Source organism: Patagioenas fasciata, chromosome Z (assembly GCF_037038585.1).
Source record: "Patagioenas fasciata isolate bPatFas1 chromosome Z, bPatFas1.hap1, whole genome shotgun sequence".
Taxonomy (NCBI): Eukaryota; Metazoa; Chordata; class Aves; order Columbiformes; family Columbidae; genus Patagioenas; species Patagioenas fasciata.
In genome coordinates this window covers 70,381,042-70,453,130 of record NC_092560.1, presented here as the reverse complement: position 1 = coordinate 70,453,130, position 72,089 = coordinate 70,381,042, and the positions used below count along the sequence as shown (strand labels likewise).

At 41.5% G+C, this 72,089-nt stretch overlaps 1 protein-coding gene across 1 annotated transcript; it reads right to left on the bottom strand.

Annotated features, from left to right (window-relative positions):
* Positions 1 to 57,564: 57,564 nt before the first annotated feature.
* Positions 57,565 to 71,401, bottom strand: ENC1 (ectodermal-neural cortex 1). Its single transcript, XM_065860724.2, has 3 exons — positions 71,112 to 71,401; positions 64,577 to 66,389; positions 57,565 to 60,850 (listed from the first exon to the last, which is right to left on the bottom strand). Exon 2 carries the CDS (start codon positions 66,375 to 66,377, stop codon positions 64,608 to 64,610), a length of 1,770 nt encoding a protein of 589 aa, XP_065716796.1. The 5' UTR covers positions 66,378 to 66,389; positions 71,112 to 71,401; the 3' UTR covers positions 57,565 to 60,850; positions 64,577 to 64,607.
* Between the last annotated feature and the right edge of the window lie 688 nt (positions 71,402 to 72,089).

Here is a 72,089-nt window from a genome sequence, read left to right as displayed (position 1 = left end):
AGTCAGATTTCCAATGTGCTTGGACTTCTTTGGATGGCAAAAACGTTTAAAAGTTGTCAAGCTTTCAGTTTGCTTGCCTCTTACAGTGTCACAGTTTAACCTGAACTAGCAATACAACCATGATAGCCACTCACTCACCCCCTCCCCCACTATACCCCCCAATAGGGGAGAGAAATTGCAAGGGAAGGGAGAAACTTGGATTGAGATAAACACAGTTTAATAAAATAACAAAATACTAATACACTACTAGTAAATACATACATAAATATAATAGAAGATACTCAATGAACACACTGAGCAGCCAGTCCCAGGAAATAGCACCTGGTCCCACAACCAACCCCAGAGAGAGAAAAGAGAGGAAAAAGGCAGAAGGGCTCAGATGCAAAATGGCAAAAAGCCAAACTAAATGTCCAACACCAAAAACTCCCCTGGCTCTGACAAAAAAAAAAAAAAGAGTGAAGAAAAAAACCCAATGGGTGCAAGAGAAATTGCCTGAGAGAGAAAAAAGTGGAAGGAGAGCAAAGGAGAAGGCCCAACGCTTCTTATATCTGGAGCATGACACTAATGGGATGGAATACTCTCACTGGTCAGTCTGGATGTCAGTCAAGCTCTGCCCCATCCCTGCCCCACTTCCTCGATATCTCACACCTGTGGGCAGAGTGCTCAGAACCTCCTTGGATCTCAGACCAGAGCAATTAAAACCATTAACTCTGTGCTGGGGTGTTATCTCTTGTTTCTCAGACTAAGTCCAAATAATGAGCATGCTAGCTATGGAAAAAAACCAAGTTTCTAACTGCATGAAGAAAATTGACCCATTTTCAGCCAAACCAGTACACATAGCAACAAAAATAATTCTAATAGAACACCTAAGTATGAAAATTTCAATTAGTAATGCAATTAATCCTGCTGCTGGACTCCTGCCATCTTAACTCAGGTGATCAATTGATTCTTTGCAGAGATACAACCGGAAACCCAGCATTAATTTTCGTAATAATTTTACCACTGGTTGTTGTTGAACACTGTTAATATTTGAGCACAGGAATGTGATTCACTTACACAAAGAAAATGCACACGATATTCCCCGTAATTGTTTTTCTCAGTTAGATTTTGGATTTTTCTAGATGAAACAAACTGATTGAAAACAAAATTTGGAGTGTTATTCCAGAAGGCAATAGTATTAAGGTTATTCTTCATAAGGAGTGATGCTGCTTGACACCGCATAGAAAGAGCAGACCCTTTTTTTGAAAAAAAAAATCTTTTAAATTACCCTTTAGACAGTACTAGAAAATCTCTTTGTCTTACTTGGTTATTACAAACAATGCTAGACTTCTATAGGCTTGCTCTCCTCTTTTTAAAGTTTCTGACACCTCTTTGTAACTTGCCTTACTTCAAGGCCACAAGAAAACCAAATGCATCCTTCTCAGCTGCCTGTGGGCATCACACAATATTTTTAAAAGCCAAGGTGCAGAGGCTTGATAGACAAAACATCTGATTTAACCAGTAAAGAGAAAAAAATTGCCTAAAACCCGCTCAGAATAAATCTTCTTTTCAGCATTCCAGAGGGCTAGCCTTGAAAGGGGTACTACCCCTTTTAGAGAAGTGACATTAAAAAGAGATATCAATTAATCTAGCCTTGGTGTCGACTGAACAGCCAGCTTCATTATCTTACCCTGTAACTGTTCAGCATGTATATTACTTTTGTCTTAAAACACAAATCTTATTCAGAAGCTTGGAAAGTTGGAAAACCGATCAATGCCTGAGAAAGTCTGGGGAAGTAAATTGGCTATGAACACCTTTGACAGAAATGCCCAGATGCATGAGTTGCTTTTGCCTTGTCTGGCTGTCTCTGGTGTTCTTAGACTCGTTTTGTTATGAATTTGTGCCATTTTATTGAAAGATCAGTAAGGTCAAAAGTAATGGAAAGAAAGGAGATTTCAAAGTGTGCCCGGAAGACACCAAACTCTCTTGTCATCAACCAAATTACACTATAATTAGATGTGCTATCTTTCCTAGGTAACTGGCTATTCATGAATATAGTTTTTTCTTCCAATAAAAAATATACAAAAAATTGATTTAAAAGCCATCAACTCCTATAAGAGATTCTAAAAGAATAAAAGGTGTGTATTTCTATTTGTGCACATGAAAGACAAGACCTATAGCCAATGTCTAAGTCTCTGAACATCCTCCTAGAACTGAGAGTTGAATCTGAATCTCAGCATTTATAATCTTTTAAATTGTTAAGCTATAATTGACTCTATATTCCAAGGCATTTTAGAGCTTATTTCCTTTTTTTGTTGTTGTTAAACTGACATTATAAAAACAGGGTGAAACTTCAGTTCCCTCTCTCTTCCATACCATTTACATTTGAGCTGGAAACTGTCAATTGAAAGCACAATTTAATTTTAAAATTTTCAACAAAAATCAAAGTACAGAGACAGTGTAGACATAAGAAAGAAAAAAAAAACAAATAAAAACAAACAAACAAAACAACAACAACAACAAAAAAAAAAAACAACAACAACAAAAGCCACCACAGCCAACCAAACTAAAATAGTATCTTTGGCCCTATAGAGAAGGCTTTGTTGTACTAAGCTCAAAGGACTGGCTTTTACCTTTCACAACTGCAACGATTTTAGTCATGAATAAGGTTAGATACCTTTAATATGTTTACATTAAGCAAAGCAGTAATTTGAGATGCGGATAAGAATCATCCAGCTTATATTAAGAAGCAAAGTTCCCAGAAGCATGGATATTCAGAATTTTGTTTAAAGCTATCATAAGAAGGAGCAAATGATGTTTTGGGCTGCCACACACAATTTCACAGCCATTATGGATCAAGAGCAGTGAAATGCCATAAAAGAAAGCAATGGTTTAATTTACAGGCTTCTCTCTCAGTACCACAAACCCAATTCATTAGGACCAGATCTTGAGGTCACAGAAAAAGCCATTAACCCAACAACATTAGAGACAGCATTCAAAATAATGAATAAATACTTTTGACTAATTGTGGTAAATCCCCAAATTGCATGGTGTTTTGGCGGGCATTTTATCAAAAGGTGTTAATGTCCCATGGCATTAGAAGTGCCAGGTTTTGTTTTCCCAGAAGGGAGTAAAGGGTACTAGAGGGATGGTGAGGGTTTCACAAGCTCTTAGGGAAGCACCACCTGCGATGTTTTAGAAAGACTCTTTGTCTGTGGTTTCATATAGCACTCTAAAAGGCTCCATTGACATGTGCTTTCAGAGCACAGTGATGTTAGCGTAGTTATTGGTCCTTTTTATTGGTCTTTCCATAAGTGGTTTTACATTTATACCTCTCACTATGAAGGGAAGCCTGTTTCTAACTAGAAACTCACAGTTATGCTGGTGATAAGTCAGTGAGGCACAGAAGGAAAGTGAGGCATAGAGGAGCATCTCTCCAGACCACCCTCAATATTTCAAAGCCATGCTGTGCTGCACACACCCAGTTTTCAGTACTGTTTTCCATAACCACGCCTGGTCTCTTTCAAGAGCAAAAAGCTTCTCTTTAACTGGCCGTTCTTCTTATAGGATCTTCAGCAAGACGAAAGTTTATGTCCAAGAAAAACCTCTGTACTCATGATTACTTATAAGAACTAAGGATGCCATTTTAAAATGATAGCTCTGTGTAAATAACTTCAAATACTGAGAAAAACCTGGGAAGCAACAGCTGAGCTAGTGCCTCCTCATTTCAACCAGTGTTATTCAGTTTATTACAGAAGTTTATTCACAATCTGAACTGAGCTTACACAGTTCTCACCACTAACATGCTTAAAATGGTTAAGCCAAAGCATGTACATGAAATAACAGTTGAACTAACTGGATAGTATTTCCTGTAGGAGATGCAGCAGTTTTGAAGTTTTGATTTACAGTGATGCCAATACCAAACATAGGCTGAAGTTATGTACTAAGAAAATGTCTTCCAGCCGCACCTAGAAGGACCTGATACAGCAGGGTCATGTAGCTGTTCATGGCAACACCTTGGGTTTGATTTAATTAGTAAATAGAAATGTTCATATTTCATTTATAACTGAAATGTTTTGCAAGTGATGCCCACATGACATTGTTCTGTAATAGGGAATTTGCTTGAATGAAGCCAATGAAACTGGACAAATCTTCGCAAAATCAAGCTATATACATTTCCACAAGACACTCAGATGCTGCTTGTGCAGCCTCAGGTTGCTCTTCTTTAGTGTCCACTTCCCCTGTAATTTGGGAAGGGTTGGACCCCCCTTACCTCTGTGACAAAAGAAAAACTCCATGAGACACCTGGATGTTTGGAAAACACCCAGAATAGATACAGATGGAAAGAAGCGGATTTGCTGTGCCACTGCAACATAACCTGGGACTCCAGTGCCCTTGTGCAGATTCATTGTGTTTAACTGTTCCTTTTAAAACTGCACAGAAATCATGTGAAGTATATCCACCAGGACAGCCCAGGGCTCACAACATTGCAGTGGGGCAGCTGGATGGTTCTTAGTACCTTAAAGTCTTATAGGCTTGTGAAGAGAAGTTCAGCAAAATGAAATTTCTAAAATAGAAGAAGTAAGTGATTAAAACAACTTTAGACAGCTGCTATATGAGGTAGCAGGTGGTAGACATACCCAGAGGCCCCAGGACATATTAATATTTAAAAGGTCTTATATTTCACTAACTTGTGATAAGTGTGGCACTATCTGTTGCTTTAAGGGAGTGGGAGGCATGGAAATCTGAACAAATTAATGAATTAGAGAAGGGCTTTCAGCTTCTTTCAAATGGTTCTCTCATGGCACTTCCCTAGACCTGTTTTCCATCCTTTTCAGCTCACCAGCACACTGGGCTGACACCCCTTTGGGCCCCTGGTAGCCTCCCCCACCACCAGCCCTTGTCCAAGTCACAGCAAGCCAGATAAATCTGGGTAAGTACTACACAAAATAAAAAATGGTGTAAAGCCCAACCTCATGGTACACAACAAGGCTAGGATGGTAATTTTTGGAGTTGGCTGTCTCACTGTAACGACCTGTGGCTCTCATGGACCCATGTATCTGTAGTCACTGCCCTATTTTTCGTTTTGCTGTGTGAGCAATTCTTTGCTGTTCTGGGCATTGCTTACAGCTAGAGAACATTACACTACTGTCTGAAATCCACATAAACTGTACTGTCAAGACAAAGTTTGGCAATAAAAAAAAAAAAATAAAATCAGGTTTGCTTTTATCACCTAATGTAGCGTTGCTATCTTTAGAATTAGGTGCACATCCCCACCCAATTCAGATAAATGCTAATACAATGACATCTTAGTATCAGATCTCACCATCTTCTAGGTTTACAAGCTGTACACTTTTTGGCAGGAAAAGAAGAGATACATTGTGGCTGGTTCTTACTGTTGGAGCTAGTCAGGTGCAGCATTGATGGAAATAATGTTTATTAACCTGCCACTCAGAGACATGTTGAAAGATTAATTATAAAGCTTTGTTCACTGTGTTATAAATCACCATGTTTGAAAATCCAACTGGCAGAACTAGTACATTATTCTAGGGAGAGGATTCATCATTTTAGATGAAATATTTTTTTAGAGGAAAAAAAAAGTATCTTCCTTGGGAAAACATTAGTAAGTTTCAGTGTTTCCTATGTGAAAGACTTTAAATCTTGCAGACTACAAAAAAAAAAAAAAAAATCCGTATTTTATTTTTATTCAGGAGTAGAAAACGGCATTTTTAATCATATGGGAAATTACAAGCAGTTCTAATTACGCTTTCACTGATACCTTAAACAAACAAGTGTATACAATAAATTGTAATCTATATAGTATGATCTAAAAAACATTGTAAAGTCAAAGTGTTATGGCATGAGTTTAAAATTACATTAGCAATAATGAGGATGCCACTGATGACCTAAGTAGTGTTGAGACCTGTATTGAAACCAGGTTTTACATACTTTTACCTGCCAAGTCACTGTCTTAAAGAATACAAGAAAGTGATGCCTGCTACAGTATCTGACATTTTTCTGGAGTCTTGTAGTTACATAAGTATGATTTCTGACTGGCCATCAGTACTTATGAAAAATCATCAGGTTTTGGGTTGTGTGCAGGGATGAAAGGTGTTTGGTTTCGGTGGTTGGGTTTTTTAATAACCTCGGTTGCAGCAGGATCAATTCCTGTGCATCTAGTGCATTTCCCAAGAGGTATTTCAAAGCTACCCCAAAACCAACCTGACATATTGTCTGTGCAGAACAACTTTTAATCACAAAGTTAGTCTAGCATCTTAGCACAGTCTAAAGGTAGAGGATATGTTTCTGTCTCCATGAAGATCATACCCCTCCAAGAGTGCAGACATCCAGTTTCTGTACTTGCAGATAAATAAGGCAGACTGAACTGTTACCTATCCTGACAAAGTAACTTGGAAGTCTAGCTGAAATCATCAGGAACCTCCCTTGTATGGGCATAGGTGGTCTGTTGTGGCTGAAATTTTTCTTATCCAGCTACAGCTGCATTCTGCATATACAGATGGCACTAAGCTGCCCCATAAAACCATGAAGCTGTATCTTCATTTGATATTTACCTTGACTTCAAGTTTGACTTGCTGGGGTTCAGCCCAATAGACATAAGCAGATGAAATTCAGGGTAGGGCAGGGTTTCAATCTGCTGCGCAAAATTATGACCTCGAGGGAAGAATGAGAAGAGAGGAATGAGCCAGAAACTGAAGAGAAAAGAAGCAGCTGCAGCAGGCACAGGCTTTTCTGCTTCAGGTCTCTTCTTGACAAATTTTGGCTTCTCAGTTAAGTCTTTTGTTCGAGCACCTTCAGTGTTAGGCAGCATTCTTTGCTGAGACAAATGCCAGCTGCTTTACCAGCGGTAATTCTGAGTCTTCAGAATCAAGCAGAACTTCCCTGATCCACAGCATGCCATGGAAGATGTCAGAGAAATGCTCAGATCAGCTGCAGCAGCCTGGGAGGCCACAATAATTACTGGTGTCACCATGACACACCAGTACAGACTTTCAGATCAGAATCAACATGCCTGTATGTGCTACACAAAAACAAATGGCTCTGCCACACACCTCACTGTACAGCTAAACCTGATGCTTTCATTATCTTTTCTGGAGTCTACCTGAAGTTATATTTCTTAAATTTCACTTTGGAAAAAGCACAGTTCTCAGGTTTCTCCAGTAACTCCAAAGACAGAAATTAAAGAAAGTAACTAAAAACTGTTTGAAATATCCAACCAGCTCTCTTTTTGCCAGCACCCATGACTTGTGGGCAAAGAGAGGAGCACTCTTTGATTTCCAAATTCCCTGATGTGACCTCACAGTACTCCTTGGTGTTTAATCAGTGTTTGACACAGCTGGAGCTCAGCCTTCACTGGCCCATCTCACTCTCATCCTAGGACTTTGATGGCCTCCAGCAACAACTAGTTCAAAAAACATTTGCAAGTATGTTTCAGCTGCTTCACTCCACAGTTTCCTTGGGAAGGGAGACCTATACAATCCCTCTGTTTATCCATCTGTCTGTCCCTCTCCTTCACCCATAACAGTTTCTTCATTTTGTCCAGCTTCTACTTTTTCTATCAAGTGTCGTTGAAGCTCAGAAATAAAAATCTCAAAAAAAATGTTGTGAGAATTCACACTTGGATGGAAGACTGATTAAAACACCTTTTTGAAGGGGTGAATTAAAGCCACTTTTCCCTTAACAAGCCACAGTAGCTTCATCCAGTTGGCCTGTAAGCACGCAAGTGCTTGCCAGCTAATCTGCACATGTCCAGCCTCCTGTCAGCAGTAATGTACATCAGTACTTGTCTGGACCAGTGTGAGGAGAACTGGGAAGCCACTGAGAGATGGGGAATGGCACTGCAGAGAACAATATCAAGGCCACAGGAAGAAGCTGAGATGCTACAAAGAGAGGGTTAGCAGTGTTTAGGCCGCATACAACACAAATCTTTCGGGAAATAAGGCTTCATTAATTTCAAGGATTATTGTATGGCCTCTTGAATTATACAGCACATATAAACATAGACAGTGGGGAGGAACCCAAAGTACACACTTTGCGGTACACTGATGCAATAAAAATATATTTTAACTCTGTGCCATATGAAAAAGAAGTGACACTATGAATACTGATCAAAGCGCAAAGCCATGTCATCCTATGGAAATAGTCTTGGTCTAGACATTCTGAGCAGACTTAGCTCATTAAAGAAGACACCACCTTCAGCCAAGAAATTAATGAGGACTTTCACAATATCAGGCAAATTTTGTAACCGGAACTTTCAAATGTCTGCGTTGACAGTGAACAGTGCAACTGTTCTCTGCAACTGGAAGTCATTATTATCTTAAAAATTAGCAAGAACTCGGGATCTCTGAAGCACAAACAAATCTTTCTCCCAAACTGAGAACTCACGGTTTCTACAGCAGAGTAGAAGCTGAACAAAAATCTAGAGTAGTTAGTTTTTTAAAATTACAATTTACTCATCCAGAAGCCAACCATTAGATCAGCCAAGCACTGTGTGCCTTCAACAGCCTGCTGCTGATCCGCTACAGACTACTAAGAAATGGAGGATGTCCTCCAGGATTACAGTAAAAAATATCATGTCAATGTCCAAACAAAGTTTATGCTTAGTCTGGATGAAGATTACAGTCCATCATTCCAGCAGCCTTATTCTAGATTGGTTTGAGAAGAACCCTTATGTATATAGAAGAGGTTAATGTTCAGTACCTCATCGACACCACCAAACTTTCAGATATTCTCTAAGATTTAAAATAACATTTTTTTCCACTCTTTATGTACCCTGTCCAAGAGAATTTTATGTTTTTCTCTTTCAAGATATTTAGTTTGGGAAACAAGTAACCACTGTCAAAAAAATGTCAGGTAAACTATGGATAATAACCTAAAAATTTATGAAGTGCTAAATACCAGCACAATTCTACTACAACTACTTTCTGTGAACCTTGCTGTTTCTAATTGGCACAACTGACATAATTCAAAATACTGTTGTCTCCTGAAGTCTGGACAAATGCCTATCTGCATCATTTTTGCATTTTCTGCAGCAAATCAAGACCTGGAAACCTCAGAAAACATTTTCAGAATCCAAACTTTGAATCCAACTTCAGTTTTCAGAGGAAAGTTATCATCCCAAACAGGTTTTGCAGAGAATGGTTTGGCCTGATAGTTCAACCTTTTAAACAAAGCAGCTGTACTTTTTTGCTATTAGAGAATACCCATGCCTGCCAGCATTTAATCAAAGCCTAAATTATATCCAGCAACACTGTAGAACTGTACTCCAGCATTCTGGAAACCTATTGCTAAAAATCCAAATTGACTCTTGTTAAAGAAAGCCTTCTTTACACTTCTGCATTTTGAACTAGCTCTTACTTTGCCACTTGGGGCAAGGGCTTTCCAAAATATTTTTGACTCATGTGATGAGATGTTTGAAAAGATCAAGTAGTATCTTGCCTACTCATTACAAACAGTGTGTAGTAACACCAATCATGGCATGAAGTCATAGTGCAGTCAATTTAAAGTCTACAGAGCCAAGATACAACCTAATACTCACAACCAAGCCAAACGACAGCACTGAGTACCTGGCGTCTAACCCAAGCAATGTAGTACAAGTATCATGGAAGGTGAGAAGAGGGGAAGCGTGTTACTCCGGGGTTCACAGTGACCATTTCCAACTTTGTTGTTGCACAGGGTGATCACCTCTTCCCACTGGCAAATTTCTAACTCCCAGAGCTGCTTCAACCACGTTGCCTGTTGAGCATAATCTGAATAGGTTTGAAGGATTAAAAGGACTGGTTCAGAGAATTAAAAGGGGTAGTTATTATTTCACTTATTATACAACCTTAACATGGCCATTTCTAGCAGAGCTGAGTTATTGTTCATGATGAAAAGCAGCAGTAGAGGTGAAAGCGGTCCAGTGACAAGGGGATCTGCCCAGGTTTTGGAAGACACAGATTCATGGCATAAAACCACCATTAATCACCTTGGGCACATCACTTGCTTCTTGCCCCTTGTATTCTTATCTGCTACATGCGGCAAATAAACACCATACTACCCTACAGAAATATAAAGGTAGATTGAGAATGGTAATGGGAGTTGTCTGTGTAAAAGATATTTTTCCCCATGAAATCTTTGCTAGTTAAGGACTCAACAGACTATTTTAAAAAGCAGGTTAAAATGTATTCCTTTATAGTACAAAAGTATTTGTCAAAGGCTATGTTAGACAGCAGCTCATTAAAGCCAAGGCAACCTGGGTCATGTACAAAGACAATTCAGGCTCTACAAAGTTGTTCTGGTTGCTTTTTTACAAATATACTTGTAAACATCAGGACTAACTGATAGCCTGAAGATCGTGAGCCAAAAACTTTGATAAAAACATAACTCAGAGATGGTTATTATATTCCAGTTTTGTAAAGTCACGAAAGAAGTTAAATCCTTCCCAGGATGAAGAATTCTGGGATGTGTCATTTGAGTTGCCTTTGGCTGGCATCAAGTAGAACTCGGCTCTAGGAGAGTACATACACAGATTAGGGAAATCAAACTGGCTTGTAATTTACATACATGCTGTTCCATAAACATGTTCACAGTAAACCTGTTCTTCCCATCATTCTTCTAAACACCATATTTCTTTGTCCTGACCAGCAATTTCACACACACCACATTTTTGGCAACTTCCTTCCTGAGGCAGACGGACACTGTTCAACCTGTGCCTCATCTGTGCATTGCAGGGAGATGTGCCACCACCAGCTTCCAACGGTGCCATACCGTGTGAGCCAAAAAATCTCCTTCATTAAGAGTGGTTTTCTCAGCTGGGAATAGCTGTATTGATTGATTACAGATTTCTAACTTAGAAATAAATATGTGCAATAGCCAATAGCATTCAGAATATATTCCTGGTATTCACTGACTTGCAATCTGGAAAGATTTCTAATGGTTCAAGGTACACACAAATGCATCTAGACTGCAGCTCAGCCTTTCTCACACTCTGAACAAAATAAATTATAGTATGGAAATCCTAAGAAAAGCACCTTTTCCCAAGGAATTAAACAGGTCTTAATGTTCAAAGTTTTGGAGTTGTGCTCTTTTCACCGTAAACTAACAATTTCTTCGTTAGGAAAGATGTGCTTTGTGGCAAATACATTTCCTCTAGTTCAAATCAAACAATGAAAACACTATACCTAAACATATTGCTCTAAAACAATACTTCAAACTAAGGTTTTTTTATACTTAATTGTGTAATAATCTTCTCTTCAAAAGCAAATCATCTACAAAGAAAAGTCCAGCAAGATTTATAAGAAGCATCAATAAATTTTTATCCTAATTGCTACTACTGGGGGAAGAAAATGGACAAATGTTAAACAAAAATAATTTTTGAGATCTGAAACAGAAGCAGTAAAACATCAAGATAAATACAGGTGAAGAACCATTGCCCAGTTTCATCTCGATGTTAACCAAATAAAGACTGGTCAGGTTTTATTAATTCTAAAGAAGAGGATAATCCCCAGAGCAAGTCTGGTCTCTAAATGATGTAATACAAAATCCCTGCAAAGGCAATAGGCTTGCAAAAGACTGAAGGATTGTTTTAATTAGTGGAACATGTATTTTTGTTCCCTTAGAGAAATCAATAAAAATGACTAGCACTAGCTGCATATTCCATGTTCTTTAGCTTTTTGGCTATTTGGTCTCAGTAAATAACTTCCTAACTACAGTATACTTGAGTTTAGACTAGAACAAGATTATACCCTGCTTCACTCATGTTGTTTTTCCCAGGCTGTTGAGTGCTTTCTTTGACATTCCTTTTTAAAAACAAGTTTTAAACCAAACAATAAGCCTGAGCTCATAGAAAATCTATATCTTATTAAAACATTTGAGACTGCTACACTATTTTTTTTTCAGACCTGGCTGTTTCCCACTAAAGCTCAGTTAAGTACTGTCAGCCAGCTGCCTGCTTTGCACGATCATGAACCCTTTGCACAGAGGTTGCTTTACAAAGTGAAGAAAGCTTTTATTAAAACTCTGCAATACACTGCTCTTTCAGCATCAGTAGGCAAGTAATCCCTTAGCTGGCCAGGCTGAGGATAAGATCTGTAAACTCTCTGCCCAGCAGTATTGTTTGTATTGCAGTAACACTTAAAGGTACCATCTAGGGAATAAGACATTTGTCTAAATACTTCATTTTCTCATGCATGGAAAAGACAGACAGGTCTTTTAAGATCGAACTGGAATCTATAGCCACACATCTTACTGTAGGAGAAACTAGAAGCAGAGATCAATAGATATCAAGATTCTCACTTTTTTTCTAAGATGTCTGCGCAGTTCCCCAAGGTCAACACTGATTGCAGAACTTAAACTGACACAGGATGACAATATTGCTCATTATAAAATTCCTGTTCCCAAGTATTTTGCTTGGAAAATCCTGGCAGACTATTTCAGTTTCCACCTCATCCCTCTAGCCTAATGTGCTGCTGTCAGCACACACTTTATAGGTCCCACTTTGTTTACTATCACCAGAGGACTGAACTGTAGCTTACAATCATCTATTGCAGCCATCACTGAAGGCTACAGAAGAAAGGCCAAGAAAGAATGTGATGGTCAGATTCATGATACTGTTTGATTAATGTTTGTCTTGATTCACAATTCGTATGTTAGTACAATCAAAACAGGAAGTGAATACTAGTTGAACAACAGCTGGTAAATAGGTGTAATACAAGTTGAGGATAGGACAGGACAGGGAATGTGTGCAGTAATAGAAGTTAAATCTGATAACATAGTACAAGAGGTGTGAAACACCCTAAGGATGCTTATTGACAAACCATGATTTATGCTTGCCTTAATGAGATGGACTCATTGTTTAAATGCCTTTCAGAATAAATTCCCAGTGAATAAATCCAGAATAACATAGAAGTTATCAATAGAATAATTTCTGTTAATGAAGAAGTACAAAGTCCACAAATTTATCCCTTCTACAGACCTCAAGCTAACATTTAGTTTCAAAAGTGTGTCATATAGCTGTGACTTTGTGCCTCGAATTTGTATTTTCATTATTTCCACCTATACTGATGCCAATTCCACAATAAATATGATTCCTACTATTCCTACTTATGCACAAATATGCTGCTTTAGGCTCCAGGCAGAAAATAAAGGCCAAAACAAGGCAGAATATTTATTGATAAACTGAAACATAAAAGGAGCTACAGTGCTGTTTTAAGGTTTCTCAGATGCGGGTTGCACTGTGGCCCAGGGACAGGTTCATGAACATTCTAAACTACTGACCATTGATGACTTTCCCATTACCCACTATATTGTTTCCCACATTCAGCAAGCTTTAGAAGTCAGACCCATGTAATTAACCCCATTTAAAGACTAGTCTAGTTAATTAATGAAACTAGGCTTCATGGGAACACCTCTGACTAAACCAGGACTATAGCTCTGAGCTCCCTGCTCCTCTAGGTTGAGTCACACAATAGCCTTGCACCCATACCCAATATGGTTTCTGCTGGGCAAGGACAGGGATCCAGAAATGAGTCAGGTATCTGACAATGAGTACATTTAATGTAAAATTTTATTAAAAACAAAACAGGGGTTTGCCATTTAACTGAAAAGAACTAGGTCCCTGATTTGGAAGTCCTTAAACAAGTAGCCTCTACCACAAAGTCTGAGCTTCTTAAATAGCTTTAAAGTTTGGGAACACAAATCATCAAAACTCAAAGATTTATTTTTATATGCCTGCTTGGCAAAGGTTGCTTGCCACTTTTAATTCTTTTGTAATCTCTTTTCCATTTCATTTTTCCCTGGGCCTTGTTAGTTTTATTTGCATTGAAGCCATTCTTGAACTCAAGTCATGTTGCTTTTTAAAAAAACAATCAGATAAAAACACCTCTACTCCTGTTTTGATATCATAACAACCAAGATTTATTCTAACATTATGCTTGTACATAGAACTTCAAAATAAATAAGTCACATATCAGTGCATTGTTTGGACCATTTGATGTACAAACTAGATGGTGTGAGCCAAACATGATAACCTAATTGTCTAGGATTTCCTCTGTTTTTTCCAGTTTTTAAAAAACAAACAAACAAAAAAGTTCAGTGATGTGTTTCATTCTACTGCACCTTCTCACTTTCTTGGTCTGAATATTTGTTCTTTCTGATGTCTCAGTTGTATAGAAACGATATATTAAAAAGGAAAAGAAATCTTGACAGTTTGTTACCCAATATTCAAGATATATGAAATCTCTTTTCACAAAGTACTTTCAGTACTAAGCTTATCAGATCACTATCGCTGAACGCTTGCAAGACTGAAGGCCTCCGGCTACAAAGCAAAGTGTTTCCTGAAGTGATTAATGTCAGTCTGAGAGGAGAGAAGACAGTGTAGTGCTTAAAATTAGAATAGAAAGTAACAAAATTAAGCTCAGTTAGTTGCACTGAAGCCAGTGACAAGGAACTTATGAGATATTCTGAAGAGAATAACAGTATGTTATACCGCTGAAAAACTAGAACCTGGAAAGCTAACCATGTATGCCAACATGGTAAGAAATCATTGTATTCTTATGCTATTGTTCTAGACAAACAAACAAACAAACAAAATTGCTTATCTGAAGCTATCTGCTGTACACGCAGGGAGCTATAACCAAGAATCAGCAGCCTACACCCCTGATGGTACTAGGCTCAAATTCCTATGTGATGCCCTCAATTTCTTCTTTGAGGACTTTAAAAAGAAAAGGAGGATTTGCGTCTCGTGGCTATAAATAGGCTTTGTATACTGAAACTCTTTAACAGGAGGTCCCTTTTGACTCCTGGCTCATCAGTCAGCCCATACTATGATTCAAGTCATGGCAAAGCATCCCGCTGCACTCTGTCAGGGACTGTATAGTTATATCAGTATGCAGTATTGCACAGTAACAGGACAACTGACCTAGATTCTTAAGAAAATTCACCAGCTTTGCTTCAGCCTTCCCATCTGACTTTAGAGAAGCTCTTTCAGGGCTGTATTTCAGTTCCTTTTATTTAAAGTGATGATTAAACTCGATTTTGCCTTCACTCAGTGTAGCTTATACTTTGGGAGCTGAACCTGGACACCTTCTAACATGTGGTTAAGTACCATGTACTACAACAAATCTCAAAAGCTGCCCGATGTTTGTAGGAGTAAGTATTGATCTTTCACTGCCACCATCTACATAGTTTGCCAAACAGACCCAGGGCTCCTGACAGTCCCTGAAACAAGGTATTGTAATTCATCAGTAAAATAAAGCAGTTTTATTTTAACCATATATTCTGATGCTAATTTTCAAAGTTACATCATCATCAAGAAGAGAGTCCAGTCCCTACACTAGCATTGTATTTTGGATGAGAAACACGCTTCTGAAAACAGCTTCCTGATAGTCCCCACTACCAAATCAAAACTGATTTGCACTGCAGGTGATCTCAGAGCATAAATCCAGATTCCTTTTGGATGAAGGAGCAAGTTCAGCCCCTACGGAGTTCCTTAAACCCATATGACTACAGCAATTCAACCATCACAGTGTGATCAGTAAGTTTTGCTAGTGCATACAAAGCCTAAGCCACTCTAAGTTTCTCTGCTGGTATCACTCTGGAGCAGGACTAGTGCAGCAGAACCTCGCATTGCCACCGCAACACATCCCTCTGACGCATTTGGCCCCACACATCCCACACCTCCCAGATCTAACAGCCCTATGGGCAGCCTCAAGACCAGAGGGAGCCCACCATCTCATCCCACACGTCCACATTGCCATGCTAGGTAGTTCTTGACTGACTAGAAGACCCTGTTGCTAGGAACTACACAGAGTCTTCATGCGGTGACATGAGACAAACAAACTTTGCAAGAGGGAAACACGACAGAGAGATACAGCAGCAAACTAGCTTTATCTAGTAGGTCTGTGGGGTCGTAGATGAATGTTTGTCCAACAAGAATTACTTTTGATTTCTTTAAAGCTTTTCCATCAGTTACCTCCATGTTTGGACAAAAAATTCATACAAAAAAATTCAAGTTTTTGAAGTAGAAACCTCTAAGTGAACATGTCTGGACTCTAAGGAAGATTAGACTAATAAGGCTGACAAAATTTTTGCCTTCTTAAATCTAACAATACCTTGCAATCACACAAGCCTTTTGTGCAGAGTTATCTAAGCATTCAGGACTATGAAAACTTCTGAATGTCAAAACTCAGTTTATTTCTCTGTGAAATTGGACAAAACAAGCCTTATTTTGATATTCTTGGTAAACTCACTATCCTCTGACAGCCCCTGGTTCAGCACGCAGCAATTGGGATAGGCAGGAGGCGTGTGTTCAAACCCTCAGCTTTTAGCCTTCGGTAATCTCAAGTGCCAAATGTACAAACTTTCAGAAATAAATAGGTTTTGCTTACCATAAGAACTAAGAGTTTTATTGCAATCCTGTAAACAGGGGCTAGTAAATAATTAAAAAAACAAGCAAACACAAACACATACACATGTACACAAAACCACCACCACCACCAACAACAACAACGTTTTCCTTGATTATGAAGTGCTGCTGGGAGCAATATCCATGTTCTGCTCTCTGTTTTTAAAAGGACATTGGAAAACTGGAGGAGAGGCAGCAAAGAATCACAAAAGTAATTAGAAAAAGAAGTACAACTGTGAACAGCTCTATTGGGGTGAGTAATACTGGGTGCTAGGACTTTTTTTATCAAGTGGGAAAAGGCGCAGCAAGAAGCAATAGATAAAAGGTGAAACCAGATATACTTAAAATAGTCTAACCAAGTGATTTGCTAAACTCGGGAGCAAGGTACTCGAAGAACAGTAGATTATCCTCTACCCATGCTTTTGAATCAAGTCTGAATGCCTTTCTAAAGTGAATTATGATAGATATTCACCCCAGCCAAACATCAGTATGCAAGTAAAATTCAGTGGCCTGAGTGGGATTAGCTTAGAAATCCAGTGATCTGTCCCAAACTCCGCAGAACTGTGACTGACACCAACTAAATTAGAAGCAGAATCAGGATGCATAAGTTCATTAACTTAGTGAAAAGAGATCTAATGAATAAGTAACTCCACAAACACCCAGCACAATTATTTCTATTTGCACCCTCAAAGGCTCCTCACTCCAGCTGCTTGTCAGGCAGACGAAGACTGTCATTCACTCCTTTGTAACTCTAGCCATTGTCCTTTTCTTCTATGGAGAAACCCCTTATTTTGTTCTTATGGAGAAATCTTTAAAAGCCAAGAGAGGGAAAGGGAGCCTTTAGCTCAAAACAAAGGGAAATAGAGCTACTGTCAGCAGGAGGCTAACAAGCAAATGACAATTTCTATCTCCAGGGTCTGAGGACAATCTCTGCAGGCAGTGTCAAGCCCTGTGTCAGCTCGCTGCCCTGCCAGCTTTCCACAATGGATCAGGATGTCTGCTTGGGAGGACTAAACCTTCCTCCTCTAGGAAACCACTTCGGCCAGCTCCCAGGCACAAGGTTCCCTGACAGGGGCTGTTCAGCAGGGTACCCCTGCACACCACTGAGGCTGGCAGCCTAAATAACAGCAAATTATAGCCCTGTTGAAACAAGCAAGTACCAACAATGGCAGAAGTGGAGCATGAGGACACGCTATGTGGACTCTCTTAATCATTTAATGTTCTGTATTAATAGTCATTATACGGTAAAATAATGTAAGGTCTCTGCCAGATAAAAATATGACTTGAATGTGCACAGCACATTACAACTCCAGCAAAGAGCAGGGAGTTGGATGGCTGCACTAAGGCAATTCATTTAGCAGCAGAAGTCGAGACAACTCCAGGGGGCTCTTTCTCTAAGCTTTCTAGGCAACTCCTCTTGATTTACTGGGAAGAGAGGGAGAAATAATTTCTCTGCAAAGCAGCTCTATTAAATCCGTCTCAGCAAAGGTCAGAAGGAATCTTCTCCCATTCAAAACATAGGGATTCTTTTTTTTTTTAAAAAAAGAAGATAAAAAATATTTAACTTAATCATAAGATGGAAAAAATTGTACAGGAAGCAATTCTAACACATGGACCCTCCTGTACCATATGGATGCCCCTTTATAACACAAGGCAATGATCACAGAATAAGCTACGAGGTAAGTCTTATTTACTGTATATAAAATGCTGTTCTAGATGCAGCACACTGTGATAATACATTGCTGGGGAGTCATCTCCAGTGAGTAAAGCAACTGATTTCAAGAGAGACACAAATTTTGCCCAACTCCCATGAGTGGATTACAAACTTTTGTACTCAGACCTCAAATAGAGGGGAAAAAAAGGAAAAAAGAAGGGCAAAAAGAGCCATTTAGAGATGATACAGTCAAATCCATCAAAGTGAACCAAGCAAGAGTCGGTCCTTTACGTGTTTCAACAAATGTACTCTTTATTTTTAAATGGTCTTTTAAGGTAAGCTTCATAGTCATTCTTTTATACTTGTAATTCACTTTCTGCCTCTGCAAGGCAGCAAGTAAAAGAATAGCCCATTTTGTCATAAGGACATCTAAAAGAGTAAAAAGTGTTCTTTTTTATGGAACTGACCTCTTAATGGGTAAAAACAAAAAGATCATTTATTATAAGTGATCCTCTGCCAACAGCCCCCATGCTTGTTACCAATTTCAAACACTTTATGTTGCCCTTCCAGAAAGGCTTTGTACTCTTTCCCACTCATTAGAAGATGGTTATTGTAAATAGCACTTCCAGCATTAATATTAAATATGGAAAGAAATATGTTCAAACCAGGCTACATCTGTAAGGCAAAATGACAAAAGCCAGAATATGTGTAAGTTAAATCCATTCCTTAGCTCATACTGTTATGAAAACAAACACGTGGGAGTTAGTGAAGTGCCCAGGGTCAGCCACAAAGTGTGCAATTCCTAGCTTTTGTTAGATGATGTCAAAACATCCACCTGACTTAAACACCAGATTTGCTGGTTTTAAAAATGGCCTTGCACACAGGGAAGGGGGAGAGACCCACTTGTCTTCCCTTTGTGGTCCTCCTAACTTCAGGAGTCATGGTGCATGGCTCTGCTGCTTGGACAGACTCTAGAGATGGAGAACACATCCTAGTGGTGACCCACATCTTCACAGGGCAGACACCTCCCAGCATATGCACCGAGGGGTGTCACCTGATTAGTGGTCTCATTTGTTTGGTTTGTCTTTATGGAAAAAAGTCAAGAGCTTTAGTGCAGTCATGCCAAAATTCCCCTCTTCTTCACCTCATGCTCATCATGAGCTCTTTTGCATGGATGGTGGGTGTACAGGCTACGTTTGAAGGACCATGGTTCTAAGGTACCCAAGGGAGAAGCAACTTGATGGGATGGAAAGGTTGCCAGGGCCTGCAGCACTCATGTACCTCTGTAGATGTCCCAGTGCCACACAAGGGACAGAATTTCCCATTCTTCCCTAGGAGGAGGGACTTGGGCAGCACCGTGCATCCCTGTGGGCTCCAGAAGACGGTCACCAGCCAGCTAGGGACACCTGGCAAGCATACCTGTAGCTCAAGGAGGCAAACAAAGGGTGAAAGGCCTGAAAAATGTTTATTTCACTCGAAAAGTTAAATTACTTTGCTGAACACTGACTTGACAGTCAATATTGTGTCAGATTTTCCCAGTAGGCAAAAAGACAAAACTGGAAGGGGTTGGGAGAGCTGGAGGGGAGCTTATCTAGAAATATTTTTGCTTTTGTAGGTATAGCTTTTCTTGTTCTGCTCATATGGATTTTACATGTATAAAAGCAGTGGACTCTGGTAATTCCCTGTAGATCAAGAAAGTGTCAGCTAGTCACTGCATTGCTCACGGGAAGGGAGGAAAAATATCTTGGTCTGAATCTTTTTATTTTAGACAATGTACCAGGAAAAACAGTTGCAGTATCTTAACTAGCATCTTATTTAAACTAGGAGCAGTTGAGGGAATTGAGGCTGTTCAGCCTGGAGAAAAGGAGGCTGAGGGAAGACCTTATCACTGTCTACAACTACCTGAAAGGAGGTTGTAGCAATGGAAGCTGTTGGTCTCTTCTCCCAAGCACCAAGTGATAGGACAAGATGAAATGGCCTCAAGTTGCACCAGGAGAGGTTTAGATTGGATATTAGGAAAATGATTTTCACGGAAGGGGTTGTCAGGTATTGGAACAGGCTGCCCAGGGAAGTGGTGGAGTCACCATCCCTGGAGGTGTTTAAAAGGCATTCAGATGGAGTTCTTAGGGACATGATTTAGTGCTAGAGTTAGGTTAGGTTATGGTTGGACTCAATGATCCTGAGGGTCTCTTCCAACCAAAGTGATTCTGTGATTCTGTGATTCTAATTAGATGTCTTTAAACCTGTTATCATTAAAAACACACTGTATGTAGTTGTATTTGTAGTAATTCTTGTCAGCTGAAGTTAAATTGAAGAGGCTGAATGAAGCTAGGCTCAGACTGTTGGTGCAGCTTTTTGGACCAGTTCAGTTAACACACACCTCCTACCTAACCCAGTGCTGGTCTCATCCAGAATATCCTTGGGACACAATAAATATTTAATTGTATGACAAATATTTTATCTGCCTTAGAAGGCTGACAGGAATACAGGTGGTCAGCTGAGCACAAGCTGAGAGAAAACAAGTGAGTCAACCTCATATTGAAGTGTTAATTTATTATTCCATGATGCCCAGTCTTTGAAGGAATACATCTTTTATAACCTAAGAGAATAAGGAGGAGGCTGCTTATGCAATTAAATGTTCCCAGCTTCTAATTATAAGGAGAGTAATTGCAGTGTCATTTATAGAGATCTTAATAATTTATTTCATTTTCAGGACAGGTACATATGTGCTGTATAATTTTCATCCAGATGCCAAACGAAACAGGAGACTTCTTTTTTGTTTGCACTATGCATTTTCCGTCACTTTAACCCCTGATTTAAAGGCATGTTTTGGAAACTTTCAAGCTGGGGAAAAAAACAACAATAACAAAAACCACCAAAAAACCAAGAAAAAACCCCACCAAAACACAACAGCCACGACTTTGAACAACTTTGAAAGTGACAAAATGGAATAATTGGGATTTTTTGACATTTTTATTCTGTGAGGTGTTTTTTTCTCCTTACCCAACCTATTATTCTTTGAAACAATGCAAACTTATGGCTTCTTCAGCTGTCATTTACCGATTACACTGGTGCTTTTCAGCAAAAATAAATAAAACAATAATTCATTCAGAAAACCACTAAAACACCATAACTGTTTACTCATAGCTTGGAGCCTTTTTTTGGTACTTTAGGTGAAAAAACGTAAAGTCTGCTCTACATTATGCTCAAAAGTCTTAATTAGAGACGATATAATCTAAGCACACATTACATCAAAGCTAAGACTTCAATTACTTCCAGAGTCATTTATTTAAATGCAAGTTTCTCAATGGCAAACTACCACTGAAGATCCTCAAGAGGAACATGGAGGCAAGGAGGGGAATTCCATTATTCCCTCCTTCCAACCTCCTCTCCTGGGCACAGGACCAACACCAAAAAAAAATAAAACAGTCACCAAATATAGCACAATGGGCTTTTTACTTCTTAATTACCTTTAAAATTCCCAGCCGAGCACAGAGACCCCACACACGCTTTCTATGCTACGTATTAGCACCGGTTCAGCTGAGTGATGAACCTCAGAAAATAAAAGCTTCATAATGGAGCCGCTGACACAGCAAAGAGCAGCCCCGCACAACGAGGCGGTTTCAGACCGGCCGGCTCACTCGATCATTTCGGGGAGAGGCGTTTCTCCCTTTGAAAGCCTGCCTTTTGTGTTGCTCACACTCCTCGCAGGCTGCTCCCTGCCAGACTGTTTGCTGTTCTTCGGAGGCTTCTGCTGCTTCCTACATCAGATGGAATTTACCTTCATGTAATTATTTGTTCTGGGAGCTTTGATCTCCACTTCCCTTGTAACTGCAATGTAGTCACACTTTGAACTACAAGAAAGTACCAATTTAAGGCTCTTGCTGCAAACATCATAATGGTTAATCCTAACAAAAAGGTGTTAATTGGTCTCCTGGTGATTCTAAGCCGCAGTCACAATAGGTTCTTATATTTGTTTACCACCGCTGTATTTCCTTCTCATCCCAGTAAAAGTGCATTAGATCTGATAACCTTTTAGGCAGGCTTCTCGTTTTTCAGCTCACATTACTATTTAGGGCGAAACCAAATATCTACCGATGTCGGAGGAGCGGTTCTGGCCCGACCCGATGTGATTACAGACTGATAGCATCACAACGAGCCGTCTGAGGCTGTGTACACGCGGGTAAGAAGTAAAAACTTAGATGACTCCAAAACTCTTTCTGAAGCACAATAGAGCCTCTGTACGAGATGAAAGCTGTTTCTTCATATAATACATTCACTCGAACCTTTGGCCCTAACAGAGATTTTATAGAGCTGGGGAGGAGCATTATTCTGTTTCATTTTTGGATCCATCTCCTGCTCAACAGTCCAAGAAATTTAAACTGAAGAAAATGCTTATGCTCAAATAGAATAATGAAAATTGTTCATCATTCTGTACTGAACTGTTCGGGTTTCAAGAGCTTTTTTATTGCTAAATGGGTCATTTTTATAAAAAAACCCTGACAGAAAGCACCTTCCCAGCACAAAAACAAACTATAGTTCCTACTCGTTGAGGTGAGGCCATGTATTTTACTTGTCTATAAGGAACATGGTGTGCTTTTAAGCATTCGGTGTGCAAACATGTCTATGGAATTAACCAATGGAAAATCAGGCTTATGTGCTTTTTGTTTTACACAAACAGGTTCTTTACTTTTAACATAACCACTAAATTCTGGTCACAGTCAGATACACTGTATCCGTTTCTCAAAAAAAAAATAAATAAATGGAAGTGACATATTCGTGTATTTGAGTGAAGACACTGGAAATTATTTTGTCAGACCCTCGGGCTGTTTCTCAGTGCAAAGACAAAAGAACTGTAATTTCAGTGCTCAACTTGCATATTCCTGGAGCGCAGAGGAGTTGACTGTTCAACAAAAGATTACTCATAAGATAAACATGGAAATGGCGTAGGACACCAACATCCCACCATGCTCTTCCGACCTCCTAGTGACATTTCAGCAGTCTCAATGACGAGCAAACTGCCAACTCTCCCTCCCACTTTCCCGTTTGGTATTCTCACAGGCAATTAAATTATTTTTGTTTACTTCTATTAGGGCAGCCCTTCCCACTGACCAGCTCTCCTGAGGTGAGGTTTCCTGTTGCTCTCTTCCTGTGATTAGAGTGCTTCAGAGTCGAACACTTCAAAAGTCCTGCTGAAAACACAAGGAAAGCCCCGCCTGACTGAGGACAACTCTTGAACCCTGACTGAACTCCCCATTTCTGGTGGATAGGGCTGCAGATTTACTGCACCACGATTGCTGTCAAGGTACATCCATGCAAAAAGTGCTCTTGAAGACCCTTGCAAGTCTCCCCATGGAGAGACATTCTCTTCCCAAGAATGGCCTTTCTTCCCCCCACCAAGGATTACCCTTCCTCTCTCTCCCCCAGAGAAGGAAAACAGATCTGTATCCCCCAAATTATCTCTGTAGACAGTCCATGCTACACAATACCTCCTTGGTGCTCTCCTGCATTCAAAATACCTCTAAGCCTGTTGATGAGCAGACAAAGTTATATTATCACAACTGACTTCAAACCGTTTCATAATCATGGGGTTTCAGAAAGGGAATACGAGAGAGGAAGTGGTGTCCAGCAGACTTGATGGGAACAGGGTGACCTATGTGCAGGATCCAGGCTGGGGAAAAGGCAATGTTTTTTCTTGCTCAGTTGCAAGCATGGAGTTTGCTCCCCTGGTGCTCTACATATCCAAGCCAGGAGCACTTAGTGATGCTCTTCTATCAGTAAAGGCTCGAGTGAGTTGCTACACACACGGCACACACACTGAAATGCAAGCTCCTGTCACAGGGTTATGGCAAGATGGCAGCCCTGAAATGAACATTTTTCTTTTTCACGTTTGTTTTGCATGACTTCCTACAATCTCCTGAACACAATCCAGGCCTTTGGCAGCTGCAAGCCACGGTCTGAGGCATTGATGAAGTTATTTTGCAAAATATCTGCAGTATTGTTATTTCATCACAACGCTCCCTGTGAGCAAGGGGAAGGGGCAAAAGATCCATCTGTTTTCCCAGAGACGCTACAGTTTAGAGCCTAGGCATTTCAAATCTGGGGAAGCTGACAGTCACTCTGAAAACATTTCTGTTCTCACAGTTAAAACTTGAATCTGTGCCTTCTTTTTCTGGCTCCTATAGGTTGTTTTGTTCTCTGCTTTTTGTTGTTGTTCGTTTTTTTTTTTTTTTTTTTTTTAATCTACTGCCATTAGATAACTAAAAATTACATGGGATTTTTTTTATGTGACAGTTGTTGCTATTTTTGTTTCTTTTATTTGTGTGTGTCTTATTTCTACTAAATAACTTTGAAATGAAAAAGCTTTTAGAACAAACTATGCAACATCATCCCAATTCTCCTGTTCCCAGGACATTTACAGCCCCACCTCCCGAGGAAAACAGGGGGCTTTACAGCAGCAACTTGATACAATAAATCTAATAACAACCCTAAATCACACTTGAAAGTTACATTTCAGGATTAAGTAGGTTTACCAACGGGTCTTGTGTTAAAAGAGAGTAAAAATCTTGCTATGACAGATGACAAGCCAAAGTTTAACAACTTTGATTTCAAAGTGCAGTTCTTAGCAGGGAGGACAGGTCCCTACTCTATCTTACATAAACATCCCCTTGCAAGTTAAATGTCTTCAAAAAGAGTCTTTTCTCACCTGAGCACTTCATGGTATGTGCTTGAAGCTGCAGCTCCTTTTACAGTATGAACATGCAAGGACGGGGAATTAAAATTACATGGTTACCTGGAGTGGTGTGGAAGAGACCAAGACAAATTTTTTGCTGTTAAAACTGTCAAAGTCAAAGTCAGAAGAGAATTTCAGTCATGTCTGGGGCTTGAGACCGAGGGGTTCTGGTAGCAATGTCTCATCCTCAGTTTCTTTGCTTGATTTACCCTACTTGATAAAAGGAATCCAAGGGAATCATATGTTTTATGGCTGCCTGTGGCATAGTAAAGAACTTAACAGCCTTTAGTATGTTCATTCTCCCAGGACATGTACAAAGGTAGGAATTTGAGGCAGGAAACTAAGGCTCAGGGAGAGTAAACAATAGTTTAGTGTCACTCACAAAGGTTGTGGGAAAACAATCCGTGTGCGGGGTCTGTTCAGCATCAAATACACACTTGAATCAGACCCCATTCTCACGCTTCTTTGCAGGACTTTCTGTTTTAACCAGCACTGGTGGCTTCTTTGTAGAAAAACATTTTTCCTAACCATAGTTTTAATTACTGATGTGTCACATTCTAAGTCAATCGAGCAAAACTCCTGATAAAAGTCGGCAGTAAACAAGGGCATAACCCGTTATGAAGGTGGCAGCAATACATCCAGATTCCTTGCAGTGCTGCTGCACTACGTGTCACTAAGACATTACAGTGACAGGCACAGCAGATACCTCAGGAAACTATTCCTCTGTCATCTTCTAGTCACTGTTCCACTCCTCAGCTGAGGGAGTAATGCTGCTTACCAAACCACACCTTTTGAAAGAGTAGTAACATAACTAAATTACTAAATCTTAAAAAACAGTCATCTAGCTCTAAGAACAGGTTTTCTCCTTTGAAGAATCCTGGTACATCCAGCTGCCAGTGTAAGAATTCATCTTTTCTGAAAAAGTACAAATGAAAAGGATGGAGCTGGGAGTGTGGGCCTACACCATTACAGTAAATTAAAACAAATATTTGAAAACTAAATTATAACTGGATTAGTTCTGATTGACATACTTTATCCATTCTGTGAAAGCCTGTGTCTTGTGCTGTGACTATTAGTCTGTACACTGTTATTTCAAAATAAGGAAAGAAACTCTACTTTATTCTAGACGTAGCTACCAGTGCAAGGCTGGATATAGTCTGCATGGACAACGCTTGCAAAATCTCCAATTCGATATAGTGAGTAGGCCATGAGTGGCCTTATTTCCCAACATGTGATCCTTTCCATAGTACATGCTTTTCCCTCCATACCGCCCACACTTCACAGTGTTCTGATATCCTTCATTATCACCATCTTTTTATCATTACCACCTCCCCATCTTTTTATACACATCTTTCCCATGTCCCTTCCCCCTTTGTTGTAATGCCCTTGGTTTACTGAATTTTCCTACACAATACCATAGATCTCAAATACAGGTCGCACTCAGACTGCAGTCGTCCTATCTCACCTACATCCCCATTGAAGCATGCCAGGGTCCCTCTACTTCCCTACCTAGGTCACACCATAACCTCCTCAGTTCCTCCCCACATTCCCTGCCTCTTGCAGTGACAGTCTCAGGTATCTCCCTCTGCCTCCTGTGCTCCCCACAGCATCTTCCAGATCCTGCCCTACTATCCTCCTGCAGCCCCAGCCACAGTTCCACAATGACATTTCCCAAGGAGCAGCGTGTGTGCACCATAGCTGGTGTGGAGCCACCCAGGCACTAGCTGGTGCTCATGTGGCAATAGGCCCAGCCACCCAGGAATGCATGAATGGGAACAAGGTGTGCACCAACAAGCCTGCCAGCTGCTGCCTGTCAGGCAACCAGTGTGACATGCTGCCTACCAGATGCCTGGTGGGTCTGACAAATGGCTTCAAGGATGGCATCTGGTCCCCAGGCCTCTGCTGCTGCCCCCGCCATGTCCTGTTCAGCTCACTGGGAGGTTTGCCAGCTGTTTGCCTGAAAGTGGAATCAGATTCCAAAGAACAGGTTGTCAGCCTCCATCTGCCATGATGTTACATCCACATAGCATCCTTATAACCTAACTGCAGCCTTACAGCCACCACGTGCCTGCTCTCCTCTGGTTCTCTTGCTCTTGGAAGATGATCCATCTACAGTCAAAGAGCTCTTTCTTCATTCTCTTTGGAGAAGTCTTCCTTGTCAAGACGCAAAAAAAAATCCTAGCCTGGGGATTAGGATGCAGAGGGGCCGAGTCCCTTGTCTCTCATTCTGAGTGTATTTCCACAACATCTCTGTTTTATTCATTTGTTCATCTATACACCATCCAGAGTGCACACACTTTTTGGGGACAGGGGCTGCCTTTTCATTCTGTTCCTGTGTAGCATCAAACACAGTGAGATCCTGATCTCCAGCTCAGGATCATAGTCATCAAAATAGTTTAGTTAGCAATCCAATTAAGTCTTACAAGACATTCAGTTTACAAACATATGAATGCCTGAAATTAGAAACAAGAGGCTCTGTCATCATAAACTCAACTGGAAATCTGTGGGTTTATTCTTTGAGTGAATTGTTTATGGGGAAGAAAGAACATTCAGTGAGAACAGGGAGTGAGCCCTTTTTCCAGCTGTTGACAAGAAGTCTTGGTTCAAAACTTTCCGTAACACATGTAGGGAACCCCCTGTCTCTTCAGAGGTGAATTAATGCTGTCCTTGCCAAAATGAGGTGGCTGTCCTATTTCCTGTTATCATCTTCCTCACTTCTGAATCCCCAGGAACAGTCAGCAGGCGCATTCCAATGGGGATATTGAATATTTTATTGACAGGCAAGTACTAAAGAACCGGTTCCCATAGCCACTATCTGAAAGAGTCTTCCCCTCAGGGCTCACACAAGGGGGGAGCACGTCCCTTCCTACACCATTGCTGCTGAGAAAAATGCCGGGAAACCCACCACTTCCAGTGAGGCTTATAAAGCTATCTGTTGATCCCCGACAGTTTCGCTTGCCTTGAAGAAATAACAAATACACATGCTTGAGATGAGCATTACTAATTCATTATCAGGCCTTTAGAAACATGCCAGCTGCATTATCTAAAAATAGCTCAGGTACTCATGAGAAGAAAGTTACCTGCCAAACTCTGAGTAAGCTGGAGAGGATATTGCCCAATATGCCTCTAACAGCTGGACTAAGAATAAGCACTCTTGAACCTCGGAGGTTTGCATATGAACTCTCTGAAGAGAGGCATTTAAACTGAATTCATTAGGGTAAATACTTGGTTACTGGTACAGCCATCAGCACGCAATCCTTTTTAAACTTTGTATCTTCAAGCCTCTTCGTGGGCCATCACATCCACACTGGCTCTTGCATCTTACTGTGGAAATATTTCAGGATCATGATGGTTGTCAGTACAGCACCTCTCATACAGCAAGTCCCATTTAGATTAATTAATGCTGCCTGATCGACCACAACAGCTCTCTCATCCTTCCAATCATGCTAATTCACTGACTTCTTTCAATCCTTCTGCCATGACTCTCTATGCAGAGACAAGACACCAGACATGGCTTTCCAGTGAGCCAAATTCTTCCCAAGTACTCCTTTTTTTCACATAAATCCCAAGCCCTAGTCACGCCAAGCAAACAGATAATTAGTCACTGTTCTGTCTTGCCATCTTCTCCAAGTCCATAGGGAACTTGTGTCATTTTTCTTGTCCATCCACAATGTCTCTCTTATATACTGTGCATTTATTTCTTGGACAAGGTTGTCTTTTTTCATGGCCCATACAACCACATACACATGGGAATGGCTATATTAGTAATGCAGAAGGATGTACTTCGTAACATCTTTTCTGCTTAGTAAAACTGATTTAGAAGTTCTCATTCATCCCTCCCAAGAGCTGCCCATTCCTCTGCTATATCACAGCCTTGTGTGCCCTCACTTGTGCCATTCACTGCTGTCTAACGTGGTTTGCAGCATGTCCCATAAGCACTCACATCAGCACCAGTGACAGAGTGGTGGCTGCAGAGGAGGGTTGCGAAGAATGAATGAATGAATGAATAAATGAATGAATGAATGAATGAATGGCTGAGAAGGAAGAGAGTTTTCTCAAGCTCACTTTGTTGTTGAAGAAATCATATGAAATGACATCCTCAGATGGGAAAGATTTTTCTTATCTGCCCTCGGAGCTGATTATCACAACTCCCACATCCATAACATGAGCCAGCAGAGCTACACAAACATGTAGAAGATTGCAGAATAATCACTTTAACTACTGCTAGAGACCTCAGATCAGACAAGTTCTTAGGAAATCTGTTTGATAAGAGGGGAAATTACACAGCTTTTTCCAGACTACCATTGCCAAGCATGTAGTTTGTACACTGACTTTTTGAGACAAAAGGCTTTCACATCTACATTTGAGCTGCACCACAAAGTCACACTCAGGTGATAACACCAGCCACACAATGGGCTGCCTTTGTTTGACCATATCCACGCATTCTCATAATACTGGGCAGGATACTCTGGTTGTCTGCAGGTAGCTTCACGTTTTCTAGGAGAGCAAAGGATGAAAGTTAGGAACATGGGTGTCATGATTTAACCCCAGCTGGCAACTAGAACCACTTGCTGCCCACTCACCCCTCCCCTGGTGGGATGGAGAGGAGAATTGGGAAATAAAAGGCAAAATTTGTGTATTGGGATAAAATCAGTTTAACAGAACAGCAAAAGGGAAAATATAAACAGTAACAGTAATAACAGTGAAACAATATACAAAGTGAAGGATACATAATGTAATTGCTAACCACACAGCAACACTACTCAGCCCAGTCCTGAGTAGTGTTTTCACCGAACAGCGATCATGAACACTAGATTACAGCTCGTGCTTCACCATGCTCCTCCTGAACCTCCCTCATCTTGGAACAACAGAGATCTGGACAGCAACCTGCACTGAACACAATTATGCAGCACCGCCAGTCCAGAGAACAAAGAGCCTCCAGACTGCAGCAACTCCCCCCAGGCAGTGAGTTTCTCCCCTGGCCAGCTCCTCTAGTTTTATACTGAGCATAGTGTCATATGGTATGGAATACCCCTTTGGCTGGTTTGGTTCACCTCTCCTGACTGTGTCCCACCCTAGTGTCCAGGGAAAACTAACTCTATCCCAGCTGAACTCAGCACAACAGGCCTACAAGGGACTATGGGGATTGCAGAGTCCACATGAATTAGTGTTGCTTTCTAAGTACTCTGATATCTTCATCTGACTAATAGAGAAAGCAAAATACATAGGAAGAGAATGAAACATTTTTTGTCATTCTTTTGACATAACTGTTACAAGAGAAGAGCAATGTTTTGGTTGGCTACCTTACCTCCTTAAGTAGATATCTCAGTTAATTTCAGGATATCGGTCGTAAAACTTCTATTGATAGTAATGGAGACAGAATGTAACTCAGTCATCAAAACCAGTTTGCCCTCCTTCAATCTCTTTTGGACCAAAAGTTATGTGACTCAAAATGTGTGGGACAGACAAGCTAAAGACAGAACAGAATCAAACAGAACAGCATTCTAGACTGAATAACTCTCAAAGTAATGGTGGTTTTCTGTGCACACAACCCATGCATTACAAAACTTACATCATTAAAAGCTTGTATATCAGGAAAAAAAGAACAAAATTATCATTAGTGGTAAAATTCCCTTTCTTTTATTTGCATTACCCATAATCATGCTGATTCACACATTTTCTGGAGGGTAATATATTAATTATAAGTGCAGAAAAGCTGCATTGAATAAAACCAAACAAACAAAACCAAAATCAAACTTTCACTGTATAAAAAAATACCCATTAAGACTTCTCTGTTGTGATCTGAACTGATGGGGACACTCCAACAGATTTCTTTGACATCACAAGGAGCTGAGATAGCAGTGTTATAAATGCCAGACCACAATTGTTACCAACCATTGGTTCTCAATTAGTCCTTTGTAGAACCGAGATTATTAAGGATTGAAGATTAATGCATGAGTCTGCCTGCTTACACACAGAACTGCACAAACAAGAAACAGAATGTCTCAAGATACAAGGCATTTACTAGATCAATACAAGAAAGGAAGGCACTCACATTTAAATGATAAAACATTGTATGAGACAATATAGGCAGAACAAGTTTTTCCAAGAAAGTTTCAGAGAAAGCAATAATGTGGATAAAAAGAATATCGGGAAATAATCTCACTCAATGGACAATGAAGTAAAAGTGTCAGAGGAGGAACAAAGGACCTGCAGAACATAAGTTTTATATCAACTCACTCTGAATAATGGGCAGCCAGGAGTCCTTTCCAAAGTAAGCAATTCTTGTACTAACACTAAAGGGACAAGATACAGTAAACCAAAAATACATGGTAATTGAAAGAGTATAGAAAAGAAACTTGGCTGAAGGTAACTACTACTGAGCAGATAAGTCACTTGCAGGAAATGTTTTAAAATCTCCCAGTGGCAGCTTTACAATATTCCACAGATAAAAAATTGTAAAGTGCATCATAGGTAAATGGTGAGGAAAAATGGGGAGAAAAATGCCTTTAAAATAACCCACCACACTCTTTTGTTATAGCTCATCTGTCAAAAGACACTTTGAAATCACAAAGTGTTCTACCACAAGAAAAAAGTTCTTCAACATGTTTGTTAGCAAATGACAAGAGATGTTTAATCATTTACTTCAGCAGGTTTGTGAACTGACTTTTGGGCAAGTTTTGGAAGAATGAATACTGTTACATGAAACTTCCAATTCCACTCTGAATAGCCCTGCTGCAATAACATTGACTCTGCATACAAGAAAACCCTCTCTCTTTTCTGCATCTGTGTACTCATATTGAGAGATATTTCCTTCTCTCAGGGAAGCCTGATATCTACTAATGTGAGGAAGAGAGCCTACTAGAGCACTTCTTACATAGTCCAGGAGAGGGAGGGAAGCCCAGTCTGGACACACCATGGATCACTAGAAGTCAGAGGACAAACGGAGAGCCATTCTGTAGGCTGTGGGATGTTCCTCTTCAGGATTATCCTGGTGAGCTGCAGCGATTAGAGTCCATCTGAGCTTAGGAAAATTACATCCAATTGGCCCTACACTTTTGATTGACACTTTTGCATTGTATCAGCTGATGACTACAGGTTCATGCATCTCCCTCAGGTTTTCTCTTAGAGAAATCTGCAGGGACAACCTCACCACATTCATCTCACAGCTCCCGGCATCTCCCCATGTGAACAAAGCCAGACAGCAGCCAAGAACAACCCATGCCGTGTAGAATCACTCACTTCTGCAGCCCTGGATCAGTGAGAAGACAAGCCTTTTCAGCAGTCAGCAGGCTGCATCCTCTGAAATGGAGAAAGTTTCCTGCTGCTTCATACCAGTAAAAAGTTATCTGAACTTTCTCCAAAATGATAAACGAACAAATCTGAAGGGAATGAACAAATAGCCCAGCAATCTACGAGTTCGTTTAGATGGTAGTTTTCTATTTTTAAGGTAGGATGATCCCTGTTGCAATGAGGTAAATGCAGTCAGATGCTTCACAAGGTCACATCATTGGGGGAAAGCAGGCTATCTCTGCAGTACGCAGAAAAGTTCGGTCTCTACGCTAATTTTTTTAAATTCTTATTCTCTGATTTCTCCTTGTTGGTGCTCATGAAGGGCAGAAGGGTACTTGCCCAGAGTTTGGCCTATATTCATTTCATTTTTATGCATTTTTCTGAAAAAAAAAAAAAAAAAGGTTGAGATGATTGATATGAGGATGGTGCTGAAGAAAGCCATGTTACAACCTAAAACATAACAGATTTCACTTGGCACTATTCAGTGGGAAATTGAAATCAAATACAGTAGCAGAGCAATTTGTCAAACAAAACTTGTTTCACTGAGCAGCAGAACCCACTTAAAAGTATATAATTCACCAGCATGTGAAACAAATGACATTTTCATTTCTTCCATTCCTCATGTGTTAAGGATATGGGATCTAAGGCATAAGATCCATTATTATAAATCAGAAAAAATGAGTAAGAGGCAATGTCTATAGGTTATTCTGTGCATTTAAGATTATTCTGCACCTTTACCTTCTTCCCCAAGGCTTATCTCTGTGCCACATCTGTCTTAGTAAGAATGACACAGTAGGAAATTGTTACAGGTTTGAAGAATTTGTAGAAGAAGGACTGACTAAAGGATTAGTCATTGCGCTTCCTGCATTCCACAGATAATGACAAGGTACTATCTTCATCACTCAAAATAAATTTTCAGGGTGGCATACTAAACTATACCAGGTGATTTGGAAGAAAGGGCAAGCTGTGTAACATACTGGTTTTTCAAAAGAACAACATAAATATTTTGTCCTTCAAAGTTGCTTCTGGTGTCTCTGTAGTACAAGTTTTGCAGGAAACTCTGCAAATAAGTAATTAGGGTTAGAATTTTGCAAGTTTACCCTGCAGAATAAAAGACATTTCAGAAGTATGTCAAGCTCCAATGTGCCTATGTTGATTACTCAAAGCCATAAGGAAAATCATAGAATTCTGTTTCTCTTTTTGATTATAAAAGGGGCAGCTTTACTTTCCTTGGCATCCTGATAGTGAAGGTGTTGAGCTTTTACTTGCATTTCCTGCTGTTTTCAATGGAAGTAGTTGAGACAGGTTAAAATCCCCTTCTGTCTGCAAGCCCTCACTCAAAATTTATCACTTGAGAAGAGGCAAATCACACGGATTGCCCAGCAACTTGAACCCAAGTGGATTGTAGTTTAAATCAGTAGGTGGGGCTTCGCAGTGTGGCACCCTTTGGCAAGAGGGTGACTGAAATGGAGTACTGTAATCTCCTTGCCACTGCAACCAAAGGAGACAGGAGCCATGGGTCAGAGACCTTAGTGAGTAATTTCTTTTCCCCCTAACCAACATCACATCTTTTCATGCATATTCTATTCCCACCCTCTTTTGGGCCCAATTTTGCAAATATAATTTGTGGGACTTAACTTGGGGTTAGATTCCTAATCTTGGCATATTAAACTACCAGAGTGTGATACCCAAGCATCAGGTCTCTTGATCCTGTTTTAACTCTCCCCTGCTCCCTCCAGGCCTTCAGTGCTCTGACAAGTCATCCATACAGTGTGAATATGTATATCACACATAAGATCTCTCACACAAGAACGTGCATTTCTCATGGCTTTTCTTGTATTGCTGAGCCTGTGTTTTCCTCATAGCACTTTGCCTGCCACTTTACGTTAAACCAGAGTATTACATTTCTGGAGTGAGGGAAAATTCCCCTGGGTAACAAAAGTATTTTATCAATAAGAGGAAAGTGCAGAAACATGTCAAGGGTACCTTTGTCTGTAACCTTTCCCATTACAGTTTTTTATTGTATTATTTGACATAAGGAAAAAAAAAAAAAAAAAGAGGAAAAGAGAGAGAGAGAAAAAAAAAAACACTTGGAGACTATAAATCGTTTACTGCAGGCCCATTGATATTGTGTTTCAAGGTGTCACTCTAAAGTCAGCTAGAAATTAAAGACATATTGATCCATTCTGTTGCATGATTAGCAACACATTGCTTTTTAGTTTTGAACTCCAAACTATTTTTCTGCTGGTGAATACACATCAGATTTCAGAACATGTTAGCAAACAAAAAAAATGCTCCTTAGGATGGAAAATGGGATACATATTTTTTTGTTGTTGTTGTGTGTCCTTTAGTTATGTAAAATGTAGCATAAGGATATTAATGAGGAAAATACATACTCAAAGATTTCAGAAAAGTAGCCCCACCAGAGTAAAATGACATGGCTATAATTTCACACAAATTCTTTGTTCCAAAGTCTTTGGTTTCTTGCCATCATACCTAGCAGAGGTCTCCAGGCTAATGAAATGTCTTCTCTGAACCCCTGGGGAAGGGACCAAACTTTGAGATGGGAAACAGTTTGGTGGCCAGCACCAAGTGGCAGGTAGCAACGGAAGTGGATTCGCCTCAGAGCCTGGAAGATAAAGCTGTATTTCCCAGTCCTAGTGTGTTCCCACTTAACAAAGAACTGTGCAACTCATTTGCCCAGACTGTGAGTGATGTTGCTTTTAACATCTGCCCATTATTAATAGGTTCTATTTCCTTACACAGGTAGATCACACTGCTTTGTATCAAAGGTACTAATAGTCTCTTTTGATAAGGTACCACCACACCTAAGAGCAATGAGGAAGAAGCTTATCTGATGATCTAATAGGAAGGGCAATGAGATGCTGGAGACAGCATTGCTGTACGGAGCTCCCTGCCATCAGAGTGGAAACGATACTTCTGACTCTAGCAGACAGCGTGTGGCAGCAGTGGTGGAACAGGCCCAGGATTAGCCACAGCATGCAAATCCTACTTTGTGGGAAACGGCATAGTTTTAAAAAATATTTTCTTTTTAAATCAGAATGAATGTTTGATGAAAGGTCAGAGCTGCACATGCACCCTGCCAGTGATACTCTCCACCTACCGGGAAGCTCAGAGTGCAGCTGTTGTTATACCTGGTCTGAGGCTGGACTTGGGACCTCCAGGTGAGATCCCTCACCACTGGACTGCTGTCTGGGTTAAATGTGTTAAACTTCTCTCTCTTCCTATTGCCTTTCAACAGTAAGTATGCAAAGAAAGGCATCATCACATGCATACTCTGTTCTTAAATGAGTATCTAGGTCCAAGTGCTGGCAGAAAGTAGGATCTTTGATCTGATCCAGTAGAATCAGATGTATGTGCTCTACTATTTCATCCTCACCTTTTTCTCTATCACCCTCTCCTGAAGTCTCAGCCCTCTATGAGAAGCCTTTTCCAGTCATAACTTCAACAAAGCTTTTGCAAGAAAGTTTCCTTTTTACAAAATCAGCATTTTACAATAATATTTCTCATGACGGGAAAATTTTCCAACCTACCCTTAATAAGAACTTTCTCAGAGACAGGCAGTTTATCCTTACACTTTGTGGATAGCATTTACCTTGTCATTCAAATTAACTCATTGATTGTGTGTGCAAGCCCTTGAGTTAAAAGTCCTGCCTTTTTACTATGTAGCAGCAGTCTGTCACAAGCAGCAATGTTCCTGGCATCCTGCCAAAGTACATGGAAAGACTGATGCATATTTCAGCAGTCTTTGGTTTAGACTATCTATGCATAACTAGGTGGGTAGGCCAGTACAAGATATACCTACCTGCCTTAAAAAAATCAGAGCATATTAAAATTCAAAACTAAATTGTACCCAGTCATTATCCTACCTTGACACTTGTGTGGCTCCCTTGAAGAGGTCCAGCTTATTTGAAGAGTATTTCTAAGAAGATCCAGCCCTTGTTACAATATTGAAAAGTATAATTTGTTCCTCATGGGAACTAAATGTGGTCCTCTGTGTACCTGTGAAGACAGGGTGGATAAAGATGGTAAGCATCCCATCGTCCTCGAATCCTGAAGGTTGCCCAGGAATTGTAGCCATAAGTCTGGACAGCACTAGACAGACTGCTGCCCACACCAGCCGGTCCCAGCCTGTCCCCCATTCAGAACAGGTAGGAAAGATAAGGTTGAGCTGTCATAGCTGAGACTCCTCCAGGCTTTTAGTGCAATGGGCCATCACAAACAAGGCCATAGATCCCATGGCCCTGAAACACTCCCTAGAAACTATCTGGTTTTCAGTGACCCAAACAGCCAAACCTGAAAAGATCTGTTAATTACTTTGCTGCATTCTCCAGCAACCTAGAACTAAGACCCTAGAAACTTGGTCTGCTTGAACCTCGTAACCAGTGAGTCCTCAAATAACCACGGCAGGCAACTTCGCAGTATGTGGAATTGTCATTCTGACCCCAGGTTCCTAACAGCTCTGGTGAAGACAACTGCCTTTGTCCTTACTAGCACTGAAGGCAATAACCACACAGAATGAACCTCCTGCCAGAGCAGCACTGAGTGCTGCATCTCAGAGTGCACACAAAGCCACATGGCTGACCAGTTCTTTGGGGGGATTTCTGGTTTTTCTGCCACAATGCACATGTAAATTGTTCTGCACAAACTGGACATTGACTACATTCCAGTAAGAAGGTAGAGGATTGTACAAAATAGGGCAGGAAGGGACTGCAAGGGGTCACTTCAGCCATCCTCTTGCCCCAAGGCAAGTTCAGCTCTACCTAAACCATTCCTGACAGATGTTTGTCTAACCTGTTCTGAAAAACGTGCAACAACAGACATCCCGTGGCCTCCTTAAGCAGTAAAAATAACTTTTTCTGACGTTCCAGAACTCAACTCAACACATACATCAACTTACTTAAAAAGTTACTTGTTTACTTTCAAAGATGAGGGGGATGTCAACTTTCAAATGTGCAAACGGGATTTATCATGTTGATTTTAAGGAAAGCCTTTATGGGTACAAGAGTGACAGTATAGTATCTCACGCACAACTTATATTGAAAGAGAAGGAGGCCTTGCAGAGCAGCCAGCAAAGGAGTGTAGACTAGCAGCTGATCTATTCTGAAACAACAGCCATAACTGTGGACTGTGCTATTTTCTCTACACCAACACTGCTGCAGGCACTTAGAAAGCACCTGTGATCCACCTGAGTGCGCACAAGTACACCAGCCCCTCTGTGCCTTGCAGAGCAGACTTCAGCTGCAATGTCAGCAAGGCCCACAGACTCAGTGCCTGGTAGGACTGATCGCCAGGGAGGTCCCCAAGGCAGCCCCACTGTGAAGTTCCCACACACTCTCCCTTGGGAAGTCAGCAGGAGCAACCAGTGCAGACAAGTGTTGCCATCTCCATGCGATCTTCCCTTCTCTGGGAGGCAGGAGAGAGACAGTTACTCCACAGTAGGTTAATGATTGCTTTAGCTGATGGCGGAGGAAAAAGCAGAATAAAATAACATGACTCTGTATGACAGTATTTCCCTGCTTAATACAGATTTTTGTGTATGTGTATCTGTATGTCTGTGCTCAAAAATGTGAACAAGAGGCAAGTCTCATAAAGGTCAGCTCCTGGTTTCAGCCTTTTCAATAACTCCTGACTTTCAATCTGCTAGCTGACGTGGAAGAGATCCCAAAACATAGGTCCTATTTGATTTCAAGATAATTTTCTGGGAAGAAAATAATAATTGAAAAAAAAAAAAAAAAAGGATGGGTTCAGTTTTTCCTTGATATCCTTGCCAAAAAAAAAAAAGTTGCTATTCTTTCATGCAACCTTTCTCTCCACGAGTAGAGTGGCTGCACACCAGTGGGGTTGAATTCAATTAGATTTTCACTCTCCATCCCCCAAAGTCAACATATCTTGAAGATGTCTTCAAAATGGCCCAAAGGCAATTTATAACACTTGTTGGAAGCCTGAAGAATAGAAATTAATACAACAATTAGGAGAATAGCCAATTGATCTTAGCATAGTCAGACAAGCCATTCTTAGAAAGAAGAGGAAAGATAGGATGACTGAAAAGCAAGTAATGGAGTTTATAATGGAGAACGTAGCAGAGCGGGAGAGAAGCTCCTCTGTGGCTGGTGGATCGATTTGCCTCATCCAGATAAAACACCTGAGGAATCTGTATCACTGCCCTTCTTCCTGGAAACACAGTTAGGTGAGACATTGCTATGAGTTACTCCCAGGCAGAAGTGTAGTTCCTGAGCTACATGACTGCCCTGAATTCATCATGTAGCGCTAGCTGCAGAATACTGGATGCCCCAAATCTTCCCCCTCTCACATGGCTGCGAGTTGCTTTTGCAGTATCAGTGACCTGAATATATGAGAGCAAAACTCTCAGAGAGAATTAGATTCAAGAGGCTTGAAGCTTCCCAGAAATCTGAAAGAGCTGGCATTTAGGTCTTCATGGCCCAGTAGAGCCAGTTAAAAGGTCATAAATAAAAGGTTATTGACCTGTAGATTTTCTTGAGACTCAGAGGGCACCATGACTTCAGCCCTTGAGTTCTTCTCACAACAGAGGGATCATAAAGGGGTTTGCAGGTCACTGACCCCACAGCATATGAAATTAGGAAAATGACTGGTAAATTCACTCCACATTTTATTTGATCGTCATTGAATTTAAATAAATTACTAAGCAATTATCACTAATAGGGGAAGCTCATGAAAGACACAAGTAATTCCCACCGCAAGAAATACTAAATGACATTCTGTGGCCTAAATTATATGACCAGTCAAATTATGAGATCATAAGGTCCTATCTGACCTTACAGCCTATGAATCCATGTTATTTCCCTGTAGCAAAGCTAAGTCTCTCCATGTCTGATCTTAGTTTTCCCTTTATTTCTTAAACTATAGATCTTAAGACCTTCCTAAAACCTACATAGTCAACATTTCTTCAAACAAATACGGTCCATGCAACAAATCATATTATTACATATTACACACAAGAAGGGTTTGTTCTCGATATGTTGCCAAAAAAGCTTGAGAACACGAGTCTCCCTATCACTTTGATCATGAAAGACAAGTGGCTACAGTTATTTGAAACTGTATTTGACAGGATGGAAGTGAGATAGGAAGTGAAATGTTGAACTCTACCATAAAGATCAGTGCTTGAGAAACATAAGCAAAACAGAACAGAAGTGGATTTTCAAAAGTCAATACAGGACAAGCAGGGAAAGACTCTTGTTTGTATTTTATCAAATATACCTTTAAAAGCCTGGCCCTGGTGCAAGCGAACTCTTGATTGTTGCTGTGCTCAGAGCACTCTGGCTAATTCTAGAAAACCACTCGCTGGCAACAGCAGATTGTTAGCGTTTAACAGTGCTAATCGGCATCAAAATGCTGCTGTAGCTTTATGAGCACCTTTTCACCCACATTCTTGCCTCACAGTGACTTAATTCTTGAAGTCAGTAGAATTAGTCCTGATTCAGGCTGGTGGAAATGAGAGAAGAATCAGTGCCTTGTCCCTTTGAGTGATAATCCTTGTAATCGTCTTTTCTTAACAGTAAAGCAAAAGCCACTGCCTGAAGAAGTTACCCCAACTTTCAGCTGGACTTTGAATATTTTCCACACAAAAGAAAGCCTTGGAGAAATGACATAAGAAATGGATGTTTATTTTAGTGAGGTTCTCCTGACATTACTGAGCAAATCAAATTTTGCTTCAGGGCAAAAGCATATTATATAGATGAAAGACTAATAGTTTATCTAGCCAGTCTGATGACTATTAGGATAGGGCTGAACAAGAGCAAAATTTTTAAAGGGAAATAGTTGCAATTTAAAAAAAATATTTGAAGATATGAGGAATTCTTTGCATTTTTCTCCATATGGAGTTTATGTTTAAAGGCCATTAGCAGCCAATATACTAATGAGACACAAACAGGCATCATGGAGACTACTGCTTCTACAATATTCTCAAAATAAACTGGATTAATAGCCAACACCATCCCCCCTAGCCAGGAGAAGATATATCTTAAGCAGTAACCACTTTAGGTCCCACTATTATGGATCTTATACTATTATGTATAAGAGAACAATGCAATGCAACACAGTGGAGTTGCTAGAGCCACTAATAGGTTCTCCACTCTGCTTTATACTCCCATGGATACTGCAGGCAGGGACACATAATGCGTAACCATTGAATCGCAAGCTAGCAGTCATCAGTTTTTTTCCCACAGAAACTATCCCTTCATGTGTGTTTTCATCCCACAATATCACTTGGCAAATGTAAACTGGTCCGTTCCTTTTTCATCAAAGAGCACTTGATTTCAAACTACCTCACCCTTACCAGGGAGGAGGAGCAGCAGGCGTGGGAACCTGCAGACCAGCTGATGTAGAGTAACCTGTTACCTCCAGTGACGTCTTCACATAACCCACAGTTTAAGAACTCTCACGCAGTTCTGCAATATTGACACCAGCTTGCTGGGAAATTCATTTTTAGTTCACATATGGGAATCGATAGCCTTTAGTCAATTCTAACCAGAGATGTATGAGTGCTGAGCCCAAGCCACCAACCTTCTTACTATTGTTTTATCTAAGAAAATCAGTTTCAGCTGTTAGCCTTCTTTCTTCCTCCAGCGAAAACTTGATCATAACTCCTTTGAAATCAAAGTTCATATCAACATTTGCAACTGTTAGCCTCCTTTCTTCCTCCAGTGAAAACCTGATCATAATTCCTTTGAAATCAAAGTTCACATCAGCATTTGCAATATGAAGCCTGGAATAACATATTAAAATGTCAAGAGCTGTTGTAGAGATCTCTGAGATAAAATCAGTGACAGACACTGTTGCAGCAATCTGGCTGGTAGGCCAAACAGCTGGCTGATACGTTCTCTGACTTGCTTTCATTCTAGCTGTTTCTGAACAGATTTTGGAGAAGCAAAGAAAATGGGACATTGTCATTGTGTCCTGCTAGGGAGAATGAAAGAGCTGGAAATGTGGCAGTAGGCCTCAGAATCAGCATTTAAGAACCAATAGCCCTGGTCTGATGTCCATAACTCCTCCACATCAACATAACAACATAGCCACCAAAACATATCTCCACTTGGTCTTTCCACTGTTTCCTCACACTCTGACATCTGACAACACTCATTACTTGTTTCCCATGCTAGACATCTTGCTTGGGGCATAGGAATGAACTTTTGGTCTGTGTTGGAACATCTGACGGCACCAGGCAGATCTCATTGTGTGCGGTAGGATATTCTGACATATGGTATTACAAAAATAATAAATTACATTTTGCTTTTTCTGTATTTAATGATAGCTAGAGATACTGCAATCATTAATCCCAGCTCTGATGTGAAGCCAGCATGCCAGCAGGCCTGGATCTCTTCTGTTTGTGTTGTTCCCCACCATTTACTACTGAATGCCCCCCTCTGTTCCCTTCCTGTCCAACAATACCCATTGATCCTCTTTTCCTTCCATAGTCTGGCCCTTACTAAGAGCTGAAAGCCTTCTCTTCCACAGCTCATTATTCACTAGCTGTTTTCAAATCACATTCAAAAGCAAAGCTGGCTAAGATATACCGTGAAACAACAAACAGAGCAGGAGAGACAGTATTTCCTTGAAGAAAGAGCCACAGGACCTCTTCCACGGATGTTTCACTTAACATTTTCCTTCGACACCCTTAGCTCTTCTTAATCCCGTGCCTGTAGAGTTGGACATTTGGGCACTACTGCTCCAGTTACAGTGACTGAGATAACCCCAGGCACAAGTGCTGCTCAGTAACTCTTGAAATAGAGGGAAAGGTTCATCTTAGTGTGCTGTGGTGATGACTAGAGAAATAGGGGTATTTTCACACAGATTAATCCAGTAAAGCTAGTATATAACTATTTAAACTGTTCTCTGCATTGCAGTAGCTGCTCAAACCTGTTCTAACAGCAGCTTTTGTCTTTGAGACCAAGCAACTCCTGCTGCTGGAGAGGATATGATGTTTCAAATGAAAGTATTTTATACCAGTTTGGACTTTCTCCAGGCAACTGTGAATGATTTCTGGGACAGGGGAAAGTCCTACAGCTAACTCCCTAACTCAGTCATCATTCTCAGTTTGCAGCATTCAATACATTTTTTTTCCGCCTTAGGAAAACATATCATTGCAGGGAGAGTGCATATTCCCACCAGGTACTTTAACATAAGCTGTTAATGACTTGTCACTTCCTTATGCAGTCAGGTAGAGAGGACTTGTTTCACACTAAGCAGGTAAGCAAGATTTAATCCAGATGGTTCCAAAAAGGAGGGGCATTGAGAGAGGCAGAATTAGCATAATTTTATGTACCTAAGCAGGAGGGGCAAAGCATGGGAGGAAAATAGCAATACATTGACAGCCTTCAGTGCTTACTTGGAAGACGAGACAAGCAGCTCACCATCTGGAATCCTAGAAAAATGTTGTCAAGTAGGAAGTTCTTTGAACTACTTATAAACCTTGATCTACAGTATCCATTAAATATAACAAGATTCTTGGTCAACTTCTGGCTTGTACACTTGGGCTGTAAAGGTACACTGCGAGGCATAATCACTTAACAAGGTTAAATCAGCCATGAGAAGACCACATTAAATTTCATGACCCATCATGTGAATCCAATTTCACCTGCCTTTCCAGTTCAAACAACAGACTACATGGATATATGGATTTAAACAAGTCTTTCCTTTATGTAATAACAGCTTCAGTTAGGGTGGAGGGATGATGCAAATGAAAGCTTTTCATAACATTTTACCAGCACCTCACTTCACTTGAACAGGGAGCAAACTGGTATTTGCAATCAAACTTAAATCTGGTTCCAGTAATTAAAGGGATCTTCTAAATCTTCTCCTCCGTGGCAAGAGACTCTATTTACCGGTTAATTAAAAACTGTTTCTCAAGCCCTTTCAGAACAGACATTTAAAAAAAAAAAAAAAAGTGAGAACACAAGGCTGAAATTATTGGTTAGGCTCAAATCAAAAGCAAAGGTTTACATTTATACACTGGCTCATGTGTGCCTGTTTTGAAATTACTTGTTTCCTTTGATACAACTGAGGGTAAGAGGGAAGGCACATGTCTCCTGACAGCTTCAGGGGCACGACTGATTTTGCAAGAGCCCCATGCCCCAGCTGGGGTGGGCAATGGGCTACAGTGCCGGTGCACCTGGGCTTTCACATGCACCAGCTACACCGCAGGTCACTCCATTATCAGCGCTGCAGGAGAGTCTGAACATACTTCAGGTGTGCAGGGACGTACTGTACGAGAGAAGGGGAAGAACAGTAAGGGACAGATTAGCACAGCTGCAAAATTAGCACAACTTTATGACTGTCAGACCAATCAAGGAAAAAGTGCATATGTGATGTCTTTAGATGTCCGCATTATTTCGCTTTGAACGAACTTTCCTATGTTTCATTCTAGCCATTGAGTTCATTAATTTTCAGAGTATGAGTGGTCCAGCAGTTTGGTTGGTGTTTAAGGCTCTGGAAGATCAGGATTTGTTTCCATCCTACACCACAAAGTTCCTTTGTAACCCCTTGTTATCACAGCATAAGACAATACAAATTACAGCTTGTGTGGCTATATTCCTGTGACTCCCTGTACTGAGGGGATTGCTCAGTAAAATTAGCTCACATACACAAGACTCTCTGTCCCTCTTTGCCAATGCACAGCATGGAACCTCCCCTCATGGACCTGTTGAAAGAACAAATACATTAGAAACCATCTGGTGTTTGGGATCCATTTCAGTGGACACAAAATAGGTTTTCAGCCAGAGGAGCATGTTCGGACTGTTCTTAGATCCTAACACTAAACTGAAAAAACAGATTTTCCAAGCGAAGATCTTAAAACATTTTGCTAATGCATCTAATCAGTCAAAAGTAAGTTTTTGCGGATCCAGGGCTGAATTGTTTGCAGGATGTTGTTCAGCTGGGCAGAAGTGAGTTCTCTTCCTGCCCCAAGATGACAAGCAGCATAGTGTGCAGGTCAGTACAAGCCAAGCACAAGCTAGTACTGCTTCAGCTAATATGCTCTGAGCTGCTACGAGGCTTAATTCCTCAGATTTAGAATAGTGTTATCTGTTCCCACACAACTTCATGGCAGTTCCAGGCCATAAAGAGAAAAAATGGCAGTCTAGCCATAGTGTATCTTAGGCACTTGCCAACTCTGTTGTTAAAAAAATTCTCCAGCATCCTTCTTCATAAATGTAGGACTCTGAAGGTTTGCAGTAGTTTACTGCATAATATTACATTTAATTTGATAATACTTCTCTACCTCACAGCCAGGATTAGAAAGATTTATTCAGTTCTAATGCAGATGTCTGTTCTGTCCTGTCCAGCTTCTTACACCATCTTTGTCAGCATAAGATCAAGTTCAAATGGTGTGCTGAGCACACATGAGTTTGTAAAGGACAGCTGAGCATGAGGGCAAAGGGCGTTTTGTAGGTGTACACCTGTATTTATCCATGCACATATACGCAAAGACTGCTATGCTTTGATTTACAGAAGCTGAGGAAATGTAAGCATAAAGGCAATTTTATGGGTCTTTGATTCAAAGGAAGTTAATTTCAGTGTTTTCTGAAACCCTTGTTCTTACTTATTCTCCCAGGCACCCCAGTTCTCCCTTCCCACAGAAGTCCCATCTCCTGTCCTAACCCTCCTGACGAGGTGCTGGGGAAGCGATGCAGACTTCAGCCCAGCACCCGTGGCACTCGATCAGTTGACAAAATACCATGCACTGCAAGAGTCATGCACCACAATGCAGCTATATGAAGACGGTGTTTGACTGCTATAATAGTTTAGCAGATATGCATGAAACCAGGATAAAATCTGATTGAAAAGCATGTTAACAACTTGCGTTGTGTACCTGAACCAGCTGCCTTTTTTTCATATGCTTAAATCTTCTTGAGTGTTTTGGAATAGAGGCTGCACAAAAGTCCACCAGACAAGGGCAGTTATATTGTGGTGTTCCCTATGGTGGTTGTATTCACAGTCCTGAATTCAGCAGAAAACTACACTACTGGTCTTCAGAGGGCCCTCTGGCTTGCTCTTGGCTCTTGCCATCTCATAATCATTTGCTTTTCCAGCAGGTGTAGTTTCCTGTCTCTGCTGGCTTGAACATCTCCCTGTCCTCTGTAGAGTCATGGCTGTTATGAAGTTTCTTTCTCTATCCGCCAGGTTAGCTTTTGGAAAGCTCTACTTCAGCCTCCTCAGCCCTCCCTGCGTATCTCCTTTCAGTCATTTTGCTTATTTAATCCTCCCTTTGGACTCCTTTCTCATCCATAGCAAGGAAGTGTGACAGACAAGTAAATCTCCAGCTGTCGTCACTTCTCCCTTGGCGAGAAGAAGGACTGACAACCCAGCCTTTTCCCACGGCTGAGCAAACTAGAACCCATGGGGTACATGTTTGCCAGTAAATTAAACCACTGCTCTGCTCTGTTGAACTATTACAACAGGTCTAGGCATACTTTCTGCCAGGGCAAATTCGCATTCTCCTAAGTATTACTGATTTATGCACACTATTGATCGATTGGCAGGTTCTGTTCTTGTAACAGGATGTTTTACCTCTTTGTTGCATACTTTCTGACAGGAATGATCTGCCTCAGTTCCCAGATCAAAAACTGATCACAACCTGCAAAAGGCAAAGCCTGCTGGGGCTAAAGTCAGTGAAGTGCAATGTCATGCGGCTTGCTCTGTTTGTGTAAGTCACTTCAACATCCAGCATCAATCAAGAGGTGAAAGTTGCTGACAGAGGCCACCTTTCATAAATGTTTCCCCATACAGTACCTAAAGGGGAACTACAAGGAAGGTGAAGAAGAACTTTTTATAAGGGCACATAGTAATAGGACAAGGGGTAATGGTTTTGAACTGAAGGAAGAAGAAATTCTTCACAATGAGAATGGCAAGGCTCTAGAACAGGTGAGAAGCTGTGGATGCCCCATCTCTGGAAGTGTTCAAGGCCAGGTTGGATGGGGCTTTGAGCAACCACGTCTAGTGGAAGGCGTCCCTGCTAACAGAGGGGGAGTTGGAACTAGATGATCTTTAAGGTCCCTTCCAACTCAGACCATTCTAGGATTCTACCACTTTTCTACCCTTCTACACCACTTTCTCAGCCCTTTCTTTCTCCTCTGGGAAACAAGCAACCTTTTTGCTTTGCTCCCAAATTCTCCCAAAAGGTGTGTTTCCCAGCAGTGCCTAACGAAGTCCCACCTTCCCTTTGGAGCACATCAAAGTTCTCCATCACCTGCTGGTGGTCAAAACAGCAAAAAAGTTATGAAACCTCATCCTTCCACTGTCCACAGAGCAGAACATACAGAGGTCGTGGAGCATTCCCTCTGCACAAGCACCTTCAAGTTTGGCAGCAGGAGTCACATACAGCCCAAACTCCTCCTTGCTGACAGCAGCTACAGCCAAGCAGTACTAACCACTCTTTAGCCAAAGCTATTCAATAACCCACCATGAACTCTAGATAAAACACGAGCCTATTCAAAGCATGTGAACATGTCTCCAACATTTAGAAAAAAACAAGCCTGAGGCATCAGGTAAAGAAAAATTCCCTTCTCAGAAAAGGGAGATTTTTTTGAAGGCTACCCCAGAAAATTTCCTCTAAAACATAAGGAAAGACATCCAAAGAAAAGGCAAAGGCTTCTTTAGGCTTTTGTTTGCTTGTGTATCAGTGTGACATTTCAAGGTATGTATACATCTAACTAATTGTGTATCCTTAGGAAGGTCTCATAAGCTCTGACTTTCAGTTTCCAGCCACACTCAGCCATCACTTGGTGTTTCCCAAGTAATTTCATCTCCTTGGAAACACAGGAGAGAATGCCTGAGACATGTTCTCTGCAGCATTGTCAACGATTAACACTTAAAGGTAATAGTATGATAAAAACAAGATAGTTTTATTAAGTTATATAGAGATGTGGTTACCTCCAGAGGGGAGAAACAACTTCTTATCCTTTAGAGATGATATGATAACAACAGTCAGTTGCTTCCACCTTTTGCGTCTCCATGAGCAAAAATGAATGGTTTTCACTTCATTCTACTGGGTGTACGTTTAAGATTTTTGCAATAATAGTTAGACCTTGAATCTCATTGGCTTTGCAGTCATGAATGAGTCCTGATTAGAGAACATGGGTTTGCATAATGCTACATTTTCGCAGTGTGCGGACTCTCCCATAGATTTAGAAACATATGTATTTTGGGGAGAAATAGCAGCATAAGAGGCTTTCAGGTTTCTCAAGCTAATGGAGACTAATTTTTAAATTAATTTAAATGCCACATTTGACCTGACAAGCAAGTTGGATATTGTTCCATTGGAGGCAGAGAGGTTCCAGCTGCTGAACAACTCCAGAAAGGCTTTTGAACAAAAGGCATTCTCTTGGGAAGACTGCAGACACTGTGAGTGATCAGAGGAAAGTGGGATTTGATGTGCACTGATCAGATACACCCAGAGCCTTTCTACAGCTCATTAATCCCTTTGTAGCTACAGCTTGTATCACTGTGATCATGCTTTTTTAATGCAAAGACAAAAAAAACTTAATATCTAAGATTATTTTAAGTTTGTTTTCTGAATGGTGGATGTCTTGAAGAAACGACGTTCAAATTTTTGGTTGAAAATAATTGTTTTTAAATGTAGCTGGGCAAAAACAACAGGTGCAAGGTTGTTCCAGAAGGAAACAAAGATAAACGAGTAATGAAGCTGCAAAGGCCATTCCCTAGAAAATTCTTCTTGTTCTACAGATCTCCTTATCCATGCAGACCTGTCTGAGAGAGTGTTTGTGAACAATGGCCATATTCAATGTAAACTCCATAATTTTTTTTGTTTGGTTGTTTTGGAGGGGCTTTTTGTTTGTTTTGGGTTTGGTTTGGGGGGTGGGGTTTTTGTTTTGTTTGTTTGGGTTTTGGTGGGGTTTTTTTGTTTTAGTATTTTTTTTGCAGGGGTATTGTTAGAAGTACTCAGTGCCAGCAGCACAGTCAAGACAAAACACAAGAAACTAGTTCTCTCTTTCTGATCTATAACACAGGTTAACTAGTCCACTTTTTAATTTACCAGTGAATGAACAGTTAACTATCTGATGGTCTGTCCTGCCTTCACGGCAAACAGGTTTTGTAGCTTTGGTTTACGATTTAGCTAATAACGTGGAGGCTGAGCAGCACCTTTTCCTTCCAGATCCTTACAGCAATATAAGGTATTTGGCTACAACTATCCACTTAAATAAAAATAATCATTTCATCTTAAAAATCCCAACAGCACCATTGTTGCCAACCCTCAGCTTCAAAACAGTGTGCGTGTGGTTTTTTTGAGAGTGAGTCCAAGGCATGGGTACAGAGATCTGAAACACAACAGGAAGGTTTATGTCTGCAAACATTGTTTTCATAAGAGCTGATGCCTTTGTTGATGATTTGCATTTCATCTCTACACATTGGGCTGGTGAATAAACCATCTCTTCTGCTCTCTATGTCAAACACAATACCTGGTTTACTCACTTACTAATAAACTTATTCCTCCTAACAAATTCTCTCATGCTACCATTTTAGAACTTGAAGCAACACCTTCTCTGCCTGCGACATATCAGTGCCATAACAATGCGCTATTATCAAGTTTTTTACTTTGTTGGCTATAGGTCTATGTAAGTTTGGCTGTTTCACACACCTATTTCTTACTAATTTCTTTGTGAGCACTACATTAGCAAAAAGATACAGAATCAAGATCCCAGCTACTGGCAGAAAGGGACACTTGCCATCTAATAACAAGAAATGTTTTCCTTCCAAACCTTACATATTTTAACATATTTGCTAGCCAACCCCCGGCCCCAGTAATTATCTACCTTGTCTATTGGGAAAGATATAGCGTGTCTATAAAATAACACTGATTTCTAGGTGTCTGCCTTGTCATAAAAAATATATTTTAAGTGATGGAGCAGTAGACTATATCTCTTCAGCTCATATACACAGTTAATGTATTCGGGGTTTAAATACTAAAAGTCCTGGTGAAAAAAGACACAATACATGCATTTTGTAATTGAATAGATACAACATGCTCCACAAGAGACTCTAAATTTAGAAGCCATATTATAATACATTATTCCCGTTTTAATTTAGTACCAAATCTTGGTTAGATGGGTCATAGTTAGCCTCTTATCAGCTTATACAAACCATACACATTCACTGTAAACAACTTCAATAAAACTACTACTAAAATGTCATTTAAGCAGATGGTTTTAAAAAGATAAACATTTGTATATTTTTAAAACACAGCTGAATTGAACAGATACAGTGAATGATCTGATGGGAGACTGTTGAGACATACCCGGAGTGCTCAGCGACAGCACAAGAGGCAGTGGGTACAAATTGAAATACAATAAAATCCGTTTAAACACAAGCAAAAATATTTCACTGTGAGGGTGGTAAAACACTGGCATGGGTTACACAGAGAGGTTGTAGCATCTCCATCCTTGGACATATTCAAACCTGACTGGACATGGCCCCAAGGAATTAGATGAGGTTGGTGTTGCTGGGAGCTTGGGTGGAGGCTGGACTGCATCATCTCCAGAAGATCCTTCCAATCTCAGCCCTTCTGGATTTGATGGCTGTGTGATGCTTGAACATGCTGTATTTTCAGCTCTTCATACTAATAAAACTATTAAATTGTTATATGCACCATTTTCCAGAACCTGCATGTACACAGTTCCTGGGTTCAGATCTTCTGTCCCTTGCTGCAGGCTCAGGTGACAGATGAGGTGGAAGCAGAGTGTTCCCCTGAGCTGTGGCTGCTGACAGACAATAATTGAGACTGGCCACAGGTCGCTGTGGAAAGGCAGTATTCAATCAAGGTGATTTCAAGGAAACCCTTTTGTATCCAGGAAAGCAAAGAGAAACTTCTCAGGAAGGTCAGTTAGGCCACGGGTGTCCGCTGCAGGGTTTCTTGCAACTGCTCTGATGCATTTTGTGAGGTGATTAATCCATGCAGAATGCTGTACTAGGGTAACAACGGTCTAACCCAGCTTGAGGGCAGCCCCAGTATAGGCACCTGGTCTCAACATATGCTCAGCAGTAACATCGCATTCACTGAGCAGTTCTCCATCAGAGGTGCTGCTGGTGTTTGACAGCACCACAGAATGGGTGGATCACTAGTTGTCATGGCCATGAGAATGGAAAGAAACCAATTTAAGACTTTTGTATCTAATTGTTCACAAATATTGTGAACTGTCAGACTGGAATGTCAAGGTCACTAAACAGCTATTTTCTTCCTGTTTATTCAGAGAAAAAAAAAAAAAAGTAATGGCATTTCTCTCTCTTTAAATACACTTCTTAGCAACCTGGTGGAAAGTATTCTATATTTTTTTTAATTAAAATTGTATTGTTTATATGCTTGGTATTAGGATTTTCCAAGCCATTTTAGTTGCTTTCTCCCTATCATGTTTTTCAAGCACCTTAGCATTACCACAGGTAATCTCTGTTTGTCACGGGAACAATATTTTTGATGCTCTTAAAAGAAAAACTAAACTGTTTAGCCAGTCCTTCAACACTTTATATCAGTACCCTGCAGTGCCCCATCATGAAACTGTTTCCTATTAGCATGGGCCTCAGCCCTGCAAGTGACAGATGCTAATGTTATGGTCCCTGAATGAATCCACTGAACTCAACAGGAGTACTCAGGCTGTGTGAAGTTAAGCACACACAGATAAGCTCACAGGTTAAAGGTTGTATCTGAGATGACAAGGGGAAAGTTAAGGCATTTCATAGGCCAGTTTTTAATCAGAATAGCTGAAAAAAAATAAAAAGGAGAAAACGTGTTTGTCTGCTTTAGTGATTGTCCTGGTTTTGTTAAAAACAAGTTTCTCTTTTAGTGAATTTGCCTGTCAGCTAAAGCCTTTGTATTAGCTGAATTTTCCTGGAAAACCAGATACATGTTTTGGTAAACATAGCAATGGAATGCGAAGTTATTGATAAGCATGAATGCACCTCTTGCCAGAGGGGCAACAAGAAATAGGTGACCAAGAAACTGACCAACAGAGTATAGCACCCCATTCACGTGAATACTTCATATAAAAGTGGGAGATCATGAGGATCTCGTCCCTTTTTCCTTATGGTCGACATCAGGAGAGGACCTTGCTGGTCGTCCCTGCAAACCGAGGCCTAGTGAGAGACTGAATGCAGCTCCGGTTGGCTGCAGAGTCCAATCCAGGACTTTGGGTGCTGGCTCTGCAGTTGCTGGGACTTTTCAAGATTGGTTTTGTATATTTTGTATTATTTTCTCTATTCTTATTAGTAGCATTAGTAAAACATTTTTAATTTTTCCAATTCTCTTCTCTCTGACCTTCTTTCCCTCCTGATCGCCTGTCCTGAGTGGGAAGGGGAAGAGGGAGGGGCTGAAGGGGGAAGTTGGGGGGAGAGGGGGCTGGCAATACATCTGCCACAGTTTTATTGTCATACCGCAATCAAAACCTTGACAGTGATGAAAGTTTGCTATTAGAACTAAGTAAAAAGTTACTCTTACACCTTTTTATTTAAAAATTTGTTCTTGTTATGAGGCTTGACTGTACAATTGTCTAAACAGCCAGCTGGTTTACCTCCGAATTTATAAAGTTCATATCACAGTTTTGAAAGTTTTTTTCTAACCATAAATATTTCTCCTTCTTGCAACTTTGAAATGGATTAGAGCAAGAGGAGGAAATTATTTTTTCTTCCCAGGATCAAAGTAGCTACAAGGAGTGAGAAAATGTGTCTCAGATTATTGCAGCTGCATTTGTAGTTATCTGAAGTTGAGCCTCAGCACAGAGTCAAGATCCAGGGCAACATCCTCAGTTCCTGGGTCTGCAATCAGCTCTCAGCCATCTGTCCACCAGGGCCAGCAATTACAGCAAGACCATTTCTCCCCATTTTCTGTCTGTGGCACCAGACAAGCAATGCCAAACAATAGCTCGACACAACCCTGAACAAGGCAGAGGCTTGAAGTGAGCATGCTCTACCCTTTCCCCAAAGCGAGATGGACCCATAGGCTTTTGATCAATAAAGTCATATTTTATTATAGCATCAGATAAAATGACTTTTACATAGAAAGCACCAAAAGCACAGTGTGAGGTGAACAAGATGGAGATGCTAGGACAGAAATACCATGTTTTCTTGGAGGAAGAGTGTGAAACAGAAAAATGTTTATTCTTTCCTGAAGCTTTGCCTGCTAGTCCAGCAACTGTGAGTGTTGAAGAAGCTTCACAAAATCTCATCTGGGTCCCTAAAAACTCTCTTCTTCCAGCATCTTGGAGGCTTTGTGTTAGGTCTGCTCCAACTGGAAAAAAGCTCCCGAACTTCTTCAGGTGCTGCAGCCACCTTGTGTGCTATCAACACCTCTGTCTCTACCTCCCGGGCTGCACACCCAGAGCATCTCCCACAATAAACTGCCTTTTTTCCTCAGCAGATCTCCCTTCAACCCACAGTATGTACTTCACTGCAGTGCTGCACAGGAGGTTCCACTTAAATATGAGAAGAAACTTCTTCACAGTGAGGGTGACAGACACTGGAACAGGCTGCCCAGGGGGGTTGTGGAGTCTCCTTTTCTGGAGACATTCAAAATTCACCTGGATACCTTCCTGTGTAACCTCATCTGAATGTTCCTGCTCTGGCAGGGGGATGGGACTAGATGATCTTTTGAGGTTCCTTCCAATCACTGACATTCTGTGATTCTGTGACACAAACAGGTGGGTTTCCCAGCCACTGCCAAGTCACACTTAGAAAAAATGTTCCACTTTTGCATAGAAAACCAAACAAACTAAATGCCCATCACAAGGATATTGGCAAAGAAAACATCTGCAAAAAACATCAGGAGAGGAAAGACAGGTTTACCTACTCTGTGACTAGAGGAGTGGTATTTTCATCTGGGTGAGAGGTAGGCAGAAGGGTACTGTTTCTATGAACTTAAACCAATTTGCTGAAAATGCAAAGTAGCTGACAGATCCTGACATACATCACCACTGGTAACAGGGAGGGTGTTTGGAGGCCTGGGAGCAGGGCAAGGTGGTCCCTACAAGAGCATCTGCATGCACCCAACTGTTCCAGAACCCCATTTGCAGGATCAAAGATGAAAGGCTTTTTTCAGCTAAACAGAAGAGAACATTCATCAGCACTGATGACTAACCCTTTTAAAGCTAACAAAACACTAGCTAACGCAACACATTGGATCTTACATTATGACATGAGTATTTTCAGAGTTTTTGCAAAGTTAACCAGAAACAGCTAGATACAGGCCTGTGCCAAACAAGGTTGCAAACAGCTAATAGCCACCAGCCATGTGAAAAAGGGGGTAAATCTCTGCTATTCAGGTAAAGCCAGACAAAAGCAGATCCTCTGCAGGATTATCAGGCTGTGGAACACATTCAATAGCAGTATGTAAGCAAATGCCATTGAAAGCTTTTCACATCCCTTCCTCCTAACATCTGCAAGATTTGTTGCTTTCCACATCTAACTGTATGGGCTGGGGCAATGGATCTAGGAGGAGTTTATGCAGGAATGAGCTGAAAGAGCAAAGATGGAGATGAAGGAAACTAAGGGTCAAGTTGGCATGGAAATGAAAGTTGGACTGCTACTCTGTGTGCCCAGGGACACTTCCACCAACCCACTGACCTCCTCTTGCTCAGCTGCCTCCCATACCTTGAGATGGGCCCTCCAGTATCTGAATCCCTTTACAGTGAGCTTCAGGTTTAAACTACTATTTCCAACATCTGTAAGACAGGATGCTTCTATTTTTGGAGCGGAGAAGATCAAAAGTCCCAACTGCATCTTTCTTTTGCTCAGTACCTCTCCGTACTGGTAAGGATGTCAAGGAGCAGGATAACATTTTGAGTTTGTGTAAACACTCTGCAACCAGCAGCTCCCCAAACCTGACTCCTTCCTATCAGCACTCTTTAGCTAAAGAGTAGCCATCTGCCTGAAAGGACTGTTGTCCCTCACCACTACATAAAAAGACAGCTCACTTGTGTTTACCTTGTGGCAAGTTGTCCCTACTTCTGTTAGTCCTGGGAGAAAGCATCTCTGTAAATAGTTTAACTTCTTCTCAAGCCAATTAACGACATGAATGGGACAAGTTTTCACAGCCAATCTTGCAAACCAGCCTGACACTGGTTCACTGGCCCAGTGCTGTCATTCAGAAGAAGGTGCCAGGAGACCTGAGGAGATTGCTGAGACACCTGTTGCATCCTTTGACAAATCCCCCCTGCCCTGGTCTTCTGGCCCAAGGCTGGGACTAAATATTTTTGCTCCCTCACAAACCTATTGTCAGCATGAAATATGATGAGGTATGTTGAAATCTCATGGAAAGAACTGCAGATTCGTAAAATCTTAGTTTGTATTTGTGACTCTGGCCTCTATAAATACATAATTGCAATTAAGTAACACAGTCAGCCATAAACTTTACCTCTGAATCAGGGCACAGACTATGACCCACAAATTCCACAGTGATTACAAAATATTTAATGAACTTCTTCTAAGACACAAGCCTTAAGTAATTTACTAAATGTCTGATAATGCAAGAGTAGGATTAGGAGGGGTTCTGGCAGAAATTCCAGTGGTTTTGCCTGCTTCACAGCTCCCCATCGCTTCAGAGATAGAGATTATGGTTTCTGGGGTAACTAGACACACACACACAAAAAAAGGACACATTGTCTAATCTGGTTTCCTGAGACTATCAGAGCATTGTCGGGCCAGAAGCATAGTCTAAACACGATTAAGAAAGAGATTTGTAACTTATTTAACCACTCATTTTAATTCATAGCCATGCCTTACGTACATTTTTCGTTTTAAGGGTTATTCTCATATTTAAATATATGGTTTCTAACAAATAGCGACACTTCAAATTCACAGACAATTATAAAGTCACATAGAGGACAGATGGTTCTGTTGTGTATGTGCATATGGTACCACTGAGGGCGTTTGTGCTTTGCTTCATGCCACACCCACACATAAAAGTAAAGATTTGAATAAACATATAATTTTTCTATGATATTTACATTTCTATATGCTTTATGTGCATACACAGATGACCATTTCAGATTGCAGCTTTTCACTCTGTGGCAGGGAGTAAATTACACAGGTCTTAGAGCAGTATAAGGACCAAAAGAGATGATATGCCAGTGAAGTTGAGAACTAGAGGTCCTTTAAAGAGGAGACTTCGTCTCATTCAGTATTTGCTAGCCAAAGCTATAGACACAGGTATGTGTTCCCACGTGGACACTCAATCTGTGTCTTTGTGACAGAGCTCTGCTCCATTTTCTTTTTCTGAAACCAGAAGACACCTTGCTCCCACCGCAAAGCCTGCAGGGCACAGCCACTGCCTGCCCTCAGGCACATCAACCTCTCTTCAGTCACACGGGCACTCCTGCCCTCCTCTCTCCACACTTCTAAAGCTTTGTGTCATGGCACCTGAAGGATCAGCGTGTTTCCACCTTTTCATGACCCATCTTGTACACTTATCACGGTTTGGGAGACTCAGAGACAGCATTTCTTCCTCCGCCTTCAATAGCATTTAGGTCACTAATGCTAGGTGAGACATCCAGGACCTAAACATGATGTTACTCGGACATCCTGGCTGGGGCAATGGCACTGCATTAAACCACGCTCAAGAATGTTCCCAGGCACTGGAAGGCAATTGTCAGTTCTGCTAAACAGTTTGAGCAGCCCTGGCATGTTTTTGTTTGATGCCAACCTGCACTTCTCTGGAGCATTCCTGGGTTGGGTTCAGGAGCCAGAGCTCTCCAGTGGGCAACCCCAGCAGCTCGTGTGCAGCCACCCTGTCTTGCCAGGGTGAGGGGCTGCTCAAAGAGCTCACAGCTGTTTTGTGCCACCAGGCCTCAGTGCCAGAGACTGTTCCCAGGCATGTTCAATTCACCGGCACACACAGAGCGTGTGAGGCTTCCCCAGATCACAGCTGATCACACAGGTATGCTTGCTGGAGTCGTATTCTCTGCTATTGAGCTTACCCCCCACTAATAATTCAAGGCATTTAGTATTCATACTTACGGTGAATGCAGACAATGCCTTGCAGGTGTCTGTTTTACAGTTTATCAGTCGTTTTAAATCTAAATGTAATTATCTATTCAAAATTCTCACCATAAACATTAGACCTCCAGTATGAGAACTCTTCCACATTCAAGAGTCAAGCAAAGGAGTTTGAATCCACAACCAGATAAAAGTCCTCCAATAAGTAAGCTGACACCCTAAAATGACACCAGTGAATCATTCTACAGCCATCTGTTCTTGCCCAGTGCTGCTGTAAGCATCCCAAGCCCTGGTGAAATGCAAATTAAAAAAAGAAACAGCCCAGGTTACTGTCCACCAAAGAACTTGCATTGAGCACTGTAACTGATTTTACCTTATCCTGTTCTGTTGAAAGGCTGTTTTCTTCCAGTATTCTCAAACACAGGTTAACTGTGCAGTGCTGAGGCCTGAAAGTCACTTAATACTACACTGTGGGCTTGACTCTTTTTAGGCAAATAAACCCTTCTAAGAAACCTGTGACTTTCACGGGGCAGCTGCAGGAATTTTAACAGAGGTAGATTAGAAAATTTCAGAAAACTTAATTCTTGTAGAAAGCAATACTTCCTGATACTGCCTTGCCTTTCTCTCTCTCTCTGCTAAACAAGCACTACAATTTCATTTCCAAGGTGAGGAACTCAGGTGCTCGGCCACACAAGTCACACTGTACAGGCCAGTGATGGTAAGCGAAGCATCAATATTCTCCCTGCGCTGTGCTGTGACCTGTGGACACCTTCCGTTATACTTCCTCCTTCAGAGCTGCATTGGCGAGGGATTAGATGGAAGGTACTGACACAACCCAAGCAAGGACAAAAGGCCCTGTTCCTTTGCTCCAAAGCAAGATGCACACTTGAGGAAAACCCTCTTCTAATCAGGACAGCAGACCTGAGCAAGTGAACCTTGAGGGTGTGTATATGAATGCCCCTGCATGACATTATTTTAGACCTGGATATTGGTCAGCAACACTTTAAGGCCATGGAGGTGCTAAGCCAACATAGAAAATCAACAGCATGAACCAAAAAAACCCCCAAACAAACGAACAAAAAAACCCCACCAAAAAAAACCACCAACAAGCAAAACAAAACACACACACACAAAAAAAGAACAAAAACAAACAAAAAAAAGCCAGCCACCCTGCATATACATAAAAACATAACCAAGCTTAAAAGATCAAAGAGTTTGGCTATATGCGTGTATTGTATAGAACAACTGGAATGTTTTACACCGCCAGCATTTTTTGCCTTGAGAATAATTCGGAATGATTCAAGATGCGTAATTTCACTTCCAAGTCATATCGGGCATTAGCTAAACTGTACTGCAAGCACCAACAAACTTGCATTTCCTGTTCCTAAATGTTTTGAGGCGCTCCAGTTTTTACTGCTGAACTTTCAGATAGAGATCACAGTAACAGCAGCAGAACAGAACAAAGGGAAGGGAAGTGCAGCTGAAGCAGAAGCTTAAACCAAAGCAGTAAACTCATGTTGTCGATGCGCTTTTATTAAGAGGACACGGAAAGGACATTATAAAGGATTCAAAGCATTTTTGGGTGGGGAGTAAGAGGAGAAAGTGATAACACTTGAAATAAATATTCCATGGAGATAAAATCTCTAATAATTTATTGACCTTCAGTTTCACATTGTGAAAAAAAAAAAAAAAAATGCAAGTTTTACAAAACCTTAAGATGTAGTAGCAAACAAAAAGACACAACATAGACAATTTTACTTCTTCACTTGCACAGTTTTCTTTTAGCACATGAACCACATTTTCAATAGCCAGGAAAGGGAACATTATTCTGCTCTAATCACTCTTATTCAGACAGGTGTCAAACCAAGAGAAAAGAGGCTGCACAATTATACCAGAAGAGGAAGGCTGTCCTTTGTTGCATGTTTCTACAGCAACCAGCCTGCAAAATAAGAGGAACCTTCCCATCTTATGCCAGGGTTTTTGTGTGCACTCCGCTGTGAACTGCATTTGCTTCAAAGTGTGGGGTGTTTTGCAGGACAGGAATGGTCAAGTAGCTAGCCAGGATTCCCACATAAATTCAAAGAGCAACAGCCTAGCGTATTCCCTGCAGAGCCAGAGGCCCACCCTGACTTCAGCTTCCTTCAGCCTGCACACAGGAATTAATCGAGGACTTGAAAGCAGACCACAACTTGGGAAACAGATGTAGAAAATTCTTCCCACTTTTGGAAGTTGCACGGTGCTACAAAACAGATTCTGCAAGCTAAGTGGTTAGATGCAGCACAGCTTCACATCTGGGTTCTAATCAGCTTGACAGAAAAAGCAGGTATGAAATCTACATGCCCTTCTTCAAACAAGGGGGCCCTGGACACCCGGTTCTTCCCTTCCTCATACCTCATGCAGTCACCAGCGCCTGGGGAGAGGACATGCAAAGCACAGGAATTCTGATTTTATGGCTCTCTTCACACTCCCAGGAGTGATCCACAAGATGAAAGGCAACAGTAATTCAAGGCTGTTTGCTTCAACAGGGCAACCTGTGCAAGTACAGGAATATAGAAAGGAGATATACTCTATCTAAAACGTGTTCCTATTGCTTAAAAGCCATCTAAGAGAGAAGAACTAATACTTCGGGGGAGGGAGAGAGGAAAGGCTGTGGGTTTAAACACTTTTTTAATCTATCAAGAAATCAGTTTAACCAGAGAAACTACAATTGTTCACATCTAGCTGGGCCTCACCCTTTAAAAAACTGCTAATGCCTTTGCTAATTAATCAACGTTGTCTCAGTACTCACAGAACTCCAAATACTTTATTTCTGAAATGTAAGGGTCTACTCAAAACAGCAAGTCAAATGTAAGGCAGCACAGAGAAACTTCCAGTGACCAGTGTAAACACTTTCAGATGACAAAGCTTTCACAGATACAGCTACATCACTGTCACACAAAAAGGCAAGCATCACCAATGTGACTATTCTTGTTTTGCATGCACACATGCAGCTGTTTACTTATACTGTAGCACACACCCATCATGTTACTGAATGTGCCAGTTAAGTTGGGCTCCAGAAACATTTAGGAAAAAACCACAATACAATACATGCTTCATAACAGGATCTGGCAAAGAAAGCACCTGCATAACATAAGCTTCTGAAATCCAGAATAAAAAGAGTAGCTTCAGCTGTCTCAATACAAGACTGATAAGAAACAAATTTATTAAAAAAAATAAAAAATATATATATAACAAAAATCAAAGTTTGGTTTCTCAGGATTGTATCTGACGCTTCTGAGCAACCAAGTGTTTAAAGACACACCTGGCTAAGAAAAATAAAAGGCAGCAGAGTCAGAGGGCTACTTTTCAGATTAAGAGGTTTGAAATTCATTTTATATCCCCATGAGAATTTTGCTAGAGCACTTGGGTCTTGGACACCTGGGCACTCAGCTGATCATCTGAAATCCAGATGGATGAGGCAATCCAGTCAGTGCAAAATTGCTGCTCTTTTTTTTTTTTTTCTTTTTGTTAAGACTTCATCACTAACCTATCTTGAGGCTTTTTGAATCACCATATCCACTCATTCAGTTCAATGTGGTTATACTGTAGGTACCCCTCTTCCAACCCAATAAATAAATAAATAACTTTGGACAATGACTTCATCTGGGCTTGGTATCCAGAAGCTCTTCCACAGTATTTGCGTTGCAATCAGGAAGCTGCACAAAGAGAGAGCTGCAAGAGATTTTGGCTGTTTCCAGATTAGAAATTGAAAGGCATTACCAACAAATGAAATGTAGCAAGGACACCATCTACAAGATACATCACATGCAACCTGGGGAGCTGGTAGCCTGAGAAAGTGACCTCCATGGCTTCTTCCTTTAGTACATGTGTAATTTAAGATCCCACCTTGTAATCCTTCCATTTCTGACAGGGAAGCCACCCCTCCCTCCCACCTCCAACTGTTACCCAACAGTTTTCTTTCTTTGTGCAGCAAGAGCAAGTCAGAGATCACAAAATGTGCAAAACATACAACAATTCACACAGGCCCTTTCAACATAAAGACAATTGCAGGCATTGTTTCAGCATGCAAGCACTGAACAATAAATAACTATATCTACAAGTAACATAACAGGAACAGGACAGCTTGAATTACTTATAAATACAGGGAGGAAAGGGAACAAGGAGCATTTGGGGGATGTCATTTTTTCCCCACTGTTGCAAAAACTTTTCACCACTAGGATGTTCCTTATCAAGTGGAAGGTCACTCAGAGCACAGAGGACAATGCAATGCGGGACCTACAAGATGCTGTAGGCACTGCCCACAGACAAGCACGCTCCAGCAAGCAGAGCTCAGCAGCAACACCACTGTATCTTCATGCACAGCAGCGTCTCACTGTTTCAGACCTGGCCTGCTTCCCTTGCAGCTGGCTCTGGCGCTTCAAACCACCACAAAGAGAGGTGACAACCATTTCAAATTTCACATACAAACAGCAGAGTCCATGGAAATGGAGTGCTGGGTGCTGCACAGCTCATTTAAGTTCTGTCTCTTCTTCTCCTTTGAAGGACTGATTAATATTAGCATTAATCCACAATTGCTAGTACTAGGACCACATCATAGATTCATCCATTTGTATCTGAGCCTTGTGCTGAAGCACTGAAGACAGGTTTTTTTCCTCCAATTCCTCCATGTCTAGGTTAGATAATTTACAAGGTGCAGATGATTTTCTTCAAATGCAAGAGACACTGGATGATTTTTCTTCATCGAAACTGCTTCTCCAGATCTGAGGTTCCAATTCTCTTCTCCAAATGGAGGAATAAACTAAAAGCATAAGGAAAGAGAAAAAAAGAAAAAAGAAAAAAAAAGGAGAGAAAACACTTAAAGGGTTTTGCTGAGACAATGTACCATAAGGTTTCTGTTAGGTGTCAAAGAAAATCTAAAAGCTAGGCTTAGGATAAAATCCAGTTGATGGGCTTCCCTGCTGCACCAACACCTCAGTGTTCCTGTGTCATGCATAGCCAAGTACCGATAAAGAAGTCAAACAAGAACATAATTATTTAGGGTCAGATTCTGCCTTAATTATTCTACTAGCCTTACTCTGCACACATCCTACTGACCCAAGAAATAATTCAATTTTTTTGCTTTAAATTCAGTCATTTGAAACCGAAATCAAGCTGTCCAAATACAGTTCAATGTGATGGGCTCTGTATCCCGCATACTTAAACATTTTTATGTTCCCCCAAAATGTTAAGGGTTTGTGGATTTGTTTTAAGCAGACATAATCTTGTGCAATTTCTCTTCCACAAAAGGCCATATGAACACTTAGTGCAATGAGTTTTTTCTATTCCTGGGCCAAGGCAAACCTGGTTGGAGTAGAGCAGAAGGGCAGGTGAAGGTGTCTCAACCCAATGCCTCCATTCAACATGAAGAACTCTGAATTTAATTTATTCACAATATAGAAAAGGACATATAATCCCCTTAGGTAAAACATATCTACCCTTCCTGAGAGCAACAGTCTGTATCATTTCTTTCCACACAGCAATGCACCACACACCAATAAGTCCATCACAGTCTTCTATAGAAATTGATGTTTCATTGAGAAATTCACCATTTGGATGCTGAGATTGTGCTTTGCTTTTTCACTATGAAGCTGTATTAAAATGCCAGTTTCCAAACCACTATCAGCTCATCACAGTCACTTCTGACAGCACTGCTAGAATATTAGGAGGCAAATCCTACATCATTACAATGCCAAGGAGTTCCAATGAACTTGCACTAAACGTACCACCTCCCTCTGAAGCTAAGGAAAACAGGGAACACTCACAGGAAACACTGCAGCCTATATAACAGCCCAGAGCACCAAGACTTTTTGCAACTGTGTGCTTGAAACAGACTATCTTCATTATATCTAAAAAAGTCTCAGCACTTACTGTTGATTAGTCTGTGCTAGACATTCTTCAGGGTAGCGTGTCATTCTTCCCACTGAAACACATGTATGAATATTGCAGCCAAAACAATGTTTCCTGTCATGAGATGAACTTTAAAAAAATAATAAACCGTTCCAAAATGGATGGGAAAAAAAAATCCCCAACCTAATCAAAAGCCCCAAGTTTGAGGAATGGGACTAAGCAGACTGAACTCTTCCAAAAGCTGTCAGACTGGGGCCACACAGTGCCATGAAAACAGAGGGTAATCAGAAGTAATTTCCTTTTTGTCCCTCCTACCCACTGACAAAGCAGCAGGAGTCAGTAGGAAAAAAAAAAAAAACAACAAAACAACAACCCACTACTTGCTGGCTGAGCACACAGCATTGGAGATTTCAGTCTATGGCTCTGTTCAGCCGGTTATCTTGTGTGTTAAGTCAGTTATTTTGTGTGTTAGTGAAGCTAAAACAGTGGCTTTTAACAAGATACTGCAAAGCAAAGGAAAGCTTTTACCACCGTTACATTCTGAAGACTCTTTTTGAAAATAAAACACTCCCTCTCATGTACTATAAACTTCAGAACAATTAAGTTGGTCTCAGAAGAATAAGTCAATATTTTTCTTGGCACAGGTCTGAGTCCAGGCATTCAATACTGTTGGTCTGACAACAGTGGGAACTGCTGAAAGACAGTAATAATAGAAATTAACTGAAGATGTCAAGAAGTTGTTTCCAGCTAGGGAGGAAGCCACTGCACAGAAATCAGGGCTTCCATTTGCTGGTGGCTGTCGGGGTGCGACTGCTGCCAGCACCCAGGATCTGGTAAGCCTCAAGGGTTCAGCGTTGCCTTCCTACAAGTAAGTCTGAGAATAACAAAGCAAGGAGTGAGGGCAGTGTCTTCAAGAGAAACAAGCACCTGACGGCACAAAGCAGCACAATTTCACACTGGATTTCCACACTGACCTGCCGCTTTGCACAGGCTCAGCCTTCTATTCTTCACTCAACTAAGGCTCCCAGTCAGCTGAAAAATAGCTACAAGATGAATCCTCAGTGTACCACAGAGAAAGGAATTTCACAACTACCCTACATTTCTAGGTATATGCTTGTATCTACATTGCTTCAAAGGCATTTGGGTTTCATGTTACTGCAAGAGTCAAGCTAATGTCTCCCAGCTGCAGAAGGCACCAGAAAAAAAGATATTACCAGTTCCAAACAGAAGAACCCAGGGATGTCTTTATATACAAGCTGTTCTTCCCATCTTCTAGAGAACCTCCACCAGTATGGACTTCTGGGTAACCCAGATGCAAATGCAGAGTGTGTTTAATCACTGCAACTGTATTTATTTGCCTTGTTCCTTCTAACTTGTCTGACTTGATGGTACCACTATACACTGTTCAACTCCAACAAGAAATTACCAGTCACAGGGCATGGATTATTTAGGACTAAGTATGCCACTATATTTGTTTGGTTGGCTGATGGTAACCCTGACTCTGTACTGAAGTCTCAAGCGGGGAGCAGGGGGAAAGAACAACAAAACACTAAGGGGACTCTGCCAGATTTGTTGCAAAATACATAGACTAATTGTTCTGGAAAAATGCCAGTGATTTATTTAAAGTGACGTAACTGTAGAAAAGATAAAAAATAAGAAAAAAAAAAAACAGTAACAGTCAAAGTAACAGTTAGTAGTGAGGATGAAAAAACAGATTTGAAAAATATTGGTAAAATGTGTATGTACTCGGTTTTTTTTAGTGCTTTTTTATGAACATTTTCTCCCCTCAGAAATTCACAACAATCAAACTTGCAAAGCCAAATTCAGACTTGCTTGTGAGAAGATACAATGCTGAAGTTGCATCTGGTAAGAGCTTGGCCCATTATGTATAATTAAATTGTTTTGGAACATTGTGTGCTATAGACTAGTAATTATTGCAGCCAGCAATATTAATTATATGTCTTTCTGACACTATATCTAGTCCAACATATATGACCATAAGTATTTAAAAAAAAATCTGTATTTTGAAGTGTATCAATGGAGCAAATGTAACCTTAGCCTATGCAGATGCAACCATGCTGTCTAGGTGAGATGGAAAATTAGGCCTGAAGTGCCTGTAAAACACCTTTCATAAGACAGCAAGTTTCCCCAAAGTCTGTCTGCATGGAAAAAGCATGCTGCCTGTCTGGAAATTCAAGTGAATTCACTATCAGGCTTCACTTCAGAGTTTATAGTATCTTTTTTAGGTTCTGTTACTGGATATAGAGTGACCTAGCCTCTGTAGTCAGGAAAACAGTGCCGAACCCTTGTTTAGCATGCATTTAGTACTTAAATGCAGAGCAAGATTCAACTTCCAAAATATTATCTGCATTTCCCCACAAGCTGGAAACATTATTTTTGCTCAGTCGTTTACATCTAAATCATGTAGGAAAAGGCCTCAAAGAGAAACAGGTGCAAGATACGTGGCAAAGCATCTGGCTTTGCCACAGACATTGGTGCCTGTTTTACAATAGCCTGTGAGCATACACCTCAGTTACTCCAGCTGTAAAACTGAATATACTCACCCTCCTCAGAGCTGCTGCTGAAAAGCTTTGTGAACAGCATGGTTAGAGTGGAATTCAAAGGTGCTATTTCTTACCTGATAATTTGTAGTTGCAACATACACACAATTATGAGGGGAGGTGCTTCCATGTGCTGACAAACGCTGTGGGAATTAACGAATAGGGCACAGTTGTTATGCTGTTCCATACATCCAATGTGGGATCATAGCAGTCCAACGTTTTGCACCTCTGAATGCCAAAGTAGCCTCCAACCACGTACAATTTGTTTCCAGATGCCACTGCATGGCAGCTCATTCGCTTAGCGGTCACATCTCCCACCTTAGTCCACTGGTATGTCTCACTGTTGAATTTATAAGCAGAGCATGCAGAGAATTCAGTATCTCCACCCATAATAAAAATCTGGTTACCCAGAACAGCTGCAGCTGTGTAGCGCCAGGGCTGGGGGCAGGTGGCTGGTACTGTCCATCTGTTTTCACACTGATCATAGCACTGAACTTTGGGCAGCTTGTCATGGCTAACACTAGTACCTCCAAAAGCAAACAGCTTAAGCTTTGCACTGACTACAGCTGCATTGCTTACTCCCTCTCGCAGTGGGGCAACCATGGTCCATTTGTTGGTCACAGGGTCATATTGTTCTACTTGTTTTAAGGATACTGAAGGGGAAGCTGGCAGGCAACCAGTTGCTGCAGTGTGTCCTCCTACTACATATAAACAGTGCTTAAGTTCAGCAGAGCCATGCCCAAACCTAGCAACCAGCATGGGAGCGGCCTTCGACCACTCCTCATGAAGGGTGTCATACACCCATACATCTTTGGAGACTCCATTTTCTGACCCTCGTCCCCCAGTGATATACACTTTGCAGCCTATGGCACAAGCGCTAAACTCTTTCCGTGGACTTGGTATGTCAGCCTTTGGAATAATCTCCTTTGCCTTTTGGTCCACCAAGTACAACTTGTCACACATAAAGGTTTGGCCACCCAAAAGGAAAAGTGAATGGCCAGTTTTACGGGGTCTGGCACACAAACTAGTGACCACCCCATCATTCTGTAATATCTTTAACTTGCATCTTATTGATTCTTCTACAATCTCTTTGCTTTTCCTTTGCTTGGTGATAAGTTCTTCCATGGCCACGTTCTCCATAAGGTATATGGCTGGTAAGAGGGCCAGTCTCACTGTCTGCAACAGCTCAGGCAGATAACAGTGACGCTTACTCAGGTCATAGTTGACCCAGTTGATAGCTGATTCATATACCAGCCTTTCATCTTCGGTTTCTAATTCTTCACTGGAAAGGAGCTGCACTACCATGTCTTTTGGCAGCTGGAGGAAGTCTTCACCTTTACTGATACTCTGGAAGTTGCTAAGGCACATCCTCCAAGAGAGTTCGTACAGCTTGGTGCACTGGTGAGCATCCGACAGCAGCAGCATGCCAAGACAGTTGGTCGGATGAAGGTTTTTCTCCAGAAATTCTGCACAAGCATCCCGAATGTCCTGAAACTCCAGCATGTCACCAGCCTCCAGCAGCGACTCCGCATTCTCCTCGTTGATGATGACCCTGGAGGAATATGCATAGTCCAGAAGAAGCTCCAGGACTTCTGGGTGAATAGAATTATGAAAGTTGACTTCACTGTCCTGGCTTTCTTTCAATCCTCCACTGAACATTGCTTCAAAATAGCGGCTACAAGCAGCTAGAACAGCTCTGTGGCAGGGGAATGATCTGTTCCCAGCATGGAGAAGTACGTCTGTAAAGAGACGCTGCTGACGCAGAAGGTTCAGGTGAGTAAGGACACTATCAGCATAAGATGACTTGTGGAACAAGTATATGTTTATGGAGCCAGTACTGGCCCTAGATTTGCGATTTTCATGCATGCTGACTGACATTTTCTTTCACACCTATAAACAAAGAAAAAATTAATAAGATTAATGAGACAGTTAAATTCATTATTATTTTTTACATATCAAAAAGTGTATCTACTATTCACTGTAAGATGGGGAAAAAGCTTTAATTTATAGAGGAGTGGACAGAGAATTGCATCTACCTTTAGCATGTGTTTATTTTTTTGTAAGATGAGTTTCATAAATGACATACTGTAAATTCATTGCCCAAGAGCAGGTTTATCTTGGGAAACCTGATCTCCAACTTTCACAGCAATACAGTAAGCAAGTAAGTCAGAGGAGAAAGAAAAGGAACCAGGACTGATTTTCTCACCCTTCCCCAACCTAGACCAGCTGATTCAGTACATACGTACACATGCACATGCTTGAAACATTCTGCTGTACTGAATCATAGCAGAAAGAGCTACCAGACAGAATACCTAAGGAATGTCAAAAGCTGCACACGGAACAAAAAACATACTAATCCCATTAGGAAGCTTCCCTTTTGGTATAATGATTCCATACGCAACAGCAGAGAGTGAAAAAAGGGAATTTTAAAATTAAAACCTAGCAATTATCGCAAATTTAGACTTGTGAAACCATAAAAAAAAAAAAAGACAAGCGAATTTTAGAGATTACATCTTGAACTCTGCCAGTGGCCACCTGCTATGGTGATACGGCATATACACAGGCAGTCAGCAGAAAAATGTGTTTTGACCATCGGCTGAAGTCACCCAGGCATCACCTCTGAAGCTACCTTGAGAGTCAGGTACCCAGAACACAGGCCATTCGTTCATTCTGCGGTTTGGAGGAGGCATAAAACAGAAGACACATCCTGTCCTACCCTAGTCCTAACAAACAACACTATTCGGCCTCTGTTTGGAGATGAATGTTACTGTTACCTGCCATCATATGCAGGCAGATGTATTATTACACCAGCAAGTTTCCAGATTTAATTAAGAGTCAAACCAAAACAGTATGGAGGGGAAATGGAGGAATACAAGTAGCCATTTAACACCAAAGGTCGAAAAGCCACAGTGCAAGTAAAAGGAGATAAAGCATACAGAGCTGTGCCTGTGTTTGGGGCTCTAATAATCCCACTTCTCTCTCTGCAAACTGCAGAGGAATCTTGGAGAAAGAAGAGAACCAAAATTCCCTCATTATGTTGACATTTGCATGCCCGGAGTCCCTTTTACTGCACCTTCAAATGAGGAACATAGCAAAAGCCTACCTGGGAAGCACCCAATGCCCAAATTCAGACCATGACCTGAGGCCACTTGTGAAGGTTTTTAATGTGGATATAGTTCCCTCCCTGAGACTCAACCATTTTCATATTCCTGAGCATGTTTAAGCAGTACAGAACTGTACAACTCTAGTCCCACATTTCATGCTTCAAGATGACACAAGAGCTTTACAAGTCTCAGAAAAAGAATTTTTTTTTTAATTAAATACATGTATTTTTCTAGCTTCATGTGACCAGAACCTTCAACAAAATCAAAACCCATAGATGATTAATTTCAGCAGTGGACTCCATTTCAGAACAAGCTATCTGCAGATATCAAACACGCAACATCTGCAGATTAACTGCAGCATAGCCACTACCATCCTCCTTGCTAGTTGTGCTAACCTACAAAATAATTGATTCACGACCTGGAACAGCAAGTTTGTGACACACCTTTCCCTCCAGTCAGAGAAAAAATGACCCTCAAACCAACATCAATTAAGGAACAAAGAGACCCCTTACTGTAAAACAACCATAGCCCATTTCCTTTAATCTGGAACGTGAGTTCCCCAATGAAATTTAATGGATTGAAAAGAACAAGCAACACAGCTCAATATACAGTACTCAACCCAAAATCCTCCAAAACAGAGAAGAATCCTTCCCATCAAAGTCACAACTTAGAATATCTGCCTCACTCTACTATGCAAAAGTTTGGAAAGGTATTCTTTAAGTGCTCCCTAGATCAACCTATTCAATGCACTAAGTATGGAACAAGATAAAGAGGCTGGTAAGTCTTCACAAATCCTTTTAAAAAGAAAACTAAATTACCTTTAATGCAATTGTATTGTCTGGCAAATAAAGACTCAGATGGCATTCAAGGATTGTGAGCACTAATCTCAGACTAAAATTGCCCACTGAATCTATAGCCAAAAAGATTATACTGACCATATCCAGATTGAAACCTGCTGGAACTGAAGAATTACAGAAAGGTTCACAGTTCGAAATATTAGTCCACAAGCAGTCTGGTGACACAGATGGGAAGGTGAACCCCTGCAATTTTTTCAAACTTTTCCAGGCACCTTACCATTTAAAATGCTATTACAACACACTGCAAAGCATCCACTGGATCTCTACGGATTGGCTTTCCTCACACTGAGGACCTGCTCCTGCAAGGTTTCCTCACCAGTGAGCAGGGTGAGAGCTAAACACCTACCATCAGAGACAACAGAGTCACCAGGATCTAAAGACGCTCCATTGTCCCCCTGCCCTCCATCCCAATCAACTGAATGTGTAGATACCACAGTCTAGGCGTGTCAGGATCTCTATGGAAACACGGTTCCTCTTATCCCCCTACATATTGGGGGAATTCAGTGTACTGAAAACTTCCTGTCATTATTATTCACACAAGGTTCAGAAATAAGGCAGGTAAAGTTCATGTCAGAAGCTGCAAACACAGACATTCAGATCTTTCAGCGGGCTCTGTACTCCCGCGAGCACCACTTCCTCAGCATTATTCAGAATGAGCCCATAACCACAACAAAATAAAGGCAAACATAAAAAACCCACCCTGCAGTTATGCCTGTGTTGGAGGCTAGTGAGCTACAGACCATATGCAGAGGGGAGGAACGGATCACTGCGTGTTACCCAAGCCCACCCACAGCCATAGTAACCAACACCACTGTAAAATAAAATATTTTAAAATAAAAATAAATTATAAGAGCAACTCTCAAAGAGCTACTGAAAAAGGCACTTAGTGTTCCAATCCACTAAAACAGAAGATTTGGTCTTTCAGTGAGCAAAGCCATCTCTCACAAAGCACTTGCAGATTTCACGCATGCTGGTCTTTAACTGTTCCAGTAACACTGCCTTTATCATCACAATGTCACCGACTGAGAAGAATTCTAAGTATGCCAATTCACATTTAGGATAAGCTAACATATTTCCCCAAATAGAACAAAGATACGTATCTATAACTATCTTTTTCCTTCACTGTGGTTGCTGAGATGAGTTCACACGTGGACTAGCTGAACAAGCACTCTTACCAGCAATTATAATAATTTACTAACAGGTAGTGTTTCTGTAAACATCCTTTTGCAGTTTCTGACAATTAGCTCAGTCCTGAATCTTACAAGAACATTAAAATGTATAAATGACATCTCTGATTTCTCTATTTAGTGTTGGAAATTATGCAATCCTCAAATACTTCAGCAGAGATAACTTAAAGTCAGTAAGCAAATGTTCATCTTGAATAATATGAGTCAACTCCCTTCAGGCATTTTTTCCTTAGAAATAATAACATTTGTATCTAAAAGACAAGAAGTGGTCAGTAAACTACAGATATAGATTTTATCTAGGAACAGAGGTTGAACCAAGACTTTGATTTATAATTACACTTCAACAGGCTACTTGTCACAGCAGCCCGATAGTAAACACGACTTTAAACAACAGACTCCCTGCCCTCCTTAACAGCTCTGCACTATGCAGGTATCAGCCTAAATCAAATGAAAAATCACGTATTTTCAAATTACTGATACATCCTTGATGTAGGTTCATTTTAATGTGACTCTAATTACATGGTGGTGGTTGTAGTTTTGTTTAGAATCAGTAAAACTGCTGAAGGAGAGGAAACCTCCTAAGCATCCCATCGATTTACCTAACACCGCTTTCAGTTGCTAAATCTGCAGCGATACTATCAGTTTTGCAGAATCAAACCTCTAGCACAAAGTCAGTGGCTTCCTAGGACCTGAAGCGAGATGGAAAGCAGAACACGCTGCTCCTGCTAGGAATGCACTACCGCTCACCACACGCAGACAAAGAAACCCAACTCTAAATTCCCCCCAGTTCACTCTGTCATAACGCCTAAACAATTCCGTCTATGAGAAGAAACCTGCTGGGTTTCTTCCGGACCTGATAAAGAAACAGCAAGGGAAGTTAAAACGCATTTGGTTTCCTTTATAGAGCAACAACCACGTGCGAAAGTTTCTGTACCAGCGCAGGGAGAGCCGCGTCGCAGGCAGCTCCGGGCGCAGCGAGGCGCTCGCTCGCTGCCCTGCGCTGCCGCACGCCCGCTGAGGGATGGGATGCTCCGGACCTCCCGGCGCGCCGAGAAGGCTGAAGCGCACCGGTGAGGCTAGCAGCCCTCCTGACAGGAGCCGGCACCGTCCGAGAGCAGCCGCATACCGGAGACAACAGCTATCGAGAAGGTCTAACCACCGGCCACTCAGCGCCCTCCTGCCTGCAGAAGTGGCGATGATTCCTCGGCACTTCAGGCTGAGCGGAGGAGGGCCGGGCTCTGGCTGTGCCGGGGACAAGCAGGGCAGCCCGGCTCCAGCCGGAGCGGTACCGCAGGGCCCCGCGGGCGCGGACTCAGCAGCTCTGCAGCCAGCGCGTACCCAGGCAGCGCCTGTCCCAAGTGGGCGGCAGCTCGGACCCCGCAGCCCGGCAAGAGGGGTCGCCCCCTGCCCCGCTGCCCCCCGACCGCGGCCGGCGCTGCAACAGGTCGGCGGGCACCGACTTACAGCAGCGGTTTCTGCGCGAACGCGGACGTCCCTGTGCCTCGGCGGGCTTCTCAGCGCCGCGCATGAGAGATGAACGCGGCTGCCGGCTCGGCGGTCCCACGGAGAGGCGGCCGGGCAGACAGCGCTGCCGGGAGCCGCGCAGCGCCGGGCAGAGGTAGTGTAGCTGGCGGGAGGCGGGCCGCGGAAGAAGGGCGGGAGGTAGGAAACGGGAACGGAAGGAAGGAAGAACGAATGCCGCCGCTGCTGCTGGCACCGCCGGCTGCAGCTCTGCCCCAGCGGCGGCGCGGAGAACGGGTATATGGGCTGGGGGCGGGGGAGTGTTTATGCAAAGCGGGTGAGTGACAGGCGGGGGAGGGACCGGAGGAAGAGGGTAGCGCTCTCACAGGAGTTGCTGTCCCGGCCGGCGGCAGGGAAGGTGCGGAGATGGCACCGCGACGCCCCGCCGCGGGCTGCAGGTCGCCTTCCCCTGCCCGCGGGGTTAGCCGGACCAGCCTCCCGCTGTACGGGCTAGTGCAGACCCCGCGATCCCGGCATCTGCACCCCGGCCGTAGGGCGAGCCCTGCCTGCGGGGCGGCACTTCGCGGAGCTAGGCGGGGGTTCCTTGGGGCGCCGCGCTGCCAGTGCTCGCAGCGCTCGGAGGGAAGGAGGGGGCGCGCACCGCTTTGCAGCCACTGAAATAACTGTACGGGGTGGGGAAGAGCCGAACGCAGGGTGCGCTACCGTGCGGGGGGACCCGAGGGCTGGAGCCGGGGGCTGCGCTGCCCGTGGCCCGCACGGCATGCCCTGCTGGCTGCGACGGAGCCCGGAGGGGAGCCGAGCGAAGCAGGCGCTGGGAGCCCCTCCGCAACGCCCCGACAAGCGGCCGGGGGCGCCGTTGCCGAGCGCTGCCCGTCCCGGCGGCCGCGGGGCTGCGGTTGAGCGGCTTTCGTTGCGCTCTCATGAGGCCTTCGGAACGCTAGCGCTTCACAGCTACACACT

Excerpts from the sequence above, each read along its gene's own strand:
- ENC1 (XM_065860724.2), bottom strand. The coding sequence starts at position 66,377 with ATGTCAGTCAGCATGCATGAAAATCGCAAATCTAGGGCCAGTACTGGC.